This window comes from Thalia democratica, chromosome 9, assembly GCF_965202585.1.
Source record: "Thalia democratica chromosome 9, ktThaDemo2.hap1.1, whole genome shotgun sequence".
NCBI lineage: Eukaryota > Metazoa > Chordata > Thaliacea > Salpida > Salpidae > Thalia > Thalia democratica.
In genome coordinates this window covers 21,952,654-22,024,742 of record NC_139173.1, presented here as the reverse complement: position 1 = coordinate 22,024,742, position 72,089 = coordinate 21,952,654, and the positions used below count along the sequence as shown (strand labels likewise).

The 72,089-nt window shown below is 27.1% G+C and overlaps 3 protein-coding genes across 3 annotated transcripts in view; 2 read left to right on the top strand and 1 right to left on the bottom strand.

Annotated features, from left to right (window-relative positions):
• LOC145844650 (sodium/bile acid cotransporter 7-like) overlaps nt 1-3,884 on the top strand; it is a 7,054-nt gene extending 3,170 nt beyond the window's left edge. Inside the window, exons 5-8 of the mRNA XM_082952052.1 lie at nt 323-406; nt 1,657-1,822; nt 2,131-2,259; nt 2,934-3,884. Of these exons, the coding sequence (XP_082808178.1) occupies nt 323-406; nt 1,657-1,822; nt 2,131-2,259; nt 2,934-3,097 (543 nt within the window). The 3' untranslated portion in view covers nt 3,098-3,884. The remainder of the gene's footprint in view (nt 1-322; nt 407-1,656; nt 1,823-2,130; nt 2,260-2,933) is intronic.
• Nucleotides 3,885-47,050: 43,166 nt separating this feature from the next.
• On the top strand, nt 47,051-48,629 carry LOC145844916 (sodium/bile acid cotransporter 7-A-like). The gene is made up of 3 exons (XM_082952335.1): nt 47,051-47,240; nt 47,752-47,880; nt 48,421-48,629. The coding sequence occupies exons 1-3, from the start codon at nt 47,051-47,053 to the stop codon at nt 48,582-48,584; spliced, it is 483 nt and encodes a 160-aa protein (XP_082808461.1). The 3' UTR covers nt 48,585-48,629.
• A 5,773-nt stretch (nt 48,630-54,402) lies between these two features.
• LOC145844915 (ATP-binding cassette sub-family D member 1-like) lies at nt 54,403-71,604 on the bottom strand. The gene is made up of 16 exons (XM_082952334.1): nt 71,480-71,604; nt 71,105-71,171; nt 65,670-65,862; nt 64,916-65,093; nt 63,755-63,931; nt 63,150-63,327; nt 62,268-62,448; nt 60,850-60,992; nt 60,312-60,462; nt 59,887-59,981; nt 57,834-57,979; nt 57,116-57,261; nt 55,921-56,005; nt 55,553-55,678; nt 54,770-54,869; nt 54,403-54,513 (listed from the first exon to the last, which is right to left on the bottom strand). Exons 1-16 carry the CDS (start codon nt 71,602-71,604, stop codon nt 54,403-54,405), a joined length of 2,202 nt encoding a protein of 733 aa, XP_082808460.1.
• Nucleotides 71,605-72,089: the final 485 nt, after the last annotated feature.

Below are 72,089 nucleotides of genomic sequence, written 5' to 3'. Positions count from 1 at the left end.
GTAAGTTAGTCTTGGGTGCTGCGTTACATTAATCAAAAAGTTTTACACAAAAATATTTGAGGTATACTGAAAGAAATAATGTTTTAGTAATTTATTGACCTGGTAGTTGAGTTTTTAAAATAAAACTCCTCTTTTCTTTTAACATTGCTTTTAAATAATGATTAACGGTTATTGTATAACATGTAGTTTGATGTAATATTTATTTTTTGGGTTTAAGGGTTTTAATTTAAGGTAAAACACTTAAACTTTATTAGGTGAAGCCAATTAAACCTGTTTTATGTATTCTTAAGATTTTTAATTAGTTTTATCAACACTTCAACAGGTCGGATCGTCAGCATCAGTGCCTTTCACCAGCATATTTTCAAGTCTCTGCGTCACAGTTGTCATACCTGTCATTTTTGGACAGGTTTCATAATTAATTGCTGTTTTTAATTAATTTTAATATACTTAATGTGCGAATGTTTTTTTTCCTGTTTAAGACTAGTTTTAGTTTGGAAAACAAGGCTTTTAAAGCTAAATAAAAACGTGAAAAGCTAAATGTGATTTTTATATCAAAAGTTGTGGTAGGTATTACATATAAAGTTACTTATTGGTTTTTAGTATTTGGTTCTAGCTGCCATACACATTTGTACATGTTTATTGCAAAATGTGTAACTGCACGCTTTGAGTGTTTCCTTTTAGTTCAAATACCTGAAGATTGTTTTTCATAAAAATTTCATTATTGTTTTAGTTTCGCACTTTGCAATTATATACTCTAAGCTTTCAAATAAAAGCCAATGTTAATTTTATGCAAAAATAAAATTGGACCCCAATTCCCTTAACTTATTTAAAAGCCCTCTAACGTGGGCTTAGTGAACAAAGCAAAAACTCAGTTGGTTTATTAAATGATATTTGATAACATGCTTCTTTTTTGCTAAGTAAACGTGAAAGTAGAGAGGCTCTCCACAATAAATCGTAAGTCCTAGTATATATAACACTTTAGTTTTTTGAATCAATTATTTCCTATCCTATTGAACAGTCAATTATCTCATCAGTCAGTTTATTAGAATGACTACACAAGCCAATACGCACATGAATTAAGCTTAAAACTAACTTTTAGCATAATTTATGTGCGCTTAACTTGTTTTTTTATCTTTTTAATTTGAACACTATGGTTTTTATATGTATGTATTGTTTTTATTTTATAAAATAACATACTTTTTGTTGTTTGTTTTATAGAAAAGAGCTTACAGCAGCTAGTTGCATATTTCAAAAAATAAAGTCGAATCACTTTATTTATATATCACAGCAATCATGCTTTGATTACTTTACAAAGTTGTTTAATTGCATTTATATATAAAACATTTTCATTGAAAAATTTTGTTGTTATAATGTTTTTTGTGTACATAAATTTGTAGCAACCCATTTTTCTAATGCTTATGATATTTATTCACTTAGTGCTAAGACTTTTAATAACTCATCACATCTCAAATAAAGCAGAATAGAGTTATTTAAATTAGATATTTAAAAAAATCTCATAATTTCATTGTTTTATACATGTGCTTTTTTACTGCATTAAAAGTTAAAGTGATTCAACGGAGGAGATTTTATTGTCATGATATAATTGCACAAGTACATGGCAGCTCACATTTTTTTAAATGTTTAACATTTCACCAGATTGCGAGGACCTTTGTGAAGGATTGGCTGGATAGAACGAAGCCGCCGTTCGGAACGATCGGAAGCTTCATCTTGCTCGCCATCATCTACACCACCTTTTGCGACACTTTCTCAAATTCCTCCCTTCAAGTCAATCGCTACGATCTGGTCGCCATCGCTTTCATCGGTCGGTTCAATTTTCTGTTGCACTTCTAATGCTTTCTTCATATACGAGAGTTTTTTTTACTAATTTTTTCAAGCCATAAGTTAAATCTGATATTTTTTTATTACGTAAAATCGCTCATTAGATATTTTTTGTATTTTGAATAAAGTTTTTAAAATACATTATTTTACCAGTTGTACTTTTTTTAAAATGCAATCTTCAAATAAGACATGCAACCTTGACAAAGCCATTTTTATCACAAAACAGCTCAAAACACACATGTTCATGTTTGTATACTGTAAATTATTTTGCTTATTCAAGTACAAACACAGTGGTCTGCCTGCAAGTGGTGCTGGTGGCGACGGTGTTCTTCACTTTGAACAGGAGCAAGTGGATGGACCTGCGCCCTGGTGACGTCGCATGCGCCCTGTTTTGCGCCACCCACAAGTCCCTCACACTAGGTATTTGTAGTTTGATTTTTTACAAAGTCGTCAGTACGAAAACAAAATGGTGGTTTTTAAGTGTTGTTGTTTTATTTAAATTAGTTCTTTGTGGCTACTAATAGAAGAAAATCTGTTTACTTACGTTTTTGGTTTTGTAAATGAGGTGATTTAAAAATATGTGTACTATGATTCAAGACTATTGAATAGTGTTGTAAATCATAAGTAGCAACTTTTTCTCCTTGATTTATTTTTAAAGTTTAATAGCCGTAAAAAAAAATCTAACGCAATATCTATTTTAACTTATATTTTCAAGCATTCTGATGATAAAAGTGCTATACATGGTGTCCATTAATATTTATTACACCTGGATTAATTTTTCAATAATTCTTTTCTTTTATAACAAAATATTTTCTAAGTATAAAATTAATTCATAGATGCTTGACATTCGTTCAGTTTAAATACCTTGCGATTCTAAGAAAAAACCCAAAAGTTTCGTAACAGTTATTTTCGTCTGCTTAACATTTATCTAAAATTTAGAAATTTTAGATAATTTAGAAAAAAATTAGAAAAGTTTTATGAAATTCAATCTTGCGATTCTAAGAATAAAACCCATAAGTTTTGTAAAAATCAATTAATTGTTTTCGTCTGCTTAACACTTTTCGCAACACAAACTTATCTTATTACACGCGCAGGCATACCGATGATAAAGATAATCTACCTGGGATCGGAGTACCTGTCCTACCTGAGCATCCCCTTGCTGGTCTACCACCCCACGCAGATGCTGCTGGGCGGCCTCATGGTGCCCTCCATCAAAAACTGGATGAACAAGCAGCAGGAATCGTCGTTAAATGTTTGAAATGTAATAATGAGAAAAAAAATTATTCGTGACTAATACTTGTTGTCGTTTCCTGTCGTTTTTAAACTCAAAGTTTTGCATAGTTTTAAATAAGAAGAAAACAATGTTTTTGTTTGTGAGCTTTTAGTCCTTATACGTTTATGCAGTTTTTTTTGTCTAGGGAGTATTTATATGATAAGTTTGGATAAGCTTTTAAGTTTTGATCACATATCACTAATAACAATCCTCTGTGAGCAATGTAAATTAGTTTGTACACGTTATATGAGTTAAATTTTTAAAACGTAAGAAATATTTATGTTATTTTCAATATTAATTTGTTAGCTCGTTCTTGAATATTTCTACCCTTTTCTAAGTAGTTAGGAATCTTATTATTTTTTAATTAAAGAAAACTAGTAAGCTTTAAAATTGCATTAAATTAAATTATTTGCACTGACTTATAATCTTAACAATTTATCAATTTATTCCAATGATTTATACACAATTTGTATATAATTAGTATATTTATAAACACCATCGTTGTTGTTGTACTTACTTGTTGTTATTACTTAAATCCTCATATAGAAAATGTATTTTTTTAATCTGCTATTTTTGACTGCTTATATCATAATGTTCCACATTTCGCAGTTACATAGTTATATAGTACAAGCTTGTTTAATATCCACTTGCTTTGTGTTTAAGTTTTCGATGCAATTTTTTTTAATTTAGAAGCTATTCGTGTTTTATGTTGTTTTACCGAATTTTTATAGTTAACACCTTTTAATTTTTATTACTCAGCTTCTTTATACACACTTATTCGTCCAAAGTGCTATTAAAACTGCTTTATTTTTTATTAAGTTCTAATAGTTTTTACATACACACTTCTTAAAAAAAATTTAACTAATAACTTTTATTTATTAGAACCGAATTATTCTGATTCTACTTAAAACGCAAGAGTTTTAAGAAAATATTTACTCGAAAGTTTTATAAGTGAATTCAATTTAATTACAGTTAAATTGACAATTGTTTTACTAAAATAAATTATCTAATAAGTTTATCATTGAAAAAAATCAACTTAGGTTAATTAATAGTACCTAGTGAATGACATGGGTATTTGGCTTGTGTTACTATATGCTATTTAAATTATATGATTTTACACGCACTATTATTCTTTAAATACATGCACATAAACTTGTGCATGTATTAAACTGATTATTTATTACTAAAACTAAAAAGAATTTTATCCAAAATAAAAGTCTGCCGATTTCTTTTGTAATTTTTGAAGTATAACTTCAAAAATAATTTATTTCGAATAAGAAATAGAAACTAAATACAAAAAATACTGTGCTGGAAGGAATAGATTTGAGGCAATTTTCAATTAATTTGTGTTCTGTTACTAAAAACTTAAAATAATTTCATTACGACTCATTACGACAAAAAAGCTCTTGCCATAAATCAATTTATTACATGTATAGAAATGGAGATTTGAAAAAAGTAGTAAAATGAAAAAATTAAAGTTATTAACGAAGTTTAGAAAATAGAAACTGAAGATAATTTATTTATAGTTAAAATTAATTTATTAAAACTAATTTAAATTAAATACTGCTATGTTTTTATTTCAACTATTTGACTTAACATAAAAATTATTACTTGGTTTAATTGACTTGAAATCTTTCTTTTATAGAAAGATTTTTATAAAAAATAATACTTGGGACTTGAGTTTTAGAGTAAAAAACTTATGTGTCGGCACTTTTTTGAGCTTACTTCATATTCTCTGATAAAAAGACAAAGTAATCTTTAAACCATTGTTTAACATTTTTCCAAGAATAAAATAAGTTCAACTAAAGAGTTTAACAACTTTAAAATGCATTAATTATAATAGCAGCTTTTAATACTAACTGATTATGCTTTAACATCAGACAGACATATCCTACATCTTTCAAATTACTCGGTCGCATTGTAGACATACTGTCCATTATGCTCGAGTTGATTATTAAACATTACTTATGCTTATCCATCATTTTTTAAATAGATTTTTAGGCTTTACAATAAAAAAAGGCTATTTTCTTTACTTAAAGGTATAAAGTAATGGAATGAATTCGTCAAAACATTCAAACAAAAAAAAAGTAACACATAACTAACAAAACATTAAAGTATTGAAATGCTTCTTAATAAAATTATTATATAAAACACAGTTAATAGCAAATTATGATTATCACATAGCAATGATTTTAAAAAACACAAGATTAATAAAACAAAATTATATTGAAGAAAAAGCGGAAAAAAAATCCGAATTGCCGGTGCTCGAATTGCCAGTGATCGTTTTGCCCCTACTTGAGTTGTCCCTGCTCGAGTTGCTTCTGTTCGAGTTACTTATGCTCGAGTTGCTTTTGCTCGAATCGCCTATGCTTGTGTTGCTTCTGCATGAATTGCCTGTGCTCAAGTTGCCGGTGATTGAGTTGCCTCTGCTCGAGTCGCGCCTGCTCTGCTTAGCTTTGTTTTCATTTTTTGTTTACAATAGCTCGTGGAATGGTACTTAAGCCTGTACTGTTTTAGGGAATTTTCAACTTAGCTTACTTAACGCAAGAAATTGATTTTGCGTTAATTCTTGAAGAAATTTTGCTTTTTGACTTCATTTGTGGCAGTCAGCTAAGAGTTTGCGGCAGTGTTGTGAGCAAAATTATTGTTTTCTAAATTGGAATCTTATAAAAGATTTTGTTCTAAAAAATAACGAAAACAGTATAGATACTTAATTTTTTCTTATAAAATTTTTAGGTGTTGCTATTGCAGCAGTGCAACACCCCACGCGACGCCCCTGGTTGCTACTAATTATAATAATTTTAATAGAACTTAGTTAGATAAAAGTAAAATGCAGAAGTTTTTTATCTGCGGGCGTTAGTTTTACAACCTTTGAATAATAATAGGAGAACTTTTTACAGAAAAACATTTTACAAAAAAAAAAAAAATTAAAATTATACAAAAAACTTAAACGAAGTTATCTCTGTCCAGTAAAAATTGTTATGACGTAGAGGATCACTTTTAAAAATTTAAAACAAAACATAAGATTTTCATTTAATCAAAAACAAATATTTTTGAGAGTAAATCGATTTCAGTAATTTGTGATGGATTCAAATCGGATTCTAGCTTCGTACCGGAAAAAGTGGAACAAAATCGCTCTTTGTAGAATGGAAAACGATTTAGTTAGTGAACAACTTTTAAGAAACAAGTATCACTTTTCTGGAAATGTATTTAACAGAAAAGTTACAAATAGAAAAGAACACAGTGCTAACTATTTGCCAGATGAAAATTTAGTCAATAAAAAAGTTATCTACGAGTCAGAAAACAGTATTGAACTAAATGTCATAAATAAAACTAGTCATAGAAGTAATAAAGATTTAAAAGCAAAATCTTTTAAATCTGAAATATTCAACTACAATGATAATCTAACTGGTACACTACGTGAAAGACAAGTATCAACACTTACAAACCAAACTGAAAATGTGAGTCATTCTCCAAAAACTCCAGAAAATATGAACAAGATTTCAGATGTTTTGATATCCAAGCCTGTTCACAAAGAATGTTTTGATGGTAATACAAATATTAATATGTTATCGAGTTCAAACAAGTTTGTCACAACGGCTTTGAACAATCGGAATGAAACTTGTCAGTCACCTTTGCGTAAGTACAAACTACCTAAAGGTGCTGTTATTAGAAAGAAGAAAGATTCTAATACAAAAACTGACAAGTCTTTTGAATTCTATGCAAGCTCTGATAAAAACATGGATACTGGAAAACCAAAGCTAAAAGTTAAAAATCAAAAATGGTACGACGACTTGCCAAAAATTTGCACTCCAAGATCGCCATATACTCCAGACGAGTACTCAGCTATGATAACGCCACAACCAAGCTACGATTACTTCTCACCTCAGCAGAACGACCTGACAGATGTTGATTACATGTCCGCATCTGAAAGACAACATCGAGATATTCTAGCGTTAAAGAGGCTTGCAGCTAAAATAACAGCGAGAGTTCAGAGAGAGAATGCAGAAAGAGAACGAAAAATTTTGAAAGCAAACCGAGCAAAGTCGTTTGAACGGCTGAATAAGAAACGAAACGATTTGTATGAGGGTTATACAATTTCACCTTCGTCCAAAAATAAACTTGAAGAAAAGTACAATAAAAATAAAAATAACACTGGCTCATCTTCGCATCAATGCAGAAAAAGTTGTAGCTCGTATGGAAGAAGAGAAATATCGCTGTCATGTACAAATAGAAATTATGACAAGTCTACTAATGACGAACGATACTTTAAAAGTCAAAAGCTTGAAACCGAAGATTATGCAAATTGCAGAATGCCTTTAAAACGTAAAACATCTAGCAAGTGTAGAGAAACGAGTAGCTTTAAAAAGCGTCGCTTTGAAGTAAACATGGAGCGAAAAATCGAACCTTGTAGAAATATTGAAGATCGGAAAATTAAAAACAAAGATGCCAAGTTTGCTGCAGCAAAGCAGAGAAGAAATATCTATCTTAAAAAATTGCATACAAATTGTCAAAAGATAGAGAAAAAAAGAAATGATAAACAATTTGAACACAGTCTGTATTACTAAAATATAAACACTTATAAATATTAATACAAATTTAGAGTATATATTTCCAGACTATGGTTGAAAACTGAACTTTTAAATTTAAATGAATGTAAAAAAGATACACAATAAAATTTTATTTAACTAACCGTTTTTTTTGATAAAATTAAGCATTGTTGTGAAACTTGGTTATAGTGAGTTTCTGTTTAATAAAAGTTATATATAGACAAATTTTAAGTAAACGTTATGTTTTTAAATTTCAAAATAAGGTAATATTCCATTAATAATTTAGTTTTTTAGATTTTACATTGTATCATTAAAATATAATAAATTTATATTTAAGTTCCAGTAAATTGAAAAGAATTTTATGGATTCTAATTTTAAAAATTAAATTTGCCGCCTTGCAGTTTTTTGTTTAATCTTAAACTTTCATTCGCGAACAGCTTCTAAACGCCGACTAAAATCAAAAATATAATGTAAACTAATTAATAAATTACATTTTAATTATAGGTGTACGTAAAAAGTATTCCTTTAACAAAAAAGGTCTCGACGAAAACTATTTCGGAGGCAGTACTAATATTAATTTTATTTGCACAAAAGTAACGTCGTTTCACCCAACAAGGATCTTCAGGCCTTGTTCAATATTATTGAATAAGGAACAAAATAGGAAAATACCTCTTAACCAAGAATACTAAACTATAAGATTTTAAATTTATTAAAATAAACAAAGATTAATTTTCCTTGAAACTATTTGTTATTAAAAACTATGCTCTTTTCTGTTATAATAGTTAGCTTTAATAAACCTTCAAAACAAACTTGTTAAATTTCAAAACTTAAGACTTATATCTTATTTACTGATACAAAGTACTTTTATGTTTATCAATTTATACCAATCTCACACGTTTTTTGAAATTTATCAATCCTACTAAAATTGTTTTAGATAAGTTAAAAATACAGTAAATAGTAAAGTGTTTTAAATAAAGCAAGTGCTAAAAACATTTAAATATATAAATTTTACTTGCTAATAGTTTGCTTATAATACCTAACGAAAGAAGTTCGTTGGATTATAAATTTTATGAAAAAAAAAATCAGTATCATTCGTATTTCAAACTGACTCACGTTTCTGAAAGAAAAAATAATAATTTTGTTAATTTTTAAGCATTCAATGTTAAACGATTTTCTTTTGAGTTTTTCATAAATTTACAAAAAAATCAAGAATGCTTTTTTGATTTGAATAGTTAAAACTCTAATAAAAATGATATCAGAACTATTCTAAAATCGTTAAGTATTATAATAATGTTTTTATTAATACTGATTTAAACTAATTATAAATATAAATCAAGAATACTCAAGAAATATAATTGGTTTTTAGCAAAAGAAATCAGTAAAATAAGTTTTGTCAATAAACTAGGTGAAACGGCTTATAATGTAATACTGATTTAGCTTAAAACAAGTTTTAAACAACAATTGTACAGTTTTTAAATAAGTTTTTCAAATTAGTTTAAATGGTAAAGTTTTTCTATACAAAGTTATGCTCAGAAAAGCCTAACGAACACTATTATTGGTTTTAAATACTTTACGTCGTTATTAAAATTGATATTACAATAAATTTATGTTATTTTAATAATTTAGTTCCCACATATAATATGTAATAACACGCTAGAGCCATTTGAAAGTAAAAAGTTGTAAAAGGTTCATTGCTATCATAAGTTTAAACTTCAATTTTAACAGTCAAATTTTAGTGTAGGTATGTTTTAAAAACTACAAAATAAATTTTTGTTGTGCAATTTTTTTGAGATTTATAAGTTGAGTGCACATATTTTTTTTAAATATTGTATATATATATTTCAAATTAAAATAAACTTTCATTGACTAAATTTTGTTTTCATTTAATTTTAAACTCAGACAAGTAGAAAAAAAGTTCAGATTTTTCATATCCTTATAAAATATATATATTTTTTTAATGTTAAGCCAGCAGTTGCTTAAGGATATTTTAAAAGATAAATATCCGTTCTCCAAGCATGTCTATCTGAAGCAACAAAGTAAAGTTTACATTCGACTTTTACTGCAGTTTAAGCTGTTTTGTAACCAACTGCAAAACTTTTTCAACAGAATAAAAAAAAATGTCAGTAACTCATTAACTAATAATTTAGTTTCGACTTAATTAACGTTTACAAAACGTAACCCTAATATTATGCTTAAGTATGTAGCAAATTTTTCAAATTTTATATAGTTGTAAGACAGGCTGTAATTGAAAGACCATTTATTATTTTGTTTTGTATATCTATTTCTTTTTTTTTTTTTCTTTTATAAGAACATACTACTAAAATTTTTTATTATTATTTTTTAATCACATTTTCAATTAAAAAAAAAATATTTTGAATGATAGGGCTTATGCTTGAGTAAGTAAACACTTTTACCATAGATTTAACCTTTAAGTTTACTTCAATATTATTTTAAAATTAAACAAGCTTATAAGATATGTAAACATTATGTTAAATGTCTATCTGTTCGAAACTTTTTACGTTCTTACGAGAGGTTTTTCATGTTTTTATTTAAACATATTTATATTGATTTTTAGTTTTATGTATGTTCTATGCAACAAGATGGAGCCCATAAAGAATAAAGTAGAAAAGTTTTTAGAAAGTCAACCTAGCTGTCGAAGTTTTCTACAAGAAATAGTCGATAAGAGGAAAGGTGAAATAAAAAAAGAAGAAGATGATTTCAAAGAAGGAAAAGTTTTTGATAAAGCTAAAAAGTTCTTTGAATACGATGTGACACATTTCAAAACATCTGTACTTCCAAAGTTTAAATACAAACTTCAGATTTAAAAAAAAAATGACCAAGACTATAAACTTCTCGAGAGTTCATTAAAGATAGATACTTTAAAAGATAACTCCCAGTTTAACCGGCACATAAATAATATTAAAGTTTTAAAAATATACAGAGTAGTATCAAACGATAACACTTCAACAGAGCCAAACCCTTCCAATTCTTTACAAATTCTTTTGCTTCATGGAACAGAAGCACAAAACGTAGAAGGGATCCTAAAGACAGGATTTGAACCCTCAAAAAAAAGAAGTTGTGGACCTGGAGTGTATCTGACCGATAGTATAGAGTATGCATATGAATACGGTGAAAGTATTGCGACAGAAAATAACATTGTTAAAGTGTTTAGATACATTTTTGTGAACAAAGTCAAAAATCCTGGTGAACTACTGCCATACGACCAGTCTATAAGAAAAACAATTTTCAAATATTATTCAAAAAATGATCAGTTAGTAAAAACTTATACAAAAAATTTGAATAAACTTGTTTAAATTGAAGCGTCTACACTGGACTCGTTTGATAGTCAAAAAAGAAAAATTTTTAGAGGTTCATTTCAACAAGAAGATAAACAAGAAAGTATAGCGTTGGCCCACCCAATCTGGTAGTGCCTGCTTATTTAATTGAAGTAGAAGAAAAAGCCAATTTAAAGGATATTGTTGAAGAAATACTTTATTATCGTTTAGAGATAGTAGTATATCGAAAACCGTATGCTAGTTCTACTACAAATCAGAAAATAAATTAAAGTGAAGGTTTAGAAAACTCCTCAACATTGGTAAGAGATGAGTTAATAAAAGAAATTAGAAAGTAATCATTATGAAATAGTTAGTGATCTCATTTCTCAGTTAGAAACTGAGATAAGTTCAACCATGAAACAACTATCTGTTCAATTAAGCAGCGTATTTGAATCTTCAAAAAATGACGAAAAAAGAAAATTTAGTACAGAGCTTTTGCAGAAAGACAATAATGATTACAATTTTATTTTGCGTTCATTCGGAAAGCTAGAAAATCTTCCAATAATCAGACAGTTATTCAAAGTTAGCCCTACTGAAAAACACGAAGTGACTAATTTTTAAGATAAATTCCTTTATCTACATGGAACTGAAGCGGATAAAGTTAAAACATCTTGATGAATGGTTATCCTGAAGATCAGAACTCACTTACTACTTGGCTCTGGGATTAAATTTATTCAAATGCTAATTACTATCAAGTTGATATCACAATAAAAAAGCTGTCCTTTGTATTTGTTGTGTGTTCAGTAGACAACTATCATGATCAATATTTAAAAAGCAAGGAAGTTATTAGAGACAGCAGGGGAAGTTTAATAAGAGACTAATTATTTAATACTGAATATGCGAATTGAAGTGTCCATCGTCACGTGATCCCGGCTTACTTGGTTGTTTTTGAAATGAAACAGAAATAAAGGTGATAACTATTGATCGGATTGTCACTAGTTGAGCTATTTCTAGTGTAGCCTTTTAAGTGTTTATATTATGCATATTAAACTTTATGACTTAATACAAAAAGCTAAAAAAAGTTAAACAATATTTTTTTACCCATCCAATTTATAATTGTGCACTTTAACTTATTTGAACTATTTATAAATTCTAAAATAACTATTTTATATATAAAAAGTTTCCTAACATTAAAAAAAACTAGCACATTGCTATATTTTAACTATTTAAGTAAAAATGTACAAACTTTGTTCTGCTTTAAAGACCTTAGTTGTTTAATATCTTATAAACTATAAGCCTACTTGTTATTCAATATATTTGTATTGTTTATTCATGTTTGTATTATTTTGCTTATTCAAGTACTATTTTCACACAGTGGTCTGCCTGCAAGTGGTGCTGGTGGCGACGGTGTTCTTCACTTTGAACAGGAGCAAGTGGATGGACCTGCGCCCTGGCGACGTCGCATGCGCCCTGTTTTGCGCCACCCACAAGTCCCTCACACTCGGTATTTGTAGTTTGATTTTTTACAAAGTCGTCAGTACGAAAACAAAATAGTGGTTTTTAAGTGTTGTTGTTTTATTGAAATTAGTTCTTTGTGGCTACTAATAGAAGAAAATCTGTTTACTTACGTTTTTGGTTTTGTAAATGAGGTGATTTAAAAATATGCGTACTATGATTCGATACTATTGAATAGTGTTGTAAATAATAAGTAGCTACTTTTTCTCCTTGATTTATTTTTAAAGTTTAATAGCCGTAAAAAAAAGTCTAACGCAATATCTATTTAAACTTATATTTTCAAGCATTCTGATGATAAAAGTACTATACATGGTGTCTATTAATATTTATTACACCTGGGGTTAATTTTCAATATTTCTTTTCTTTTATAACAAAATATTTAAAAACTACTAAATTAATTCACAGCTGCTTGACATTCGTTCAGTTTAAATACCTTGCGATTTAAAAAAAAAACCCAAAAGTTTCGTAACAATTATTTTCGTCTACTTAACATTTATCTAAAATTTAGAAATTTTAGATAATTTAGAAAAAATTAGAAAAGTTTTATTAAATTCATTCTTGCGATTCTAAGAATAAAACCCATAAGTTTTTTAAAAATCAATTAATTGTTTTCGTCTGCTTAACATTTTTTCGCAACACAAACTTATCTTATTACACGCGCACAGGCATACCGATGATAAAGATAATCTACCTGGGATCGGAGTATCTGTCCTACCTGAGCATCCCCTTGCTGGTCTACCACCCCACGCAGATGCTGCTGGGCGGCCTCATGGTGCCCTCCATCAAAAACTGGATGAACAAGCAGCAGGAATCGTCGTTAAATGTTTGAAATGTAATAATGAGAAAAAAAATTATTCGTGACTAATACTTGTTGTCGTTTCCTGTCGTTTTTAAACTCAAAGTTTTGCATAGTTTTAAATAAGAAGAAAACAATGTTTTTGATTGTGAGATTTTAATCCTTATACGTTTATGCAGTTTTTTTTTGGTCTAGGGAGTATTTATATGATAAGTTTGGATAAGCTTTTAAGTTTTGATCACATATCACTAATAACAATCCTCTGTGAGCAATGTAAACTAGTTTGTACACGTTATATGAGTTAAATTTTTAAAACGTAAGAAATATTTATGTTATTTTCAATATTAATTTGTTAGCTCGTTCTTGAATATTTCTACCCTTTTCTAAGTAGTTAGGAATCTTATTATTTTTTAATTAAAGAAAACTAGTAAGCTTTAAAATTGCACTAAATTAAATTATTTGCACTGACTTATAATCTTAACAATTTGTCAATTTATTCATTGATTTCTACACAAATTGTATATAATTAGTATATTTATAAACACCATCCTTGTTGTTGTACTTACTTGTTGTTATTACTTAAATCCTCATATAGAAAATGTATTTTTTTAATCTGCTATTTTTGACTGCTTATATCATAATATTCCACATTTCGCAGTTACATATTTATATAGTACAAGCTTTTTTAATATCCACTTGCTTTGTGTTTAAGTTTTCGATGCAATTTTTAATTATTTAGAAGCTATTCGTGTTTTATGTTGTTTTACCGAATTTTTGTAATTAACACCTTTTAATTTTTATTACTCAGCTTCTTTATACACACTTATTCGTCCAAAGTGCTATTAAAACTTTTTTATTTCTTATTTTGTTTTATTAGTTTTCATACACACTTCTTAAATAAAATTTAACTAATAACTTTTATTTATTAGAATAATATTCTGATTCTATTTAAAACGCTAGAGTTTTAAGAAAATATTACTCGAAAGTTTTATAGTGAATTCAATTTAATTACAGTTAAATTGACAATTGTGTTACTAAAATAAACTATCTAATAAGTTTATCATTGAAAAAAATCAACTTAGGTTGATTAATAGTACCTAGTGAATGACATGGGTATTTGGCTTGTGTTACTATATGCTATTTAAATTATATGATTTTACACACACTATTATTGTTTAAATTCATGCACATAAACTTGTGCATGTATTAAACTGGTTATTTTTCCTAAAAACTAGCAAAATTCTAATAGAAAATTCTCGTAGAATTCTAAGCAAAATAAAAGTACTGCAGATTTCTTTTGTAATTTTTCAAGTATAACTTTAAAAATAATTTATTTTGAATAAGAAAAAGAAATTCAATACAAAAAATTCTGTGCTGGAAGGAATAGATTTGAGGTAGTTTTCAATTAATTTGTATTCCGTTACTAAAAACTGAAAATAATTTCATTACGACTCACTACGGCAAAAAAGCTCTTGCCATAAATCAATTTATTACCTGTATACAAATGGCGATTTGAAAAAAGTAGTAAAATAAAAAAAATATAGTTATCAACGAAGTTTAGAAAATAGAAACTGAAGATAATTTATTTATAGTTAAAATTAATTATTAAAACTAATTTAAATTAAATACTGCTATGTTTTGACTTCAACTATTTGATTTAATATAACATTTATTACTTGGTTTAATTGACTTGAAATCTTTAATCTAAAATTTTATAAAAAATAATACTTGGCACTTGAGTTTTAGAGTAAAAAACTTATGTGTCGGCACTTTTTCGAGCTTACTTCATATTCTCTGATAATAAGACAAAGTAATCTTTAAACCATTGTTTAACATTTTAACTGATTATGCTTTAACATCAGACAGACATGTCCTACATCTTTCAAATTACTCGGTCGCATTGTAAACATACTGTCCAGTTAAGTTGAAAACCAAATCGTAAAACAATGAAAATGTTACTACCAGTGACAACGTGTGGTAATTTTCTTAGGAGGACCAGAAAAAAAATCCGAGTTGCCGGTGCTCGAATTGCCAGTGATCGTTTTGCCCCTACTTGAGTTGTCCCTGCTCGAGTTGCTTCTGTTCGAGTTACCTATGCTCGAGTTGCTTCTGCTCTAGTTGCTTTTGTTCGAATCGCCTCTGCTTGTGATAAAAATTGTCTGTGCTCAAGTTGCCAATGATTGAGTTGCCTCTGCTCGAGTCGCGCCTGCTCTGCTTAGCTTTGTTTTCATTTTTGTTTACAATAGCTTGTGGAATGGTACTTAAGCCTGTGGAATTTTCAACTTAGCTTACTTAACGCAAGATTTTGCGGTAATTCTTGAAGAAATTTTGCTTTTTGACTTCATTTGTGCCAGTTAGCTAAGAGTTTGCGGCAGTGTTGTGAGCAAAATTATTGTTTTCTGAATTGGAGTCTTATAAGAGATTTTGCTCTGAAACATAACGAAAACAGTATAGATACTTAATTTTTTCTTACGAAATTTTTAGGTGTTGCTATTGCGGCAGTGCAACACCCCACGCGACGCCCCTGGTTGCTACTAATTAAAATAATTTTAATAGAACTTAGTTAGATAAAAGTAATTTGCAGAAGTTTTTTATCTGCGGGCGTTAGTTTTACAACCTTTGAAGAATAATAGTAGAACTTTTTACAGAAAAACATTTTACAAAAAAAAAAAACTGAAAATTATACAAAAAACTTAAACGAGGTTATCTCTGTCTAGTAAAATTTATTATGACGTAGAGGATCACTTTTAAAAATTTAAAACAAAACATAAGATTTTCATTTAATCAAAAACAAATATTTTTGAGAGTAAATCGATTTCAGTAATTTATGATGGATTCAAATCGGATTTTAGCTTCGTACCGGAAAAAGTGGAACAAAATCGCTCTTTGTAGAATGGAAAACGATTTAGTTAGTGAACAACTTTTAAGAAAAAAATTTCACTTTTCTGGAAATGTGTTTAACAGAAAAGTTACAAATAGAAAAGAACACAGTGCTAACTATTTGCCAGATAAAAATTTAGTCAATAAAAAAGTTAGCTACGAGTCAGAAAACAGTATTGAAATAAATTTTATAAATAAAACTAGTCATAGAAGTAATAAAGATTAAAAAGCAAAATCTTTCAAGTCTGAAATATTCAACCACAATGATAATCTAACTGGTACACTACGTGAAAGACAAGTATCAACACTTTCAAATCATACTGAAAATGTGAGTCATTCTCCAAAAAGTACAGAAAATCTGAACAAGATTTCAGATGTTTTGACATCCAAGCCTGTTCACAACGAATGTTTTGATGGTAATACAAATATTAATATGTTATCGAGTTCAAACAAGTTTGTCACAACGGCTTTGAACAATCAGAATGCAACTTGTCAGCCACCTTTACGTAAGTACAAACTACCTAAAGGTGCTGTTATTAGAAAGAAGAAAGATTCTGAAACAAAAACTGACAAGTCTTTTGAAGTCTATGCAAGCTCTGATAAAAATAAAGATACTGGCAAACCAAAGCTAAAAGATGAAAAGCAAAAATGGTACGACAACTTGCCAAAAATTTGCACTCCAAGAACGCCATATACTCCAGACGAGTACTCAGCTATTTTACATATAAAAAATTTTACATTGAATCACCAAAATATAGTTAATTTAAGTTTTAGTTCCATTAAAATACAAATAATGTCATTTTCATTTTTAGAATTAAACTTGCCGACTTTCAGGTTTTTGTTTAAACACGTATAAAATTATTATATTATTTTGTGGCACACATGTTTGTTTATTCGAAAATTCTAAATATTTATTTTTGAACTAAAATCTTAACATTTCATTCGCGAACAGCTTCTAAACTCCGATTAAAATCAAAAATATAATGTAAACTAATTAATAAATTACATTTTAATTATAGGTGTACGTAAAGAGTATTCCTTTAACACAAAAGGTCTTGACAAAAATTATTTCGGAGACAATACTAATATTAATTTTATTTACACAAAGGCAACGTCGTTTCTCCCAATACGGATCTTCAGGCCTTTTTCAATATTATTGAATAAGAAACAAAATAGAAAAACCTCTTAAACAAGAATATAAAACTATAAGATTTTAAATTTATCAAAACAAACAAAGTATAACTTATCTTGAAACTATTTGTTATTAGAAACTATGCTCTTTTCTGTTATAATAGTTAATTTAAAAAAACCTTCAAAACAAACTTGTTAAATTTCAAAACTTAAGACTTATATCTTATTTATTGATACAAAATACTTTTATGTTTATCAATTTATACTAATATCACACGTTTTTTGAAATTTATCAATTCTACTAAAATTGTTTTAGATAAGTTAAAAATACAGTAAATAGTAAAGTGTTTGTAATAAAGCAAGTGCTAAAAACATTTAAATATATAAATTTAACATGCTAATAGTTTGCTTATAATATTTAACGAAAGAAGTTTGTTGGATTATAAATTATAAAAAAAAATACTCAGTAACATTCGTATTTTAAATTGACTCACGTTTCTGAAAGAGAAAAATAATAGTTTTTTAATTTTTAAGCACTCAAAGGATCTTTGTTAAACGATTTTCTTTTGAGTAATTCATAAATTTACAAAATATCAAGAATGCCTTTTTCATTAAAATAGTTAAAACTCTAATAAAAATGTTATGAGAACTACTCTGAAATTAATAAGTAGTATAATAATGTATTTGATTAATGTTGATTGAAACTAATTATGAATAGTAATCAAGAATGCTCAAAAAATATAATTGCTTTTTAGCAAAGGAAATTTTGTCAATAAACTAGGAGAAACACCTAATTATGTAATACTGATCTAGCTTAAAACAAGTTTTAAACAACACTTGTACAGTTTTAATCAAATTGTTCAAATTAGTTTAAATAGTAATGTTTTTATGTATAAAGTTGTGTTCAGAATAGCCTAACGAACACTATTATTGGTTTTAAATACTTTACCTCGTTATTAAAATTGATATTACAATAAATTTTTGTTATTTTGATAGTTTAGTTCCCACATATAGTATGTAATAACACGCTAGAACCATTTGATAGTAAAAAATTGTAAAAGGTTCATTGCTATCATATGTTTAAATTCATTTTTAACAGTCGAATTTTTGTGTAGGTATGTTTTAAAAATTACGAAATAAATTTTTGTTGTGCAATTTTTTTAAGATTTATAAGTTGAGAGCGCCCTTTTTTTTAATATTATATATATATATTTTAAATTATAATAAACTTTTATTGACTGAATTTTGTTTTCATTTAATTCCAAAACTCAAACAAGTTGAAAAAAAAATCAGACTTTTGACATCCTTTTAAAATATGTATTTATTTTTAATATTAAGCCAGCAGTTGCTTTAGGATATTTTAAAAGATAAATATCAGGTCTCCAAGCATGTCTATCTGAAGTAACAAAGTAAAGTTTACATTTGACTTTTACTGCAGTTTAAGCTGTTTTGTAACCAACTGCAAAACTTTTTCAACAGAACAAAAAAAAAATCTGTATTTCATTAACTAATAATTTAATTTCGACTTAATTAATGTTTATAAAACGTAACCCTAATATTATGCTTAAATATGTAGCAAATTTTTCAAATTTTATAAAGTTATAAGACAGGCTGTAAGTAAAATACCATATATTATTTTGTTTCGTATTATTTTTTCTAAAACATTTTTCAATTAGAAAAAAAAAACTACTAAGCTTTTTCTTTTTTATTTTTTAATCAAAATTTTTAAAAAAATTATATTTTGAATGGTATGGCTTATGCTTGATTAAGTAAACACTTTTACCATAGATTTAACCTTTAAGTTTACTTCAATATTAGTTTAAAATTAAACAAGCTTATAAGATATGTAAAAATTGTGTTAAATGTCTACCAGTTCGAAACTTTTTATGTTCCTACGAGAGGTTTTTCGTGTTTTTATTTAAATATATTTTTAATAATTTTTAAGTTTTATGTATGTTCTATGCAAAAAAATGGAGTCCATAAAGAATAAAGTAGAAGAGTTTTGTGAAAGTCACCCTAGCTGTCGAAGTTTTCTACAAGATATAGTTGATAAGAGGAAAGATGAAATAGAAAAAGAAGAAGATGATTTCAAAGAAGGAAAAGTGTTTGACAAAGCTAAAAAATTGTTTGAATACGATATTGCAGATTTCAAAACATCTGTACCATCAAACTTTAAATACAAACTTGAGATTCTGATAAACACTAACAATGATTACAAACTCCTCAAATGTTTATTAAAAAATGACACTTCAAAAGAGAACTCCCAATTTAACATAAACAATACTAAAGGTCTAAAAATATACAGAGTAGTATCAAACGATAACACTTCATCAGAGCCAAGCCCTTCCAATTCTTCACAAATTCTTTTGCTTCATGGAACAAAAGCACAAAACGTAGAAGGGATCCTAAAGACAGGATTTGAATCCTCAAAAAAAGGAAGTTATGGACCTGGGGTGTATCTGACCGATAGTATTGAGTATGCATATAGATACGGTAGAAGTATTGCGATAGAAAATAACTTTGTTAAAATGTTTAGATACATTTTTGTGAATAGCGTCAAAAATCCTGTTGAACTACTGCCATACGACCAGTCTATAAGAAAAACAACTTTCGAAGATTATTCAAAAAATGATCAATCAGTAAAAATGTATAAGAAAAATTTAAATAAACCTGTTCAAATTAAAGAGTCTACACTGGACTCGTTTGATAGTCAAAAAAGAAAAATTTTTAGAGATTCATTTCAAAAAGAAGTTGATCAAGAAAATATAGCGTTGGCTCACCACAATCTGGTAGTGCCTGCTTATTTAATTGAAGTAGAAGATAAAGCTAATTTAGAGGATATTGTTGAAGAAATACTTTATTATCGTTTAGAGATAGTAGTATATCGAAAACTCTCTGCTAGTTCTACTACAAATCAGAAAGTAAACGGAAGTGAAGGTTCAGAAAACTCCTTAACATTGGTAAGGGAAGAGTTAATGAAAGAAATTAAAAGTAATCATCTTGCAATAGTTCGTAATCTCACTTTTAAATTAGAAACTGAGATTAATTTAACCATGAAACAACTATCTGTTCAATTAAGCAGCGTATTTGAATCATCAAAAAATGACGAAATAAGAAAATTTAGTACAGAGCTTTTGCAAAAAGACAATGATGATTACAATTTCATTTTGCGTTCATTCGGAAAAGAAGAAGATTTGCAAATAATTAAACAGTTGTTCATAGTTAGCCCTACTTAAAAACACGAAATGAACAATTTTAAAAATAATTTTTTTACCTACATGGAACTGAAGCGGATAAAGTGAAAAACATCTTGATAAATGGTTATCCTGAAGATCAGAACTCATTTAGTACCTGGCTCTGGGATGAAATTTATACAAATGCTAATTACTATCAAATTGATAACACAATAAAAAAGCTGTCATTTGTATTTGTTGTGTTTTCAGTAGACAACTATCATGATCAATATTTAAAAAGCAAGGAAGTTATTAGAGACAGCAGGGGAAGTTTAACAAGAGACGGATTGTTTAATACTAAATATCCGAATTCAAGTGTCCATCATGATGTGAGCCCGGCCTACTTTATGACTTTTACAAAAAGCTAAGAAAAGTTAGACAATATTTCTTTACCCATCCAATTTATAATTTTGCACTTTAACTTATTTGAACTGTTTATAAATTCTAAAATAATTATTTTATATATAAAAAGTTTCCTAACATCAGAAAATAACTAGCACATTGCTAGTTTTTAACTGTTTAATTAAAAATGTACAAACCTTGTTCTGCTTTAAAGACCTTAGTTGTTTAATATCTTACAAACTATAAGCCTGTTATTCAATATAGTCCAATAAACATAAAATAGATACTGTCTTTTTATAATATATGATTAGAGTCCTTACAAATATTTTAAAATTTTTATTTTTTAGTTAGTAATAGTATGTATTTTGACCAATAGTATTAATTATATTGACTAATTAATTTTTGGTTACGACACGACATAAGTTTTTTAAATTTAAGAAAAGACAAAGTTATTTTATGTTTTATAAAGATTAAGAAAGCAACCCTCATAGTTATAATCAAAAGACCTCATGTAAAAAAGATCGTTCTATACACCAACTGTTGAATTTAAATGCTTTTAGCTCATCTATGTCATCACAGCATACCAGATTAATTTCGTTTAAATAATTTGATACAATCTGTTACTAGAATTCAATCGATATAAGTTAATTTTTCAAACGCAAGAATTTGTAAACAACTGTTGTTTGTACATGAAAAGTTTTTAAGGCTCTAGAACTATTGCTTCGCGTGATAATGTATAAAGCAGGAGCATAGTTTAACCAGGGAAAAAAACTGAAAACAAGATCAAATTCGTAGAAAATGGAGACTTATAAATGCTTATCTGTTTTAATGCTTAGTTTAAATATCAGTTTAAAAAAATATAAAGAATATTGTCGTAGTATTTGGAAATTAGCACGATATTTAGAATTTTTATTTTTTTAAATTTCTTTTGAACTATATTTATAGTTTACTGAACAGATGCACTTAACTTAAACAGTGCTCTAAGATAGTAATTTGTAGCATATCATATAAAATTAAAATATTATTTTTTTTCTTGTATAGTTTTTTTGCAACAGCAAAGGTAAAATATTTTATTTTTTACACAGTAACTATAACACAGAAAAATCTTTCAATTAAACGTAATACTTTTATTTTTATTATTCCAAAAGACAACAAGCTAGTTTTTGTAAATCTGAAGTTTAAGTAAGAAAAAACTCAGGCTGGGTAGTTTGACAACCTCTAAAGTAAAGTATTAAATTAGTTTGAAATTAGGATGAGAATAGTAGTATAAAAATAGTATAAAAACAAGTACTATAACACTTATACTTATAAACTTAGGAGATAATAACAAACAAATTTAACAGTATCCTTTCTTTATTTCACTAACACAAGTTTATGTGTGTTAACGGATTAACATGAAAATGAACACGGAGCTATGAAAATGAAGAGACTACCTGAGGGTTGATAAAGGGAAACAAATTGTATGTAATCAAACTTTTAAGAATCTGAATCAGGAATAGGACTTTTTGTAGGAATTAAATTTTGAGCATTTAAATCAACAAAAGAAAATTCAAACAGAAGTAAACTAAACTTGGTGAATACTCATTTTTCTCTATCTAACAATCAAGTCAATGCGAACAGGTATTACTTGAGTGCTCAATCCTAACATTCCAGCAAGCTTTAGAAGTTCACCACTTGTTGTTATCACGTTGAGAAGCGGTCTTAGCTGTGGATAACGCTTGCCATGCACATCGATCATGTAGGGAGAATCACTTTGGTAATATGTTGCACAGCGGTTTACTTTTTGATAACTATTAACTGCACACGTCATAAGATTGTTGACGTTGTCGGTAGCTCTTGCGGAAAAAGGAAAACTTTGTTCGTTTCCTTTTTGTGGTTGCATACGGAAATCAATTATAAACATATCGTTCATTTTTGACGATTGACAAACTAATTTACAAATCGTAACCTATTTATAATGTTTGAAAGAAAATTGTACTGGACCATTTTAACTTTAAGATAGATTAAAAGAATAAAATTATATTAAAGTAGATAACTAATACTTATGCAAAATAAGGTTTACTTCATAAGATACTAATAGTGGTTTTATAATCTTAACGTTAATCTTAAGTTGACAGTGTTGTTTGTTTCTTATAGAAGCAAAATTGGTATAGTACACGTAAAGGACAATATTTATTTAATATAGGACAACAAGCTAGTTTTTGTAAATCTGAAGTTTAAGTAAGAAAAAATTCAGGCTGGGTAGTTTGACAACCTCTTAAGTAAAGTATTAAAATAGTTTAAAATTAGTATTAGTTTTTGAAATAATTAATATTAGGATTATTTTAAAGGAAAATAGTTTTCACGAAAATTCTTGAAAACTATACAAAATACTTAAATGAGGTTATCTCTGTCTAGTAAAAAATATTATCACGTATTGGATCACTTATTAAAACTATATCAAACCAAAACAAATATATACAACTATTAAAAACGTATCTTTTTGAAACTTAATCGTTTCTTAAGTTTTAGTAATCTATGATGGATTCAAATTGGAGTACTAATATTAATTTTATTTACACAAAAGTAACGTCGTTTCACCCAACAGGGATCTTCAGGCCTTTTTCAATATTGATAAATAAAAAACAACATTGAAAAACACCTCTTAAACAAGAATATAAACTATAAGATTTTAAATTTATTAAAACAAACAAAGATTAGTTTCTCATGAAACTATTTGTTATTAAAAACTATGCTCTTTTCTGTTATAATACTTAATAATAAAAAAAATTCAAAACAAACTTGTTAAATTTAAAAACGTAAGACTTATATCTCATTTATTGATACGAAATACTTTTATGTTTTTCAATTTATATTAATCTCACACGTTTTTCGAAATTTATCAATCCTACTAAAATTGTTTTAAATAAGTTTGAAATACAGTAAATAGTAAAGTGTTTGTAATAAAACAGTTGCTAAAAACATTTAAATATATAAATTTTACTTTCTAATAGTTTGCTTATAAAACCTAAAGAAAGAACTTCCTTGAAATATAAGATTTATGACAACGATTTGCTCAAAATTATTCTTATTTTAAACTGACGCTCGTTTCTGAAAGGAAAAAATAATATTTTTGTTAATTTTTAGCCATTCAAAGGATCATTTTTAATCGATTTTCTTTTGATTGTAACTTATAAATTTTCAAAATAGCCAGAAAGCAATTTTGATTTTAGTAATTAAAACTCTAAAAAAAATGTTATGAGAACTATTCTAAAATTAATAAATAGTACAATAATGTATTTAATTAATATTGATTGAAACTTATTATGAATAGTAAATAAGAATACCCAAGAAATGTAATTGCTGTTTAGCAGTAGAAGTTAGTAAGATAAATTCTATCAATAAATAAGGAGAAACAGCTTATAATGTAATACAGATTAAGCTTAAAATAAGTTTTAAACAACACTTGTACAGTTTTTAAATCAAATTTTCAAATTAGTTTAAATGGTAAATGATATATGTATGAAATTATATTCAGAAAAGCCAAAGAAGCATAAATATTGGTTTCAAATACTTTACTTCATTAATGAAATTATTTATTACAATAAATTGTTATTTTAACATATAAGTTCCCACATATATTATGAAATTTCACAACGTTAGAGTAATTTAAAAGTAAAACATTGTAAAAGATTCATTGGTATCATAAGTTTAAATTTCAATCTTACTTGTCGAATTTTTGTATAGGTAGATTTAAATAGTATAAAAAATGTGCAATTTTTAAAAAAATAGTTTTAAGCTTAATCAGTATTAAATTATAAGGTGTTTTTCCTAGTTTATTTATAAAATTTCTTTTACTGATTTCTATTTCTAAAAAGCAATTACATTTCTTGAGTATTCCTGTTTACTATTCATAATAAGTAATTTTGAAAGATAAATATCCGGTCTCCAAGCATGTCTATCTGAAGCAATAAAGTAAAGTTTACATTCGACTTTTACTACATATATGCAGTTAAGTGACCAACTGCAAAAATTTTTTCAACAGAACAAAAATAATGTCAGTAACTCATTAACTAATAGTTTAATTTCGACTACACTAATGATTACAACAAGTAACACTAATATTATGCTTTAGTTTGTAGCACACTTTGAATTTTTTTTGTAGTTGTAGTAAGACAGGCTGTGATTAATATACCATTTATAATATCGTTTTGTATAATTTTTTCTAAAATATTTTTCTTTTAAGAAAACAAACTACTAAACTTTTACTTTTCTTTTTAATCATACTTTTTCAATAAAAAAAAAAATACTTAATTTAAAATGTATGGCTTAAGCTTAAGTAATTAAAAAATTTTACCCTAAATTTAACCGTTGCTCTAGTTGCTTTTGCTCGAATCGCCTATGCTTGTGTTGCTTCTGCTTAAATTGCCTGTGCTCAAGTTGCCGGTGATTGAGTTGCCTCTGCTCGAGTCGCGCCTGCTCTGCTTAGCTTTGTTTTCATTTTTTGTTTACAATAGCTCGTGGAATGGTATTTAAGCCTGTACTGTTTAAGGAATTTTCAACTTAGCTTACTTAACGCAAGATTTTGCGGTAATTCTTGAAAAAAAATTGCTTTTTGACTTCATTTGTGGCAGTCAGCTAAGAGTTTGCGGCAGTGTTGTGAGCAAAATTATTGTTTTCTGAATTGGAGTCTTATAAGAGATTTTGTTCTAAAAAATAACGAAAACGTTATAGATACTTAATTTTTTCTTACAAAATTTTTAGGTGTTGCTATTGCGGCAGTGCAACACCCCACGCGACGCCCCTGGTTGCTAGTAATTAAAATAATTTTAATAGAACTTAGTTAGATAAAAGTAATTTGCAGAAGTTTTTTATCTGCGGGCGTTAGTTTTACAACCTTTGAAGAATAATAGTAGAACTTTTTACAGAAAAACATTTTACAAAAAAAAGAAAACTGAAAATTATACAAAAAACTTAAACGAGGTTATCTCTGTCTAGTAAATTTATTATGACGTAGAGGATCACTTTTAAAAATTTAAAACAAAACATAAGATTTTCATTTAACCAAAAACAAATATTTTTGAGAGTAAATCGATTTCAGTAATTTGTGATGGATTTAAATCGGATTCTAGCTTCGTACCGGAAAAAAAGGAACAAGATCGCTCTTTGTAGAATGGAAAACGATTTAGTTAGTGAACAACTTTTAAGAAACAAGTTTCACTTTTCTGGAAATGTATTTAACAGAAAAGTAACAAATAGAAAAGAACACAGTGCTAACTATTTGCCAGATAAAAATTTAGTCAATAAAAAAGATAGCTACGAGTCAGAAAACAGTATTGAACTAAATGTTATAAATAAAACTAGTCAAAGAAGTAATAAAGATTTAAAAGCAAAATATTTCAAGTCTGAAATATTCAACTACAATGATAATCTAACTGGTACACTACGTGAAAGACAAGTATCAACACTTACAAATCAAACTGAAAATGTGAGTCATTCTCCAAAAACTACAGAAAATCTGAACAAGATTTCAGATGTTTTGATATCCAAGCCTGTTCACAACGAATGTTTTGATGGTAAAATAAATATTAATATGTTATCGAGTTTAAACAAGTTTGTCACAACGGCTTTGAACAATCGGAATGAAACTTGTCAGCCACATTTACGTAAGTACAAACTACCTAAAGGTGCTGTTATTAAAAAGAAGAAAGATTCTAAAACAAAAACTGACAAGTCTTTTGAAGTTTATGCAAGCTCTGATAAAAGCATGGATACTAGCAAACCAAAGCTAAAAGATGAAAATCAAAAATGGTACGACGATTTGCCAAAAATTTGCACTCCAAGATCGCCTTATGCTCCAGACGAGTACTCAGCTATGATAACGCCACAACCAAGCTACGATTACTTCTCACCTCAGCAGAACGACCTGACAGATGTTGATAGCATGTCCGCATCTGAAAGACAACGTCGAGATATTCTAGTGTTAGAGAGGCTTGCAGCTAAAATAACAGCGAGAGTTCAGAGAGAAAATGCAGAAACAGAGCGAGACATTTTGAGTGCAAACCAAGCAAAGTCGTTTGAACGGCTGAATAAGAAACGAAACGGTTCGTGTAATAATTATACAATTTCACCTTCGTCCAAAAATAAACTTGAAGAATAATACAATAACAACGAACAAAATACTGGCTCATCTTTGCATCAATGCAGAAAACGTTCTAGCTCGTATGGAAGCAGAGAAAAATCGCTGTCATGTACAAGTAGAAATTATGAGAAGCCCGTCGATCACAAACGATACTTTAAAAGTCAAAAGCTTGAAAGTGAAGATTATGCAAACTGCAGAATGATTTTAAAACGTAAAACATCTAGCAAGTGTAGAGAAAAGAGTAGCTTTAAAAATCGTCGCTTTGAAGTAAACATGGAGCAAAAAATCGAACCTTGTAGAAATGTTGAAGATCGGAAAGTTAAGAACAAAGATGCCAAGTTTGCTTCGGCAAAGCAGAGAAGAAGTATTTATCTGCAAAAATTGCATGCAAATCGTCAAAAGATGGAGAAAAAAAGAAATGATAAACAATTTGAACACAGTCTGTATTACTAAAATATAAATATTTATGAATATTAATACAAATTTAGAGAACATATTTCTAGACTATGGTTAAAAACTGAACTTTTATATTTAAATCAATGTAAAATTAAATAAACAATAAAATTTTATTTAACTAACCGTTTTTTTTTAATAAAATTAAGCATTATTGTGAGACTTGGTAAAGTGAGTTTTTGTTTAGTAATAGTTATATATAGACAAATTTTAAGTAAATATTATGGTTTTAAATTTCAAAGTTTCAAAATAAGGTGATATTCCATTAATAATTTAGTTTTTTTAGATTTTAAACAGTATCATTAAAATATAGTTAACTTATATTTAAGTTCCAGTGAATTGAAAAGAATGTCATGGATTTTTATTTTTAGAATTAAATTTGCCGCCTTTCAGTTTTTTGTTTAAACACGTATAAAATTAATATATTTTTTTGTGGCACACATGTTTGTTTATTCAAAAAATCTAAATCTTAATCTCTGAACTAAAACCTAAAGCTTTCATTTACGAACAGCTTCTAAACGCCGATTAAAACCAAAAATATAATGTAAACGAATTAATAAATTAAATTTTAATTATAGGTGTACGTAAAGAGAATTCCTTTAACACAAAAGGTCTCGACAAAAACTATTTCGGAGGCAGTATAATATTAACTTTATTTGCACAAAAATAACTTCGTTTCACCCAACAGCGATCTTCAGGCCTTTTTTCAATAACATTGAATATAAAACAAAATTGAAAAATACCTCTAAAACAAGAATATAAAACTATAAGATATTAAACTTTTTAAAAAAACAAAAAATAACTTATCTTGAAACTATTTCTTATTAAAAACTATGCTCTTTTCTGTTCTTATAGTTAATTTAAAAAAAAAACCTTTAGAACAAACTTGTTAAATTTCAAAACTTAAGACTTATATCTTATTTTTTGATACGAAATACTTTTATGTTTATCAATTTATACCAATATCACACGTTTTTTGAAAGTTATCAATCCTACTAAAATTGTTTTAAATAAGTTAAAAATACAGTAAAAAGTGAAGTGTTTGTAATAAAACAATTGCTAAAAATCACTTCAAAATTGTGGCAGCAACAGTTCACAAATCTAGCTTAGGAATCAACTGAGTATCCAATAATTTCAAAATCTATAGCCCAAAGCACATTAACAACAGCCCTTCCAAAAATCAAAGTTGAAAAGTACCTAAAATCTATAAGGGGAAGGTGTAGCTTACAGATTAAACTACTAATAAACTACATACCACACACCAAATCAATGGCTAAAGAGATGAACAAAACTAATCACTTATAAATTTTACTGGTAAATATTTTATTTAAATCAAGTCTTTTTAAGTTTAATCGAAAATGTTTAAGATTTTTGCACTATACTAGTTCATTTGGAAGTTTGTTCCACATTTTTACCGAGCGATAGAAAAAAGATTTGTGCCAACCAACATAGTTGAAATGATATTTGCATGTATATTTTCTATTATTACCTCTGAGTGAGTAATCATTTTCATAAGGTTTAAAGAAAGTTTGAGAATCAATAGTAGTTTCAATTAATCAGTTTAAAAAAAGTAATTAGATCAAATTCAAATCTTCTGTACTCTAAAGTTTTTATATTAAGCTTTGTAAGTCTGTCTATATAAGACGTATATGAAATGTTGCACCGATTAAAGATTAATCTCGTAAATTTTCTTTGAATAGATTCTAGTTGGTTGATGTCTTTTTTAGAATATGGAGACCATAAAGGTGTGTTGTATTCCATCTTAGGACGGATGTAAACTAGGTACAGTTTTTTAAGAATTACCAAATCCGTTGATATAAAGCTTTTTAGAACTTGAAAAGATAAAATTGATGCAGTACGGTAAATATAGTTAATATGATGGTTCCATTTTAAATTATCTGAAATAAAAATTCCAAGGTCTTTAAATACCTCAGTTTTAGGTAAGATTGCATTGTTTATTTTAAAATCAAACGTTGGAATAGGTGTACTTTTGCGAATATTCAAAACATGACATTTGCTGGGATTTAGGTTTAATCTCCTTTCTTTTAACCAATGGTAGATTTTATCTAAAGATTTTTGTAAAACTAAGTTAGATTGGCTAAATATTTTTGTGTCGTCTGCAAAAAGCTTAATGTTGCTATTAGAATCAACCTCTAAGGCTATATCATTTATATAAATTATAAATAACAGTGGACCTATAACCCCTCCTTCCGGAACTCCACTAAAAATTGGTAAGGATTCTGAGAACGTGTTACCGATAACTACTCTTTGTGTTCTTTCCTGAAGAAATTCTTTGAACCATTCAACTAGATTTCTATTAGTTTTGTATTGAGATAAAGTTTTAATTAACTTAAAATGAGAGATAGAGTCAAACGCTTTCTGCATGTCTGTATAAATTACATTGATCGATTTATTGGTAAAAAAGATACTAACCATGAATGAAGGCAATCCAATAATTGAATACATGAAGTTCGTTTAGAAAGAAAACCAAATTGTTTCGGAGAAATAGGATTATTAACTTTGTCAAAAAGTTGATATACATTTTTGTGAACAGTGTCAAAAATCCTGGTGAACTACCACCATACGACCTGTCTATAAGAAAAACAACTTTCGAAGATTATTCAAAAAATGATCAATTAGTAAAAATGTATAAGAAAAATTTAAATAAACCTGTTCAAATTGAAGCGTCTACACTGGACTCGTTTGATGATCTAAATAGAAAAATTTTAGAGGTTCATTTCAACAAGAAGATGAACAAGAAAGTATAGCGTTGGCCCACCACAATCTAGTAGTGCCTGCTTATTTAATTGAAGTAGAAGAAAAAGCTAATTTAAAGGATATCGTTGAAGAAATACTTTATTATCGTTTAGAGATAGTAGTATATCGAAAACCGTATGCTAGTTCTACTAAAAATCATAAAATAAACAATTTAAACGAAAATGACGTTTCAGAATTATCCTTAAATTTGGTAGTAGAAGATCTAACGAATGAAATTAAAAGGGATCATCTTGCAATAGTTCGTAATCTCACTTCTGAATTAGAAACTGAGATTAATTCAACCATGAAACAACTATCTGTTCAATTAAGCAGCGTATTTGAATCTTCAAAAAATGACGAAAAAAGAAAATTTAGTACAGAGCTTTTGCAAAAAGAAAATGATGATTACAATTTTATTTTGCGTTCATTCGGAAAGCTAGAAAATCTTCTAATAATCAGACAGTTATTCAAAGTTAGCCCTACTGAAAAACACGAAGTGACTAATTTTAAAGATAAATTCCTTTATCTACATGGAACTGAAGCGGATAAAGTAAAAAACATCTTGACAAACGGTTATCCTGAAGATCAAACCTCACTAAATACTTGGATCTCAGAAATTATTTTATATGCAAATTACTATCAAGTTGATAACACAATAAAAAAGCTGTCATTTGTATTTGTTGTGTGTTCAGTAGACAACTATCATTATTCAGATTTAAAAAGCAACAAAGTTATTAGAGGCAGCAGGGGAAGTTTAACAAGAGACGGATTGTTTAATACTGAATATGCGAAATCAAGTGTTCATCGTCACGTGATCCCGGCTTACTTGGTTGTTTTTGAAATGAAACAGAAATTAAGGTGATAAGTATTGATCGGATTGTCACTAGTTAAGCTATTTCTAGTGTAGCCTTTTAAGTGTTTATATTATGCATATTAAACTTTATGACTTTTACAAAAAGCTAAGAAAAGTTAGACAATATTTTTTTACCCATCCAATTTATAATTTTGCACTTTAACTTATTTGGACTATTTATAATTTCTTAAATATTTATTTTATATATAAAATGTTTCTTAACATTAGAAAATAACTAGCGCATTGCTAGTTTTTAACTGTTTAAGTAAAAATGTACAAACCTTGTTCTGCTTTAAAGACCTTAGTTGTTTAATATCTTACAAACTATAAGCCTACTTGTTATTCAATATAGTCCAATAAACATAAAATAGATACTGTTGTCTTTTTATAATATATGATCAGAGTTCTTACAAGTAATCTTAATTTTTTAATTTGTAGTTAGTATGTATTTCGACCAATAGTATTAATTATATTGACTAATTAATATTTGGTTACGACACGACATATTTTTTTTAAATTTAAGAAAAGACAAAGTTATTTTATGTTTCATAAAGATTAAGAAAGCAACCTTCATAGTTATAATCAAAAGACCTCATGTAAAAAAGATCGTTCTATACACCAACTGTTGAATTTAAGTGCTTCGAGCTCATCTATGTCATCGTAGCATACCAGATTAATTTCGTTCGGATAAATTGATACAATCTGTTACTAAAATTCAATCGATATAAGTTAAGTTAATTAATTTGGAAAAAAATTAAAATTTTAACTTTTTAAACTAAAGAATATTTAAACAACTGTTGTTTGTACATGAAAAGTTCTTAAGAGGCTCTAGAACTGTTGCTTCGCGTCATATTGTATAATGTTTAGTTTAACCAGGGAAAAAAACTGAAAGCAAGATAAAATTCGTAGAAAGTGGAGATTTCTAAAAGCATATCTGTTTTAATGCTTGTTTTGAACCGCGGTTTTCAAAATATAGAGAATATTCTAATAGTATTTAAATAGAATTCTATTTGAATAAGATTTATTAAGCACTGACGAGGTCTTTGTCCGAAACTTAGTTTGTAAAATAAGTTATTTAAGAATAAATTCATTATTTTTCATATAGTAGTTGAGACCTCTTTTTTATCTTAAAATCAAAACATATAACAATGTATTAACTAGTTCAACTTTAAAAAATATGTAGTAACATTATCTAATCTAAAGCAGTTTTTAAGAAACAGATAACTTTAAATTTATACTAGTATGTGTAATTATTTAATACTCAAAAACAAAAAATAAAGTTTCTGCAGCATTCTATACCTATGAGTGCTGGTAATAATAAACCATATAATTAAAAATATTTTACTTTGTAACACTCGGAATTTTTTTATATATTCCGCTAGAAGGCGCTGTTTAGCGCTACTAACTGCTGCGTAAGTTTGTAAAATAAAATTTGTTTAGTCAGCTTGTTTCTTGTTGCTCAAGCAAGAGTTTCTTAAAGTTGGTAGATCTGTTAACTTTTTACGTCCTAAAAAGGTTAAAAGTTGTGTTTGAAGTTGACAGAAGGTTTTGGTTGGCTTACCGCCCAGTACTTTTTATAATGCAAGATTAATGTAAACTGTATAGGAAAAAAATTACACGATTAAATTTTTAAATTTTCTTTTACAGGGGATTAAACCCAATGATAAAGTTTTAGACCGTTTAAATGAAATTTCACAGAGTCTTCTTTTATTTTCTGTGGTTTTTATCATTTTTGATTAAAGTTCTTTTATTTTTTAATTAAGAAGTTCTTCTGTAAATTTTATTCAAACAGTTTCAAATTTTACACAGGGTAGTTTGTGATATTTGACAAATGTATAAAGTGTTAAGAGAAATTCAAAAATTACTTTTTTTGCTCTCATGCAGTTTACATCGGACTTTATCCAAAAGGGTCTGGGCGGCAATCTTTAGAGGCAAACTAACAAAACTAAAATAATCTGTGACTTTTAAACACAATTTGGATACTTCTTATGGGGTACCAGAAAGTTGTGAAAAACATTTAAAATAACATACCCCCTTATTTAAAGTGTGCACAGAAATTAGTTTGCTGTCAACAACCATTTTAACGATTTATAGGACTTTTTTCTAGGCATAATTTTAGTCCAAATCTTTAATCAAAGTAACTATATTTAAAGCTATCAAACATTTAGTTTACTTAGTGTAGTCACAAACAAACCATAATTAAAATCGTTTTTTTATTTGATAATGGAGCACAAATGACTTTTTTAGTTATCTTTTGTGCAGGAACTATCTAAAATTATAGAACCTATTTTTTATCTTTAAACTGCTTTGATTAACTATACTTTGTATTGATATTTTTTCATTATGACAATATATGTAAAAAATACTTTAACTTTTTATAGTAGAAATAGATTTATATAATGTTTTGATTAATATAAAGCCTGTAGAAAACTTTAAAAATCATTTTATCGATAATTCAAAGACTTTGAAAATAATAAATAAGAAAGTTACTGTTTTTTCATAATATATATTTGACTAAAAGATTTGAAAACATAAAACTTTGTTTTAAATTCAATAATGTTTAGTTTTTTTTAGATAACATGTATATTTTGCTTAATTGAAAAACTAAAACTATTCTAACAACTAAAAAATACAGTGCGCATAAGAACAAAGTGATATGTTATATGCTTGTTTTTCATAAAAGAAAATAATATTTGTTAATTGAATTACATTATAAAACGAAAATGCTAATTACAGATAAAAATTCACTTTTTCATAATATATCAAGTATTATTTTTAGAGCGCAGTCTTAAACAAGTTAGTAACTTAATTGATTAATTTTTGTTTTGTTTAAAGTTTGGTAAAAATTTACAATTTTGTACTTTTTACAAAATCAAAACAAAGTTATTACTGTCAAAAAAAAGTTTATTCAAAGTAATTTCACTAATAAGAAAAACTAAGGCTCAACTATTGCATAGGCATAAAAAGTAAATATTTACATTAATTTATTACTAGTAAAAATTCATTTTTAAACAAACGATGTTTTAAAGTAATTAACATTATTACAAAATATTTTAGAAGATGTATATGTTTAAATAGTCAAAAGTAATATAAGATTTTTGCTTTATACATCGTTTTTTAAATAGATCTTTAGGCTTTACAACAAAAAAAAGGCTATTTTATTTACTTAAAGGTATGGAATGAATTCGTCAAAAGGTTCAAACAAAAAAAAGTAACACATAACTAACAAAACATTAAAGTATTGAAATGCTTCTTAATAAAATTATTATATAAAACACAATTAATAGCAAATTATGATTATCACATAGCAATGATTTTAAAAAACGCATGATTAATAAAATAAAATTATATTGAAGAAAAAGCGGAAAACTAGTTCATAACTGAAATTGTTTTCATTCTTCTAGTCTTCGTCTTCTACGATTGTGCTTTCTCCTAATAAGTTGCACAGTTCTTTCAATCTCGCCTGCATCTTTGGTATACCGGAAAGCTGTTGCTCCAAGTTCTATATTATATAGTTAAATACAAACTTATAACTTATATTATATAGTTTTCAAATAAATATGATAAACCCTACCTTTAATTTTTTAATATAAAAAGCTACACATTGGTTGATTTATAAATGCCCTCCAATTTATAAAAACAAATCAGTAACGTATACAAATACAATTACAAATCTTAAAAACGTATTTAAGATTCTGAAAGTATCAACTTAATTATTTTAACTTACTTGTTTTTTTCAACAAAACATTACTTATTAAAAAACACACTAACTCTTTTTTCATCGTTGAGGGAAAGTCTCTTGTCAGTGTCAAGTTTGTCTAGCTTCCAGCCTCCTTCACCGTCAAACTGCAGTATGTGAGTGTGATATTTCCTGTTTGATATTTCACATGATCGGTATATAATATACAACTTGTGTTATTTGTTTGCGGGTTAAGGTTTAGATTTATACAACAGTTTTTCGGTTAAGTCTATTGTTGAATTTGATATTTGTTCTATTATATCTTACACAATAAATTGAAAATAAGTCTTAAAAAACTTATTTGTAATAGTATTTTATAAAATATTTAAACATTAATTTTGTTGTATGATAGCTTGTGTAATTATTAAATTGGTTTAAACTTTTGACATACAAATCACTAATACAAAGGATGTGAATTATGGCTTTTTTTATTTAAAATTATGTTTTTCAATTGCTTGTGTTTTAGTATTAAAAAATTTAAAAGGTTCATTTAGAAAAAAAAGATATTTCTTTAATTATCCACTTAGTTATCGACTGTTTCCAATAAAATAAAAGAATAATTCAAAGTAGTTATGATATTTAGAAAATAATAGTCTATTCTCATAAGATAGTATGTTAATTAGACAATCAACTTACTTATACACCTTTATAGTTTATTGAACGACAAAAAAAAAGACGTTCAAAATATTTGGCTCTAGGACCTGGTCCACAAAGAACCTTTCAGTTATCGAGTTGCACACCACGGGTACCTTTTAACGTCTTGTCCAGGACCATTCGATTGTTTTATTCCAAAACACTAAAAACTATCAATTTATCTATTCAACACATTAGAAAGTTTCTGAACTAACTTAAAGCAATTAGTGCGTTTAAAGTATAGTTTAAGTTTTAATTCAACGAAAGTTAATTTAAAAGAGTTATCGTCTTTAAGTTTATTGTTTAAAATCATTTATGTTTACTTTAATATTTTTAAGTAAGCTGCTAACATAAGCTAAAAAGAAACTTTATTCTTTTTCAAACGAATACTAGATTGCTTTGATTTATCAAACTTCAAAAAACACAAGTGAAATTTTTTTATAGAACATTGACTTTCTTTCTTTTATTTATTAGTTATTACAGTTGTGTAATATATTATTTATTTCTTAAACGTATAACACTTTTATTTATTAATAATTAACGTTATTACAGTAATTTTAAAGTAAAGTTCCAAAGATATTAAATTTTATAATCAACTCAAAAAAAAGTTATTCTAATTTTATGCAAATTTTTTATACATATTTCTAAACGATTTTATGTCGACTAAAACAGGACATCTGGAAGAGTTAGTGACGTAACATGAAGTTTCTGAAATTTGAAAAGTAGTTTAAAATATATTAGATATAATTTTTGGGGTTGGTGCGAAGGAAAACACATCAAAAACAGCAGTGCGAATCAAGCGAAGCCTTCGATTCATCGAGGCTGAAGAAAAGATCGCGTGCGAAGCGTGCCTTTGTGCTTATTTTGCGAAGCAAAACCGAAAGAAAGCGGAGCTTTCTGAGGTTGGGACGTACAAGAAAGCGAAGCTTTGGAGGCATAGAAGTTAAATTCAAGATCGCGCGCGAAGCGTGCTTTTTTTGCGAAGCAAAACTGAAAGAAAGCGAGCTTTCTGAGGCAGGAATCTAGCTTAACGAATTTATATTTGTTTAAAGTTAAAATACTATATTTTCTTTCTAGTAGAGTAATTATCTGTTATTGCTTAGTTAAAACGGCAGTTTTTAAGCAGGAATTTAGGTTAACAAAAATAGATTTGTTTAAAGTTAGAATTAGTGGAGTAACTATGTTTTACTACTTAGTTTAAACGGCAGTTTTTTAAATATTGAAGTATTTTTTAAGAGTATTTGAAAAATAGTACAAAATTTAAAAAATTCTAATATTTGTAACATTTTAAATATAATTCTATTTACTTTATTAATTATTAGTATTTGCTTTATTTGGCTAGCACAAAAGCGCGCTCTGCGCGCGGTGTGCGATATTCTTAGCTACTTATTACAAACTATTTTCTTACTTATGTAGTTCTTTTTGTTTTAAAGTTAAGTGAATAGATATATTATTTGTTTTTCTTCTTTTTACATTATCTGTTTCAGACTAATTTTTTCTAATCCTTAGTTTAAACATAAGCTTCTAAAATGTCAAGAGTTTATAATAGAACTTTAAAGCTATCATTAATTTTAAAAATTTCTAATTAATAGATCTTTTTTTACTTATTATATTATTTATCTGCCTTATTCGGCTAGCACAAAAGCGCGCTTTGCGCGCGGTGTGCGATGCTCTTGGCTATTTATTAGAATCTGTTTTCAATTTTAGTTAGTTAAAAAAAACTAACGATCATAGAAAAAAAAAGTTAAGACATGCTATTCAAAAGTGAATTAAACTCACTTGTAAAAAGAATTAATCATACAAATAAAGATACTTCATTCTTAGAATTAAAAGTTAATTAATACTTTAAAAGTCAAAAGCTTGAAACTGCACAATATGCAAGTTGCAGAAAGCTTTTTAACGTAAAAGATCTAGCTGGTGCAAAGAAACAAGTAGCTTTAAAAAACGTCGTTTCGAAGACAACAGTTTAAAGTTTTTTTTCAGTTTAAAGTTTTATTTTTAACAAAATAATAAATAGTATTAGCAAAGCTGAGATGCTGGCATAAAATTAACCCAAAACAATCAATGGCAGTCTTTGTAACGTTCTGTAACCCTATTTCGTCATCCTTTTTAGTCGACGTTATTGTATGTTCTGATATTTAGCATGAAATCAGGTCGCATAAAAAACTGTTGTTAGTGGGCGGGCGTTGCAGTATAAAGTTTTTTTTTGTGTTAGTAAGTTGTATAAAACTTATTGGTTTTATTATTAAAAATTGCAAGATAAAAAGACATATACGTTGTTAAGTTTTAAGTAAACTTATAGCGTCTTTTATAATTAAACAGTTATTATACAGACCGAGGTTCGCCAGCTTTTTTTGAGAAACGGTCCATATTATAGAAAAGAGCTCGTTAAAGATCACATTAAAAGAAAAAGTACGATGCGAGTTACAGTATTATAGAATAAATACTTTTTTAATAAAAAAATGTACATAAAACATTATAATGATAAAAGAAGCATAAAATAGGCAGCGTAAAAGTTTAGTAGCAACCGAAAAAAAAAATATTTTTTTTTTATTAAAGCATCTACAGCATTTTTATTGTAATGTAAAGTTATAAATAATGATATTTACTTTGCAGACTACATTCGACCCGCAGGCCGCAGTTTGCAAGCTTGAAATAAAATAAACCAAAAAATAATCAGACTACCGAGGGATGTTTTTTCAATTTGTGATTCTTAAAAATTTATAGATAATTCTAAATGAAAATAAAGCTTATTTTAGCAATGTGTTTTTTTAGCACTAATCAGTAAACTCAATTACTATACATTATTTGTTAGAAATTCGTTTTTGGTTGACCATGATTCTTATTGATTTTTCTTAACCAAAAACCAAGCTATAAACAAAAAAATTTTTGTTTTATTAAGTTGTTTTGTTTAAACTATTTTTTTGTCATTACAAACATTTCTACTTAAAATTTAGAGATTTTTGTATATTATTCCTAAACGCCCGTTCACATTAACAAAAGACTTTTGTAAGTCAAGATTAAAACTAATACAACAGTAGAACATAAATGTTTAAGTCATTGAAGGCTAGCAATCTAATAAAAAACATAAGAGTTTAAGTACAGTTTATTTTTGTTGGAATTAAGTTTTAGTTATCATTCCACTCAAATATACGACCGTAGGTTCCAATTTATTTATACAATAATTGCTATCTGTAATTTTTAGTGTTTCTAATACTACACTTATTCAGTTTATTACACACCTAAGTATTGATTTTTAAGATAGATATTTTATTTCGTATATAATTTTAAATGATTAAATGTTCTTTGAAATTTTTTTTTAGTAATTCTTTTAAATTGGACAAAGTAAGACTGCTAACTTTTATCTGCAGGCTTGTGAATAATAATCAAGTTTTAACTTATTTCAAAACAAAAGTGAACTATTTTAATTATTTATAATGTGAACCTCGTGAACATTCTAAGTGCAATTAATCAACTACAATAAGTGTTTACTATAATTGACTTTTAAATTAAGTTTAAAAACCAAACAACTCAAAAAAGTAAATGAAAAAACCCAAAAGTTTCGTATTAATTATTTTCGTCTGCTTAACACTTTTCGCAACACAAACTTATCTTATTACGCGCGCAGGCATACCGATGATAAAGATAATCTACCTGGGATCGGAGTACCTGTCCTACCTGAGCATCCCCTTGCTGGTCTACCACCCCACGCAGATGCTGCTGGGCGGCCTCATGGTGCCCTCCATCAAAAACTGAATGAACAAGCAGCAGGAATCGTCGTTAAATGTTTGAAGTGTAATAATAAGAAAAAGAATTGTTCATGACTAATACTTGTTGTCGTTTCCTGTCGTTTTTAAACTCAAAGTTTTGCATAGTTTTAAATAAGAAGAAAGCAATGTTTTTGTTTGTGAGCTTTTAATTCTTATACGTTTATGCAGTTTTTTTTTGGTCTAGGGAGTATTTATATGATAAGTTTAGATAATCTTTCAAGTTTTGATCACATATCACTAATAACAATCCTCTGTGAGCAATGTAAATTAGTTTGTACACGTTATATGAGTTAAATTTTTAAAACGTAAGAAATATTTATGTTGTTTTCAATATTAATTTGTTAGCTCGTTCTTGAATATTTCTACCCTTTTCTAAGTAGTTAGGAATCTTATTTTTTTTTATTAAAGAAAACTAGTAAGCTTTAAAATTGCACTAAATTAAATTATTAGCACTGACTTGTAATCTTAACAATTTATCAATTTATTCCAATGATTTATACACAAGTTGTATATAATTAGTATATTTATAAACACCATCATTGTTGTTGTACTTACTTGTTGTTATTACTTAAATCCTCAAATAGAAAATGTTTTTTTTAATCTGCTATTTTTGACTGCTTATATCATAATATTCCACATTTCGCAGTTACATAGTTATATAGTACAAGCTTGTTTAATATCCACTTGCTTTGTGTTTAAGTTTTCGATGCAATTTTTTTTAATTTAGAAGCTATTCGTGTTTTATGTTGTTTTACCGAATTTTTATAGTTAACACCTTTTAATTTTTATTACTCAGCTTCTTTATACACACTTATTCGTCCAAAGTGCTATTAAAACTGCTTTATTTCTTATTTAGTTCTAATAGTTTTTACATACACACTTCTTAAATAAAATTTAACTAATAATTTTTATTTATTAGAACCGAAATATTCTGATTCTACTTAAAACGCAAGAGTTTTAAGAAAATATTTACTCGAAAGTTTTATAAGTTAATTCAATTTAATTACAGTTAAATTGACAATTGTTTTACTAAAATATCTAATAAGTTTATCATTGAAAAAAATCAACTTAGGTTAATTAATAGTACCTAGTGAATGACATGAGTATTTGGCTTGTGTTACTATATGCTATTTAAATTATATGATTTTACACGCACTATTATTCTTTAAATACATGCACATAAACTTGTGCATGTATTAAACTGATTATTTATTACTAAAACTAAAAAGAATTTTATCCAAAATAAAAGTCTGCCGATTTCTTTTGTAATTTTTGAAGTATAACTTCAAAAATAATTTATTTCGAATAAGAAATAGAAACTAAATACAAAAAATACTGTGCTGGAAGGAATAGATTTGAGGCAATTTTCAATTAATTTGTGTTCTGTTACTAAAAACTTAAAATAATTTCATTACGACTCATTACGACAAAAAAGCTCTTGCCATAAATCAATTTATTACATGTATAGAAATGGAGATTTGAAAAAAGTAGTAAAATGAAAAAATTAAAGTTATTAACGAAGTTTAGAAAATAGAAACTGAAGATAATTTATTTATAGTTAAAATTAATTTATTAAAACTAATTTAAATTAAATACTGCTATGTTTTTATTTCAACTATTTGACTTAACATAAAAATTATTACTTGGTTTAATTGACTTGAAATCTTTCTTTTATAGAAAGATTTTTATAAAAAATAATACTTGGGACTTGAGTTTTAGAGTAAAAAACTTATGTGTCGGCACTTTTTTGAGCTTACTTCATATTCTCTGATAAAAAGACAAAGTAATCTTTAAACCATTGTTTAACATTTTTCCAAGAATAAAATAAGTTCAACTAAAGAGTTTAACAACTTTAAAATGCATTAATTATAATAGCAGCTTTTAATACTAACTGATTATGCTTTATCATCAGACAGACATATCCTACATCTTTCAAATTACTCGGTCGCATTGTAGATATACTGTCCATTATGCTCGAGTTGATTATTAAACATTACTTATGCTTATCCATCATTTTTTAAATAGATTTTTAGGCTTTACAATAAAAAAAGGCTATTTTCTTTACTTAAAGGTATAAAGTAATGGAATGAATTCGTCAAAACGTTCAAACAAAAAAAAAGTAACACATAACTAACAAAACATTAAAGTATTGAAATGCTTCTTAATAAAATTATTATATAAAACACAGTTAATAGCAAATTATGATTATCACATAGCAATGATTTTAAAAAACACAAGATTAATAAAACAAAATTATATTGAAGAAAAAGCGGAAAAAAAATCCGAATTGCCGGTGCTCGAATTGCCAGTGATCGTTTTGCCCCTACTTGAGTTGTCCCTGCTCGAGTTGCTTCTGTTCGAGTTACTTATGCTCGAGTTGCTTTTGCTCGAATCGCCTATGCTTGTGTTGCTTCTGCATGAATTGCCTGTGCTCAAGTTGCCGGTGATTGAGTTGCCTCTGCTCGAGTCGCGCCTGCTCTGCTTAGCTTTGTTTTCATTTTTTGTTTACAATAGCTCGTGGAGTGGTACTTAAGCCTGTACTGTTTTAGGGAATTTTCAACTTAGCTTACTTAACGCAAGAAATTGATTTTGCGTTAATTCTTGAAGAAATTTTGCTTTTTGACTTCATTTGTGGCAGTCAGTTAAGAGTTTGCGGCAGTGTTGTGAGCAAAATTATTGTTTTCTAAATTGGAATCTTATGAAAGATTTTGTTCTAAAAAATAACGAAAACAGTATAGATACTTAATTTTTTCTTATAAAATTTTTAGGTGTTGCTATTGCGGCAGTGCAACACCCCACGCGACGCCCCTGGTTGCTACTAATTATAATAATTTTAATAGAACTTAGTTAGATAAAAGTAAAATGCAGAAGTTTTTTATCTGCGGGCGTTAGTTTTACAACCTTTGAATAATAGTAGGAGAACTTTTTACAGAAAAACATTTTACAAAAAAAAAAAACTGAAAATTATACAAAAAACTTAAACGAAGTTATCTCTGTCCAGTAAAAATTGTTATGACGTAGAGGATCACTTTTAAAAATTTAAAACAAAACATAAGATTTTCATTTAATCAAAAACAAATATTTTTGAGAGTAAATCGATTTCAGTAATTTGTGATGGATTCAAATCGGATTCTAGCTTCGTACCGGAAAAAGTGGAACAAAATCGCTCTTTGTAGAATGGAAAACGATTTAGTTAGTGAACAACTTTTAAGAAACAAGTATCACTTTTCTGGAAATGTATTTAACAGAAAAGTTACAAATAGAAAAGAACACAGTGCTAACTATTTGCCAGATGAAAATTTAGTCAATAAAAAAGTTATCTACGAGTCAGAAAACAGTATTGAACTAAATGTTATAAATAAAACTAGTCATAGAAGTAATAAAGATTTAAAAGCAAAATCTTTTAAATCTGAAATATTCAACTACAATGATAATCTAACTGGTACACTACGTGAAAGACAAGTATCAACACTTACAAACCAAACTGAAAATGTGAGTCATTCTCCAAAAACTCCAGAAAATCTGAACAAGATTTCAGATGTTTTGATATCCAAGCCTGTTCACAACGAATGTTTTGATGGTAATACAAATATTAATATGTTATCGAGTTCAAACAAATTTGTCACAACGGCTTTGAACAATCGGAATGAAACTTGTCAGTCACCTTTGCGTAAGTACAAACTACCTAAAGGTGCTGTTATTAGAAAGAAGAAAGATTCTAATACAAAAACTGACAAGTCTTTTGAATTCTATGCAAGCTCTGATAAAAACATGGATACTGGAAAACCAAAGCTAAAAGTTAAAAATCAAAAATGGTACGACGACTTGCCAAAAATTTGCACTCCAAGATCGCCATATACTCCAGACGAGTACTCAGCTATGATAACGCCACAACCAAGCTACGATTACTTCTCACCTCAGCAGAACGACCTGACAGATGTTGATTACATGTCCGCATCTGAAAGACAACATCGAGATATTCTAGCGTTAAAGAGGCTTGCAGCTAAAATAACAGCGAGAGTTCAGAGAGAGAATGCAGAAAGAGAACGAAAAATTTTGAAAGCAAACCGAGCAAAGTCGTTTGAACGGCTGAATAAGAAACGAAACGATTTGTATGAGGGTTATACAATTTCACCTTCGTCCAAAAATAAACTTGAAGAAAAGTACAATAAAAATAAAAATAACACTGGCTCATCTTCGCATCAATGCAGAAAAAGTTGTAGCTCGTATGGAAGAAGAGAAATATAGATTTTACATTGTATCATTAAAATATAATAAATTTATATTTAAGTTCCAGTAAATTGAAAAGAATTTTATGGATTCTAATTTTAAAAATTAAATTTGCCGCCTTGCAGTTTTTTGTTTAATCATTCGCGAACAGCTTCTAAACGCCGACTAAAATCAAAATATAATGTAAACTAATTAATAAATTACATTTTAATTATAGGTGTACGTAAAAAGTATTCCTTTAACAAAAAAGGTCTCGACGAAAACTATTTCGGAGGCAGTACTAATATTAATTTTATTTGCACAAAAGTAACGTCGTTTCACCCAACAAGGATCTTCAGGCCTTGTTCAATATTATTGAATAAGGAACAAAATAGGAAAATACCTCTTAACCAAGAATACTAAACTATAAGATTTTAAATTTATTAAAATAAACAAAGATTAATTTTCCTTGAAACTATTTGTTATTAAAAACTATGCTCTTTTCTGTTATAATAGTTAGTTTTAAAAAACCTTCAAAACAAACTTGTTAAATTTCAAAACTTAAGACTTATATATTATTTACTGATACAAAGTACTTTTATGTTTATCAGTTTATACCAATCTCACACGTTTTTTGAAATTTATCAATCCTACTAAAATTGTTTTAGATAAGTTAAAAATACAGTAAATAGTAAAGTGTTTTAAATAAAGCAAGTGCTAAAAACATTTAAATATATAAATTTAACTTGCTAATAGTTTGCTTATAATACCTAACGAAAGAAGTTCGTTGGATTATAAATTTTATGAAAAAAAAAATCAGTATCATTCGTATTTCAAACTGACTCACGTTTCTGAAAGAAAAAATAATAATTTTGTTAATTTTTAAGCATTCAATGTTAAACGATTTTCTTTTGAGTTTTTCATAAATTTACAAAAAAATCAAGAATGCTTTTTTGATTTGAATAGTTAAAACTCTAATAAAAATGATATCAGAACTATTCTAAAATCGTTAAGTATTATAATAATGTTTTTATCAATACTGATTTAAACTAATTATAAATATAAATCAAGAATACTCAAGAAATATAATTGGTTTTTAGCAAAAGAAATCAGTAAAATAAGTTTTGTCAATAAACTAGGTGAAACAGCTTATAATGTAATACTGATTTAGCTTAAAACAAGTTTTAAACAACAATTGTACAGTTTTTAAATAAGTGGTTCAAATTAGTTTAAATGGTAAAGTTTTTCTATACAAAGTTATGCTCAGAAAAGCTAAAGAACACTATTATTGGTTTTAAATACTTTACGTCGTTATTAAAATTGATATTACAATAAATTTATGTTATTTTAATAATTTAGTTCCCACATATAATATGTAATAACACGCTAGAGCCATTTGAAAGTAAAAAGTTGTAAAAGGTTCATTGCTATCATAAGTTTAAGCTTCAATTTTAACAGTCAAATTTTAGTGTAGGTATGTTTTAAAAACTACAAAATAAATTTTTGTTGTGCAATTTTTTTGAGATTTATAAGTTGAGTGCACATATTTTTTTTAAATATTGTATATATATATTTCAAATTAAAATAAACTTTCATTGACTAAATTTTGTTTTCATTTAATTTTAAACTCAGACAAGTAGAAAAAAAGTTCAGATTTTTCATATCCTTATAAAATATATATATTTTTTTAATGTTAAGCCAGCAGTTGCTTAAGGATATTTTAAAAGATAAATATCCGTTCTCCAAGCATGTCTATCTGAAGCAACAAAGTAAAGTTTACATTCGACTTTTAGTGCAGTTTAAGCTGTTTTGTAACCAACTGCAAAACTTTTTCAACAGAATAAAAAAAAATGTCAGTAACTCATTAACTAATAATTTAGTTTCGACTTAATTAACGTTTACAAAACGTAACCCTAATATTATGCTTAAGTATGTAGCAAATTTTTCAAATTTTATATAGTTGTAAGACAGGATGTAATTAAAAGACCATTTACTATTTTGTTTTGTATATCTATTTCTATTTTTTTTTTCTTTTATAAGAACATACTACTAAAATTTTTTATTATTATTTTTTAATCACATTTTCAATTAAAAAAAAAATATTTTGAATGGTAGGGCTTATGCTTGAGTAAGTAAACACTTTTACCATAGATTTAACCTTTAAGTTTACTTCAATATTATTTTAAAATTAAACAAGCTTATAAGATATGTAAACATTATGTTAAATGTCTATCTGTTCGAAACTTTTTACGTTCTTACGAGAGGTTTTTCATGTTTTTATTTAAACATATTTTTATTGATTTTTAGTTTTATGTATGTTCTATGCAACAAGATGGAGCCCATAAAGAATAAAGTAGAAAAGTTTTTAGAAAGTTAACCTAGCTGTCGAAGTTTTCTACAAGAAATAGTCGATAAGAGGAAAGGTGAAATAAAAAAAGAAGAAGATGATTTCAAAGAAGGAAAAGTTTTTGATAAAGCTAAAAAGTTCTTTGAATACGATGTGACACATTTCAAAACATCTGTACTTCCAAAGTTTAAATACAAACTTCAGATTTAAAAAAAAAATGACCAAGACTATAAACTTCTCGAGAGTTCGTTAAACATAGATACTTTAAAAGATAACTCCCAGTTTAACCGGCACATAAATAATATTAAAGTTTTAAAAATATACAGAGTAGTATCAAACGATAACACTTCAACAGAGCCAAACCCTTCCAATTCTTTACAAATTCTTTTGCTTCATGGAACAGAAGCACAAAACGTAGAAGGGATCCTAAAGACAGGATTTGAACCCTCAAAAAAAAGAAGTTGTGGACCTGGAGTGTATCTGACCGATAGTATAGAGTATGCATATGAATACGGTGAAAGTATTGCGACAGAAAATAACATTGTTAAAGTGTTTAGATACATTTTTGTGAACAAAGTCAAAAATCCTGGTGAACTACTGCCATACGACCAGTCTATAAGAAAAACAATTTTCAAATATTATTCAAAAAATGATCAGTTAGTAAAAACTTATACAAAAAATTTGAATAAACTTGTTTAAATTGAAGCGTCTACACTGGACTCGTTTGATAGTCAAAAAAGAAAAATTTTTAGAGATTCATTTCAACAAGAAGATAAACAAGAAAGTATAGCGTTGGCCCACCCAATCTGGTAGTGCCTGCTTATTTAATTGAAGTAGAAGAAAAAGCCAATTTAAAGGATATTGTTGAAGAAATACTTTATTATCGTTTAGAGATAGTAGTATATCGAAAACCGTATGCTAGTTCTACTACAAATCAGAAAATAAATGAAAGTGAAGGTTTAGAAAACTCCTCAACATTGGTAAGAGATGAGTTAATGAAAGAAATTAGAAAGTAATCATTATGAAATAGTTAGTGATCTCATTTCTAAGTTAGAAACTGAGATAAGTTCAACCATGAAACAACTATCTGTTCAATTAAGCAGCGTATTTGAATCTTCAAAAAATGACGAAAAAAGAAAATTTAGTACAGAGCTTTTGCAGAAAGACAATAATGATTACAATTTTATTTTGCGTTCATTCGGAAAGCTAGAAAATCTTCCAATAATCAGACAGTTATTCAAAGTTAGCCCTACTGAAAAACACGAAGTGACTAATTTTTAAGATAAATTCCTTTATCTACATGGAACTGAAGCGGATAAAGTTAAAACATCTTGATGAATGGTTATCCTGAAGATCATAATTCACTTACTACTTGGCTCTGGGATGAAATTTATTCAAATGCTAATTACTATCAAGTTGATATCACAATAAAAAAGCTGTCCTTTGTATTTGTTGTGTGTTCAGTAGACAACTATCATGATCAATATTTAAAAAGCAAGGAAGTTATTAGAGACAGCAGGGGAAGTTTAATAAGAGACTAATTATTTAATACTGAATATGCGAATTGAAGTGTCCATCGTCACGTGATCCCGGCTTACTTGGTTGTTTTTGAAATGAAACAGAAATAAAGGTGATAACTATTGATCGGATTGTCACTAGTTGAGCTATTTCTAGTGTAGCCTTTTAAGTGTTTATATTATGCATATTAAACTTTATGACTTAATACAAAAAGCTAAAAAAAGTTAAACAATATTTTTTTACCCATCCAATTTATAATTGTGCACTTTAACTTATTTGAACTATTTATAAATTCTAAAATAACTATTTTATATATAAAAAGTTTCCTAACATTAAAAAAAACTAGCACATTGCTATATTTTAACTATTTAAGTAAAAATGTACAAACTTTGTTCTGCTTTAAAGACCTTAGTTGTTTAATATCTTATAAACTATAAGCCTACTTGTTATTCAATATATTTGTATTGTTTATTCATGTTTGTATTATTTTGCTTATTCAAGTACTATTTTCACACAGTGGTCTGCCTGCAAGTGGTGCTGGTGGCGACGGTGTTCTTCGCTTTGAACAGGAGCAAGTGGATGGACCTGCGCCCTGGTGACGTCGCATGCGCCCTGTTTTGCGCCACCCACAAGTCCCTCACACTCGGTATTTGTAGTTTGATTTTTTACAAAGTCGTCAGTACGAAAACAAAATAGTGGTTTTTAAGTGTTGTTGTTTTATTGAAATTAGTTCTTTGTGGCTACTAATAGAAGAAAATCTGTTTACTTACGTTTTTGGTTTTGTAAATGAGGTGATTTAAAAATATGCGTACTATGATTCGATACTATTGAATAGTGTTGTAAATAATAAGTAGCTACTTTTTCTCCTTGATTTATTTTTAAAGTTTAATAGCCGTAAAAAAAAGTCTAACGCAATATCTATTTAAACTTATATTTTCAAGCATTCTGATGATAAAAGTACTATACATTGTGTCCATTAATATTTATTACACCTGGTGTTAATTTTCAATATTTCTTTTCTTTTATAACAAAATATTTAAAAACTACTAAATTAATTCATAGATGCTTGACATTCGTTCAGTTAAAATACCTTGCGATTCTAAGAAAAAAACCAAAAGTTTTGTATTAATTATTTTCAACAGCTTAACACTTTTCGCAACACAAACTTCTCTTATTACACGCGCAGGCATACCGATGATAAAGATAATCTACCTGGGATCGGAGTACCTGTCCTACCTGAGCATCCCCTTGCTGGTCTACCACCCCACGCAGATGCTGCTGGGCGGCCTCATGGTGCCCTCCATCAAAAACTGGATGAACAAGCAGCAGGAATCGTCGTTAAGTGTTTGAAATGTAATAATGAGAAAAAAAATTATTCGTGACTAATACTTGTTGTCGTTTCCTGTCGTTTTTAAACTCAAAGTTTTTCATAGTTTTAAATAAGAAGAAAGCAATGTTTTTGATTGTGAGATTTTAATCCTTATACGTTTATGCAGTTTTTTTTTGGTCTAGGGAGTATTTATATGATAAGTTTGGATAAGCTTTTAAGTTTTGATCACATATCACTAATAACAATCCTCTGTGAGCAATGTAAATTAGTTTGTACACGTTATATGAGTTAAATTTTTAAAACGTAAGAAATATTTATGTTATTTTCAATATTAATTTGTTAGCTTGTTCTTGAATATTTCTACCCTTTTCTAAGTAGTTAGGAATCTTATTATTTTTTAATTAAAGAAAACTAGTAAGCTTTAAAATTGCACTAAATTAAATTATTTGCACTGACTTATAATCTTAACAATTTATCAATTTATTCCAATGATTTATACACAATTTGTATATAATTAGTATATTTATAAACACCATCGTTGTTGTTGTACTTACTTGTTGTTATTACTTAAATCCTCATATAGAAAATGTATTTTTTAATCTGCTATTTTTGACTGCTTATATCATAATGTTCCACATTTCGCAGTTACATAGTTATATAGTACAAGCTTGTTTAATATCCACTTGCTTTGTGTTTAAGTTTTCGATGCAATTTTTTTTAATTTAGAAGCTATTCGTGTTTTATGTTGTTTTACCGAATTTTTATAGTTAACACCTTTTAATTTTTATTACTCAGCTTCTTTATACACACTTATTCGTCCAAAGTGCTATTAAAACTGCTTTGTTTCTTATTTAGTTCTAATAGTTTTTACATACACACTTCTTAAATAAAATTTAACTAATAACTTTTATTTATTAGAACCGAAATATTCTGATTCTACTTAAAACGCAAGAGTTTTAAGAAAATATTTACTCGAAAGTTTTATAAGTGAATTCAATTTAATTACAGTTAAATTGACAATTGTTTTACTAAAATAAATTATCTAATAAGTTTATCATTGAAAAAAATCAACTTAGGTTAATTAATAGTACCTAGTGAATGACATGGGTATTTGGCTTGTGTTACTATATGCTATTTAAATTATATGATTTTACACGCACTATTATTCTTTAAATACATGCACATAAACTTGTGTATGTATTAAACTGATTATTCATTACTAAAACTAAAAAGAATTGTATCCAAAATAAAAGTCTGCCGATTTCTTTTGTAATTTTTGAAGTATAACTTCAAAAATAATTTATTTCGAATAAGAAATAGAAACTAAATACAAAAAATACTGTGCTGGAAGGAATAGATTTGAGGCAATTTTCAATTAATTTGTATACTAAAAACTGAAAATAATTTCATTACGACTCACTACGGCAAAAAAGCTCTTGCCATAAATCAATTTATTACCTGTATACAAATGGCGATTTGGAAAAAGTAGTAAAATGAAAAAAATAAAGTTATCAACGAAGTTTAGAAAATAGAAACTGAAGATAATTTATTTATAGTTAAAATTAATTATTAAAACTAATTTAAATTAAATACTGCTATGTTTTGACTTCAACTATTTGATTTAATTTAAAATTTATTACTTGGTTTAATTGACTTGAAATCTTTAATCTAAAATTTTATAAAAAATAATACTTGGCACTTGAGTTTTAGAGTAAAAAACTTATGTGTCGGCACTTTTTCGAGCTTACTTCATATTCTCTGATAAAAAGACAAAGTAATCTTTAAACCATTGTTTAACATTTTTTAAAGAATAAAATAAGTTCAACTAAAGAGTTTAAAAACTTTAAAATGCATTAATTATAATTGCAGCTTTTACTCACCAATTATGCTTTAACATCGATATCCTACATCTTTCAAATTACTTAAATTGCCTGTGCTCAAGTTGCCGGTGATTGAGTTGCCTCTGCTCGAGTCGCGCCTGCTCTGCTTAGCTTTGTTTTCATTTTTTGTTTACAATAGTTCGTGGAATGGTACTTAAGCCTGTACTGTTTTAGGGAATTTTCAACTTAGCTTACTTAACGCAAGAAATTGATTTTGCGGTAATTCTTGAAGAAATTTTGCTTTTTGACTTCATTTGTGGCAGTCAGCTAAGAGTTTGTGGCAGTGTTGTAAGCAAAATTATTGTTTTCTGAATTGGAGTCTTATAAGAGATTTTGTTCTAAAAAATAACGAAAACGTTATAGATACTTAATTTTTTCTTACAAAATTTTTAGGTGTTGCTATTGCGGCAGTACAACACCCCACGCGACGCCCCTGGTTGCTACTAATTAAAATAATTTTAATAGAACTTAGTTATATAAAAGTAAAATGCAGAAGTTTTTTATCTGCGGGCGTAAGTTTTACAACCTTTGAAGAATAATAGTAGAACTTTTTACAGAAAAACATTTTACAAAAAAAAAAAAAATGAAAATTATACAAAAAACTTAAACGAGGTTATCTCTGTCTAGTAAAATTTATTATGACGTAGAGGATCACTTTTTAAAATTAAAAACAAAACAAAAGATTAACATTTAATCAAAAACAAATACTTTTGAGAGTAAATCGATTTCAGTAATTTGTGATGGATTCAAATCGGATTTTAGCTTCTTACCGGAAAAAGTGGAACAAGATCGCTCTTTGTAGAATTGAAAACGATTTAGTTAGTGAACAACTTTTAAGAAACAAGTTTCACCTTTCTGGAAATGTATTTAAGAGAAAAGTTACAAATAGAAAAGAACACAGTGCTAACTATTTGCTAGATAAAAATTTAGTCAATAAAAAAGTTATCTACGAGTCAGAAAACAGTATTGAACTAAATGTTATAAATAAAACTAGTCATAGAAGTAATAAAAATTTAAAAGCAAAATCTTTCAAATCTGAAATATTCAACTACAATGATAATCTAACTGGTACACTACGTGAAAGACAAGTATCAACACTTTCAAATCAAACTGAAAATGTGAGTCATTCTCCAAAAACTACAGAAAATCTGAACAAGATTTCAGATGTTTTGACACCCAAGCCTTTTCACAACGAATGTTTTGATGATAATATAAATTTTAATACGTCAACCAATTCAAACAAATTTGATACAACGGCTTTGAAAAATGTAAATCTTCAGCCACCTTTACGTAAGTATAAACTACCTAAAGGTGCTATCATTAAAAAGAAGAAAGATTCTAAAACAAAAATTGACAAGTCTTTTGAAGTTTATGCAAGCTCTGATAAAAACAAGGATACTAGCAAACCAAAGCAAAAAGTTAAAAATAAAAAATGGTACGACGACTTGCCAAAAATTTGCACTCCAAGAACGCCATATACTCCAGACGAGTACTCAGCTATGATAACGCCACAACCAAGCTACAATTACTTCTCTCCTCGGCCGAACGACCTGACAGATGTTGATAGCATGTCTGCATCTGAAAGACAACGTCGAGATGTTCTAGTGTTAGAGAGGCTTGCAGCTAAAATAACAGCGAGAGTTCAGAGAGAGAAAGCAGAAACAGAGCGAGAAATTTTGAGTGCAAACCAACCAAAGTCGTTTGAATGGCTGAATAAGAAACAAATCGGTTCGTGTGACAATTATACAATTTCACCTTCTTCCAAAAATAAACTTGAAGAAAAGTGCAATAAAAATGAAAATAACACTGGCTCATCTTCGCATCAATGCAGAAAACGTTCTAGCTCGTATGGAAGCAGAGAAAAATCGCTGTCATGTACAAGTAGAAATTATGACAAGTCTACTAATGACGAACGATACTTTAAAAGTCAAAAGCTTGAAAGTGAAGATTATGCAAACTGCAGAATGCCTTTAAAACGTAAAACATCTAGCAAGTGTTTTAATTTAGTTTTTTTAGATTTTACATTGTATCATTAAAATATAGTTAATTTATATTTAAGTTCCAGTTACAGTGACCTCTTGCTTATTTACGCACATTGTGTCTACAGAAAAAAATGCGTAAATATATGAGAGATCGTAAAGATACGAGAGGTACCAAATATACTTACTATAATAGCTGTTTTTTGGTATTGCTTCTAGTTAAAAGCAGACTGGGGACCTTACTACTTTTAACAGTTGTTTACTTTATTTATAAATATGAAAACCAAAGATAAAACTATACCTAAAAAAAAGATTTAAATTTATATAAAATAATAATACTTGTAGAAAAATTTTACTTATTTTAACAATTAGTAGATTTTATATTTATTTAATTTATATGTGACTTATTTGAAACTTTACTTTAATATTCTATTCTTTTTAGCAAATTCAATATATAATTAAGCACTTGTTTACAATTAAGAAATGGTGAGTTGTCTATATTCAAATTTGTTTCTATAGCCTTTTACAAAAATATGCTTTTGGTGCTGTAATGAATTTCTTCTTTTGAACGAAAATATATAAGATATATGAAAAAATTTTACAAAAAAATATTTATATTACTACAATTTTTTAAAATTTAATCTTTTATTGTTAACAAAATTTCTGATAAACACCCCCTTATTTAAAGTGTGCACAGAAATTAGTTTGCTGTATGCAACCATTTTGACGAGTTGTACAATTATTTCTAGGCATAATTTTAGTCCGAATTTTTAATCAAAATTACTATACTTAAAACATTTAGTTTACTTAGTGCAGTCACAAACAAACCATAATTAAAATCGTTTAATTATTGTATAATTGTGTGCACAAGACTTTTTTTCAGTTATCTTTTGTGCAGGAACTATCAAAAGTTATAGAACCTATGTTCTATATTTAAATTACTTTTATTGGTTATACTTAATATATTATGAAATAAGTTGATATAGTGTTTTGATTAATATAAAGTCTGTAGAAAACTTTAAAAATCATCTTATCGATAATTCAAAGACTTGGAAAATAATAAATAAGAAAGCTACTGTATTTCTATAATATATATTTGACTTAAAAATTTTTAAACATGAAACTTTGTTTTAAATTAGAAAGTCTTCGAGTTTTTTTTAGGTAAGATGTATATTTTGCTCAATTGAAAAACTAAAACTGTTCTAGGAACTAAAAAATACAGTGCGCATAAGAATAAATTAATAAGTTGTATGCTTACTTTTTATAAAAGAAAATAATATTTGTTAATTGAATTGCATTCTAAAACGAAAATGCTAATTACAGAAAAAAATTCACTTTTTCATAATATATCAAGTATAATTTTTAGAGCGCAGTCTTAAACAAGTTAGTAACTTAATTGATTAATTTTTGTTTTGTTTAAAGTTTGGTAAAAATTTACAATTTTGTTCATTTTACAAAATCAAAACAAAGTTATTACTGTCAAAAAAAGTTTATTCAAAGTAATTTCACTAATAAGAAAACTAAGGCTCAACTATTGCATAGGCATAAAATGTAAATATTTACATTAGTTTATTACTAGTAAAAATTCATTTTTAAACAAACGATGTTTTAAAGTAATTAACATTATTACAAAATATTTTAGAAGATGTATACGTTTAAATAGTTAAAAGTAATATAAGATTTTTGCCTTATACATCGTTTTTTAAATAGATCTTTAGGCTTTACAACAACAAAAAAGGCTATTTTATTTACTTAAAGGTATGGAATGAATTCGTCAAAAGGTTCAAACAAAAAAAAAGTAACACATAACTAACAAAACATTAATGTATTGAAATGCTTCTTAATAAAATTATTATATAAAACACAATTAATAGCAAATTATGATTATCACATAGCAATGATTTTAAAAAACACATGATTAATAAAATAAAATTATATTGAAGAAAAAGCGGAAAACTAGTTCATAACTGAAATTGTTTTCATTCTTCTAGTTCTTCGTCTTCTACGATTGTGCTTTCTCCTAATAAGTTGCACAGTTCTTTCAACCTTGCCTGCATCTTTGGTATGCCGGAAAGCTGTTGCTCCAAGTTCTACAGTTTAAATAAAAACTTAAAACTCCGTTTTGGAATAAACTTGTAAGCGCTACCTTTATTTCTTTTATAAAAGAAGTTACACATTGACATATTCATAAATGTATCATTTATGTATTTATGCAATTATAAAAACAAATCAGTAAAGTATTTAAATACAAATACAAACTAAAAAAATGTACTGAAGTGTTTTAATTCATCAACTTGATTACTTTGCCTTTTTTGTTAAATGTTCTAACAAAACAATACAACTAACTCTTTTTTCATCGTTGAGGGAAAGTCTCTTGTCAGTGTCAAGTTTGTCTAGCTTCCAGCCTCCTTCACCGTCAAACTGCAGTATGTGAGTGTGATATTTCCTGTTTGATATTTCACATGATCGGTATATATTATACAAATTGTGTTATTTGCTTTTAAATCAAGGTTTAAGTTTGTATAAAAGTTTTTCAGTTAAGTATATTGTTGAATTTAATATAAATTTTATTAGACCATATACGAAATATAGAAAATAAAAAGTTAAAAACTAGTTTGTATTAGTTTATTGAAAAATATTTAAACATAAATTTTCTTATGTGATGATAGCTTGCTGAAATTAATGAATTAATAAAAAATTTTTTTTTTTTTTGGTTGAAGTATTCATAGCGTTCTTCAAGTATAAACAAACAAATTCAATATAAAAAACTTTTTTTTATAAAAAGAAAAAAATAAATAAAACACTAAGATTTAAAATTAAGGGCTAAAAGTTTTTGTATATGTCATTCATTATTAGTAAAAACCGATACATTAAAAAAATCAAAATTTTTTTTAGCTATTTGTTTAAAAATTTAAAGTTTGTTCAACTACCCTGTAAATATTTTTGTTGATATCAAAAAAAAATTTTTTCTCTCTAAAACCTTTTATTTCAACTTCATTCAAACAAGCTTCGTATCTTATAATTGATATAACTTTGTTAAGTATAATTTAACGATGTTTAAAAAAAAATCTTTATAATTAAAAAAAATATTTTACTTTTAAAACATAATTCAATTATAAAAAAACAAACCATAGTGAGGGTCTGTGTGTGATGGTCAGCAGCGTGATACCTGCATCCTTCGCACATTGGAATATCTTCCCCTCTACATCAATCGACACCGCTGATGTGCACTCGTCCAGTAGCGCGTACATCGGCCTTTGTATTTTATTCAAATATAAAGTTCTAGTAACTTTAATTTTTTATATAAAAACTTGTTTCTAACACACAAAAACATACTTTTAAAGAAACTATCTTTGACTTCTACTTCGAAATAAAATGTTTTTATATTACAGAAACTTAACAATATGACAACTTAACAACAATTCTAGAAAAGCATTTCCTAAGACGCTTGTTTTTATGTATGTCCACTTTTTAATTTCCATAAAAGTTCAACTCACCTCTGATAGAACAGTCTGGCCATTCCCATCCTCTGTTTCTCGCCTCCCGATAAAACATCCTTCCAATCTGCCTCTGCGTCCCATCCTAAAACATATAACTTTGTTTATCAAAAAAAAATATTATTGTACAAAACATATTGCTGTGGAAACAATCCGAATAAATCAGTTTCTTGTGTGGTTTAAGGAAATAAACAAATAGTTGCAAAAAACAGCTAAATTTACTGGTGAAACTCTTTGATTAATTCAGTTTATTTCTTACTAAAACTATTGTTGAGGCATAAAAAATATGTAACAATAGTTTTCTTTTAATAAAATTATAAGTTTACAGTAAATTTTTCCAGCTATATTGAGCACATGATTAGAAGCTTAAGTTAACGCGTTTAGAATAAAAAAGTCGTGATAAGGTTTACTTTATACAATATAAACAAAACTTATAACTTCATATTAAAAATATAACAGTAAAAAGTACTTTATTTTTAAGCTTTAGTAGTTATTGTTTGATATATTAAAAATAGTTTTCTAAGGTTATTTGTAAGACTAACTTAAAAGTAATATATTTAGAGGTTGTAGCACTAATTTTTACAACTGCTTAAGCATAAATTTTGTGAAAAATTCTGGATAAGTAACTTTTTTAACACAATTATATTTTGACTGTTTATAATTATGTTAATACTTTATACTTTATGTTTACTTAAATATTTTTGTAGTATATTAATTTGTGTTTGTGCTGCTGTTTAATTACTACAGTAGTCTTAAACTAGAGTAAACAGTTACAAAAAAAGTAGTCAAAAAAAAATAGATTGGCATATTTTGAATCTTTTGATTTTTGTAAGCTTATTAATTACAGTTTAACCACTAAAACAAAAAATATTACGATAAATTATAAAAGTTTTCATATAATTATGTTTAGAAGGTCAAACATTTGTAGGTAGTTAGACTAAACTGTAACATGGTGACTTTTGATATTTTTAAAATGTTTTAATTACATTGCTTACCTTTGGAATATTTTACAGAAGCAAAACAAATATATTTTTAACACTATAAACCATCTTGACTCCTTTTCTTAGTTTTGAGATTAAAGGTCGCTGGGCTTAAATAAACCATGATGACTTGAAAAAAATTTAAGTTTTTATCTCATTAGAAGAACTGGTATGGCTACAAAACTAATATGTTTTTAAATTTCAAACCAACACACCTCCTTCCCTCTTAACAACGTGGAATAGGTGCACGGTGTGCATTATGGACTGCAGGTGCTCGTCAGTCACTCCCTTGGACCTCATCTCTTCAACGGTGTCCGGGTATATCACCTGCTCCCTCAAGCTACCTATCGTCATGTAGGGCCTGCAAAATAAGGTGTGAAGTTTCATAAATGTATGCTTACTTGTTTTTTCAAGTTTGTAAAACCTAAAACGCTCAGTTTTTTGAAAACTTCTAATGTAGTATAAATCAAAACAAATAAAAGTTGGTGTTAAAAAAAACTTAAAAAATTAATGATTAATTGTTAGCCTTTTAACTTAAGGTGTAATGTAAAAGTTTTATACTTGTAGCATTTTTTTGAAACCTACTCATTTTTTTACTTTATAAAACCTAAACTGCTAAAGTTTAAAGTAATAAAAGTAGCTATAACTGAAATTAATCTAGGAAGGTGTAAAAAGCTAGTTTACATTTCAGGCTTTCCTAGATACCGGAAAGTCTATTTTAGCTGTCAGGGAGAAATAACTAGTAGAAAGGGTATTAATTTTGAAATTCATGTCAAGGGAGGGATTAAGAAAAAAATCTATTTAGGAAACCCTGCTGTAAGTGCTATTTAATTAACAATTTCAACATGAATGTGCGTTAAACTAATTTTATAAAATTACAATAGTTTACATTTTTAAATTTCTTTATTTATTTGCTTATTAGAAACAACTGACCTCTGAGGGATGTAGAACATGGAGTTGGTGGGAGGCCTGCTCATCACTCCCCCGTACACCGGCCACAACCCTCCCAGCAGCCTGAACATGGAAGACTTGCCGCATCCGTTCGGACCGGTTATCAGCAGGTGCATGTCCTCGTTGACCTGATGGTTGAATTTTAATTAAAAAATTGATACCAACGAAAAATTCAAACTTCAAGTAGTTAATTTAAACAAAAGCTTAGCATAGCAGTTAGTTTGGTTAATTTGCAAAACTATTTGTTTATGCTAAAGTTTTTTTTTCAGATAAACTGTTTATTTTTACGTGTTTATGTGAGAACGATTTTTATCTTTTCTAACAAGTGTTTGTGGGTACTAATTCCTTTGTTCACTAGTTTTTGAACAACTTTTGTTATTTTTTAATAATTCTTGTTTCTACAACAATGCGTATTTAAAAAAAAAAAAGTTACATATTGTCAGATTACCCGTTTAGTAAGTATAGAATTTAATTTTTATATTTGTACTATAAGCTCTGTGTTTATTTTTGGTTTGGTTTTTTTTTCAAATGTAAACATAAGTACTTATTTAGTTGAATTAACTTTATAATTTGTCTAAAAATATCAATTACCTTAAAAACAGCATTTTACATACTTTAAAAAATATTTTTTTTTTTAACTTTGATAAAAACTTAATACTATTACTAAAGCAATCAGGTAAAAAATGTTGTATACAAAAAAAAATTAAAGTTGTATGTTCTAAAAATACTTAAACTTAAAATAAACGTTTACAACACAGTCCAGTATTTACTTAAAAGTAACATACTAATTAGTAACTGATTAGGTGTTTACCAAATATACAAACAAACAATTTATGTCAGTCAGATACGTTACACAATTTCAAAACGCATTCGAAAACAAAGGTCAAAAATTTATTATTTTCAAATAAAAACTTATTTTGCTGATTTTGAATATATAACAGTTAGATATGACAAAAACAAAATTCAGAGACTTAATTTTCTTATGCTCTTTGTTAAATAAATCTTAAAATATTTTTTATAAAATTAAAAGAGTTTAAAAAGTTTTTTTAAATATTTTAGGTACGAATAAAATCATATTTTGTAAAAATGAAGTAACAAACGCTTTGTGAAAAAAAAAAACGCTTTCAGCTACTTTAATATAAAACTTGTTTTAGTAGCAAAAATACTTACAAAAAAAATCATAATAAATTAACAAATAATTACGTTTTTCTAATATAAAATTAGCTTTTATAAACGTCGTTTATCAACAAAAGCATATAAAAATGATAAAAAGTGTCAACAAAAATTAAAGTTTTGAAAAAAACAAAACTAATATATTTTATTTTATTTTAAGTAAAGCCAACTGCAGGTTGTATGTAGTGAATAAAATAAAGACTGAAGTTGTACAGAACTCATAAAGATTTCACTATTTTTTTTTTGTTGGACAACTTTGAATTCTTTTAGTAAAATTAAAGTAGCAAATTTAAATAAAACTATAAGTATAAGTATTGATATCATTAAATGTTGCAGGAAACTGTAGATAAGCCTACGTCTTTTTGTACTTTGAGTGGAAAAAAGAGATGTATTTTAATCTTCAAGTCACAAGTACTTTACATATTTAAAAAGTTTCAAAACTATCTTGCTACTTGAACAGTTTTTACAATACATTACTTTTAGACAGTTAATAAAAATATGTATAAACTCTAGACTCCAGAGTATCAACCAACAAATTATAAAATACTTACACCTATAATTAAACTTAATACTTAATAAAAACGAGAAATAGTAGTTCTCATGTTGATTGTGTAGAAAGCTAAAACTTTACTAGTCGTGAACAATTCAAAATCTTAATGAAACGTTTATTAAATCTCATTTTAGTCAAAATAAAAAAAGCTTAAAAAAGGTCTTAGGCATATTTTAGGGTAGTTTTTTGACATATCTTGTCGGAGGGGGCCATAGCTTTTTTATATTTTAAGGAGGTCTTATGAAAAATAAAAAAAAGATTTTGTACAAAAATAAAACCACTTTGAAACATTTAAATGAAAAATCAAAAAACCTTCAAATTGAGGCTGTTAACAACTCGGTCGCCATTAGGTGTCACTATTGGTACCTTCTTCAGTTCTATTTCGCGCACACTGCTTTCCACTACACCTGTTTGTTTTGATTAGTTTATGTTATTTCTTTTAGTTAAAATGAAAATATTCACCTACAATAATGTGTGTTTATACTAACAAAAACAAACTAGTTCTTATCCAAAAAACTTATTGTTAACTTCATAAATCAAAATAGTTTAATAAAAGCTTTTTTTTGAATTCAATTTAAAGTTTATTTCGACCATTAGTTATTCAATTTTGACCTCAGTTATTTTGGGATCAACAACTTTTAGAGTTTATTTCGATAATTAGTTATTAAGGTTTTACTTAACAAAAAAAAACTACAAACAACTTATTCTTCATTATTTAAAAAATAATATTCAAGTACCCTTGATATCGAGATCGACAAATTTTTCGGAGCTGATTTGGTCTGATGAATTTATGCTTTCAACGTTCTTTTCGTACTTTCCCTGACTCACATCATCAAAAACTTCAAACATGTTTGAAACTCTCGCGGCATACCCAGCTAACTCGGTGATCTATGAAGCATAACAAATAAAATCTAAAAATAAGTTGCTATTTTCGAACAAAATCATAAATAAAAGTTCATAATTCATAATTTGTAGCAACATAGTACAAACTGTATAATCTAGCATGGTAGAAAAGCAAAAACTTGATTGAACTCTTAATTTCATATTATCTTTATTGAAAACCTAATTAAGAAAAAAAAGTTTAAACTAAGTTAATCGAAGCATCTTGAAAATCCCCTTAAGCATACAAAAAACTTAATTAAACATTTTTTTAAATAGATAACTAGTTATTAAACATACATTAGAAAATATTTAACATCAATTTAAAAAATAAAAATATTCTTGTCAATCACTTTATATTTAGCAAGTTTTTCAACATTCAACATCTTTTCAAACCTCCTTATAAGAGCTGATGATCCTCTCGAGGGCGTCTGCAGATGTGACCAGCAAGTTTCTCGCCGAGGTGAAGTTCTCCGTTCTGTAGCTCACCATTTCACTCTCGCTCATGTTCTGCCACTCCGAACGTACTTCCTCGCTTGCTGTTAGAATAATTTGTATTTTATTATGGTTTAAAGGAATTATTGAAGTTTTTATCCAACTAGTTTGAAGAAACACCATCAAATAGATAAAGTTTTAAGTTACAATCGGCTTAAATTTTTACTCAAATAGTGCTTCTATTTTAATAACAATGAATAATACTTTAGGCCATTTAAATTGTTTCTTATAAGAAAGGATTTTTAATTTAACCAACAAAAAAGTATAAATTAACAGAAACGAATATTTTTGTGCTCTAAATTCTTTCAAAGAACTTAAACATGAGTAATAAAAAAATGTCTAAAAAGTTACTATCGTCTTTTTAGATAAAAAATTCAAAGTTCACAGTTTTAAATCCTTATCAGTAAAAAAAAGTTATTATACTTTTTAGAACTAAATACATGCATGTTTTTCAAACTACGTATTTAATAGTTTTACATGAAAAAATTTAGAAAGTTAAATATTTAATTTTATTTTACTTTTATTTAGTCTTTTAAAACTTTAAACCAAGCTTTATATTTTATTTTACTTTTAGCTAAATTTGTTAATAAATGATAAAAATAAATAAATTACATTATTAAAAGTATGATTCCCGTGACTTGAGCTTCTTTTAGCTAACGTTTTAAAGCTGCTTTGATATTTTGGAATATAAATTGTCTTCCTTAACAAACTTCAAAACATTGCTTCACTACAAAGATTAATTTTAAATAAATAAATTTTTCTTTAGATCAGATCAAGTTTGAGCTAAAACCTTTTTGATATTATGTGGTAATTGTTTTAAAACTTTCTTCTTTAAGTTTAACTGCTTTTTTTTTGTAATTAAAATTTTGTATTCAGTAGTGATGTCTTTGGCCATATAATGTCACATGGGTTGTTGTTGATGGTTGGCAACTCAGTTTATTGCTCAATTATTAAAAAAACAAAAATTTAAATAAGTTAAATCAGATATAAAGGCTAGGTATCTGATAAAATTAATATGAAAAATAAAACTAATATTAACAAGATGCTCAAAACTATATATATATAGTTAAAAAAGTTAAAGAAGTCTTTGCACATGCTTGTTGAAAAAGTATTTAAGATCAACACCAAAATAACCAATCGAAGACATTAACTTAATACTATGACTCCTTTATTTACACAAAAAATATTTGCTTAAATATAATTTCTTTTAGTTTATACATTTCTTAAACTGCTTGGTCTGCGAGGGTTTTTAAACAAGTCTGGCCGGCGATTTCTTTTATAGCATATCAGGCCTGCTGATTATAAGTTTCAAAACCCACCGTTCTTGCTGTACCCTGTAGCGTTCATCAGCGGCACGGCGATGATGAGCATTCCCGCCGAGCTCCACACGTACTTCATGAAAAACTGCTCGAGCATGACGTACCACAGCCGCTTCACGTATATCTTGTTCTCCTGGCTACTCAGCGTGTTGTAGCATTTCGTCAGCAGGTTGTGCTCAACCTGAGTGTTTTTTAGAGTTTATACATAAAGTAGAAGATGTTGTAAACTATCAAGTGTATCAAAGCTTTTTTTATTGAATTTAGGGTGTTGATACTGACATTATAAAGGAGTTAGTGCTCAACTTGAGTCTTTTTAACTTTACCTTGGTGTGTTTTTGATGGATTATATATAAGTAAAAAATTGTTGCATCAAGCTAACACCAAGGATGTTAAAGTTTGTTAATTTAATTTCTGGCATTGATAATGACATTGTAAAGTAACTAAATTGTGCTCCACCTAATATTACATTTTTATTGGATTATTCACAAAATAGTAAGGTATAGTAGCTGAAAAAGATTTTTTTAAATTTGTTTTAATTTAGCTCAGACATTGTTACTGACATTACAATACAACTAGTGCTCAACCGGTGTAAAGTTTTAAAAGTATTGAATTATTACTGTGTTTTATTAAGTTGTGGATGTGTTTTTTTCAAATTACTAAAAAAATTTGAATTAATAACTTCAGAAAGTTTATGGCGAAGTTTGTTAAACTTATTCAAATGTTTTATATGTTTATTAACTCAGAAGAAACCTTTGAAGTAAGAAAAAAACAAAGAACTAAATAAGCTTTTAAACTGTTTAAAAATAAAAATCTAGGTATCTTTTAAACTTGAAAACAAACTTTTAACATAGATTCTCTTAACATAAAATAATGTTATACCACCTTTTCTCCTCCATAAAACGCGATTTCTTCAGCATTCTGGATGACTCTGGAGTGGATGTAACGCAGGTATCCCTTCCTCTGCTGCCTGACAGCGATGAGCTGGCCGAACTTGGGCGACAGGGCTCTGAGGACGTTGACTGTCACCAGCGTTGTTACAAACGACACAGCCGTGGAAAACCTTGAATTTTTATTAAATTTCGTGTAAATAGTAGAGACCTAAGTACAATTGTTTTTTAATTTAATATTTTTTAATATTATAATACTCTATAAGTACAGTTAAAAAAACAAAAACTTAACAAAATAGTTGTTTAAATTGATATTTGTTATAAAAATTAACTGCTATTTCAAACTTTATGCATTTTTCTATTAGTACTATTTGTTTACTGGTACAGATAATATAATGAAAATAACTGATTGTATAAAAGTAAAACAGAAAGCTTATTTTAAGTAAAAAGCTTTAATACTCTTAACACAACATCTATCTGTTGTTATATAATTAATAATAAAGTATTAGATAGACAAGATGGTCAAAATGTAAAAGATGGTATAAGGTAATAAAAATTTACAAAATTGGAGCATAAAAAAAAATCTAAACAAAAGATTACTTCCAGTCGCTGCCGGACTCGTTGGACTTGAGCACGAGGGCCCTGGATATGAGGACGACGTCGAGGACGGGTTTGGTGAGGTGGGAGTACAAGTGGGCGAGCATGGAGGCGAAGTCCTGGATGTCGTCCGTCATGCACTGGTCCGCGTTGGCAATCCTGCTGTCCATGTTGTTCATCCTGCATAAGAATGTTTGTGGTTAAAATTTATGTGAATAGATGTGTGGTTAAAATAAAGAGAGTTTTATTGGAATTTAGCATGGAAGCAGAAGCCTGGACTTTTGTTAGCCGTGAGACAAGCTCAAGTTTAACAAAGGGTTGACCATGCCAATTCGATCATCAGGTCACAAGCTTCATCGGTCTCAGTCTACCAAAAGCTTGTGATCTGATGATCGAATTGGCATAGTCAACCCTTTGTTAAACTTATGGAATTTGTGGTGAACTAGTCTGGTTAAATGCTAAATTGTTTAACTTATTGTTAAAGTAGTTAAAGAGCAATTTTATGAGTCTAATAGCAGGACAGTAACAAATCTAAGCGCAAATATTGTTCTCTGTACAAAATACAAATGTTGAAGTTGACTGTTTATGTAATGTTATAATAAACAAGGTTGGTTTAAACTTAAGGTTTTTTTTCTTATACAAAGCAGGAGTTGTTGTATTTTATGTAAAATTTACTGTCTTAAATATTAAAGGTTCTTAAATTCATTAGTGAAAGATTAGGTTTTCTACAATGTAACTTTTTAAAAGTATTACATTTTAACACTATAAGTATATATTTTTTGCTGTTTTTGTTTAAATACATTCAAAATCAAAAGTTATGAAATAAATTGAACATAACATATTTAAAGAAAGTTGAAAAATTAAATTCTTTTAAACAAAAAACTTGATTTTTAAAAACTAAGTAGTATTTAAATTTTGTCTAACAATTATTCAAAAAAAAAATTGGTTCAAAACCTATTAATGTGCTTTTTAATAACACTTCAAAAAAAACCGGTTAGATATACTTGGGACAACAAAAAAACTTATTTAGTAAAACAGTTGTACGAATAATGTTTAAATAAACAATGTATGTGCATTTTAATTATATCCTCATCTTTAATATCTAAATCTTTGTGGAATTACTTTTTCTAATTTAAAATACTCTTCTATTTAAAGTTTTCAAACCTGTAGTATGTCTGATTTTTGAAGTACTGGCTGTAGGCTTTGTTTACCAATTTTGTTCTGAATGCGAGCGCCTGTTTGCTTTCACAATACCGAATCAAACTGTTGGTGAAGGTAGCAGGTATGGCAACTCCAAGCCACTTTAGTAAGTCATACACAAATCCATGGAGGTCTTTCTTCACTGTAGCATTTTGAAGCAGATTTAAAAGTAAGAAACTTATGACTTTAAACTTTTTGTAAATGAAATAAGTTGAACTTTAAATTCGACAAAAAAAAATTAAGAATTATAAAATAATAACTTATTAAAACTACCTTAAAAACAAACTTGTCAAAATTATCAAAGAGAATATTATTTTGTTTAAGTGATTTTTTTTTTACTACAGTAAAATAAACTAAAGTTTATAAGTTCTACTTTAAATTTAAATTCTAATAAAAAGTAAATTTGAAAACAAAAAAAAGTTCCTTTACACAGCTGAAAAAAATAATTTAGTTTATCAAAGACTTAATAGTCTTTTTTAATTATTTACTTGAAATTTTAAAAAAATATTATAAACTTTAAACTAAGTCATTAAAAATATTTCATTTAAATACTTTCAGAACAAAAAATTAAACATTTCAAATTGGAAAATTATTTCATTTTATGTAACAAAGCTATTAAGTGTTTAACTGTATTTGTTTTAAAAAGAATATAAAAATATTATTTATATCTAAATTTATAACTATTTTATTCGTATTCAAAGTAATGTACTTTACTCACCTATGAATCTGACCATGCGGCCGTCAAGCTCGGCAACATAAATTGAAAGAAAAGTTCGAACTACTAGTGTTAAGGAATGAATAACCAGCCACAGGAACTCTTTGCTCATCACGCTTGGAATGAGTATTTTGAGAAGGTATTTCATTCGCTTGAAGAAGAGGCGGTCAACGCCAATTTTTTTCTTCTTATTTAGCTATATAAAAAAAAATTATAATTGTACAAGCTTAATAGTCTTTAGTTACATTACAAAAAAAAGGTAATGAAGTTAAATTCTAAGCTTTAAAAAATATTAAAATAACAAGACTTTATTAAATAAAATTAACAATTAAGTGAAAAAATAAAAACTCTAAATTCAAATAGAATTTTTAAAAACTTATAAGTTTAAGCCTGTATAATACACAAATTCTTATCATGTAACAAAATATAAGTTGAAACAACGTAGGTATTTCAAGTAACTTAAATTTAAAAGTGTATATGTAGTTTAAAACTTTTATTGTTTTATTGTAGCAAAATTCTTAAAACTAAACTACTGTGTTGTATTATAACAGATTCAAAAACAAGCTTAACTAATTCTACTATACACGTATACTATAGAGCTGAAATATTTTTATAAAACTTCATTTAATATTACTTAACGTTACAACTGAAAACTGGTAAAAAATCTACTAATATAAAATGACCTATCTACAGTATTAGATAAATGATCATACAATTTTCTCACTTAATCAAACTTATAACTACATATAGGTATAATTTGATGAAAAGTGGTCCTGTTATACCTGACAAAGACTTATTTTATTAATACAAAGCAAGTGAAAAGTAAAGAAAGCTACAAATACTCATGTAGAATTTAACAAGTTATTTTATTAAGTAATAGACATGAATTATTTTACAATACAATTGGAACTGTTAATCAGAAAGTAAATAAAAAGTTATTTGAATAGTTACCATATGTACATTTACTACTGTATACCAAACAGTTACTTATATACGTTATTTACTAAACAGTAATTTGAATATAAGAAAATAATGTTGCCGTTTCTATAACTTTTTTTGTTTCATTTTTCATTTATTCTTCTTAAGATGCAAGCTAAAAATTCTATATAAGTTAATTATACACTTTTTCTAATATAATAGTAATTAATAATGAGAACTTTTGAAAAACTTATAAAGAAGATATAGTTTTTAACTCATATTTAAAAAATAGTCTTAATTTGTAGGTTTTTAACTGAAAATGCTAAAAAAGACAAATAATAATGGTATATGATTTCAAAAACAGTATTTAACCCAGTTTCTGAAAATAGAAATCATATCAAAAAATAACTTTTACAAACATTAAAAATAAATATAGTGAAAATTTTACAGTAAAATTTAAATATTTAGCAAGATTTCAAACAAACATTTCATCATGAATTTTTTATAATGTCAATTTATGAAAACAGAACAGCTTAATTTTAATAATCTCAGTCTTTAATTAACTTTAATTGTATCCATCTTGCATAAAGCTTTAAAGTGTTTTTATTTTATAAAAAAAATATATATTTTTATTAAATACTAAGTACTAGTCTAACTCTTTATATATGTATATATAGAATTAAGTAATTTAACTTGATAAATCAAATCTTTCACACTGAGCCCACCTTAAGAGCTTTTTTAATAAAAAAGTTTATTTCAAGATGTAAAACTTTAAGGACTCGAGTTTCATGCTTATGCACTCATCAACTTCATAACAAGTTCAAAATAAAGCACAAAACAAAACACACAAAATTTATTTTCAACTTGTTTTGAAGTTGATGAGTGCATAAGCACGAAACTCGAGTCCTTCAAGTTTTACATCTTGAAATAAACCTTTATATATATATATATATATATAGAAATAACATACACAAAATAAACTTTTGCTTGGTACAGCTGTTTCTGCGTTTAATACGCGTCCTCAGCCAAGTTTTATTCAATGAAAAGCAAACTTGTAAGTACAGCAATAAAATTATACAAAATTAGGTATTACGTAATAATAGATAGTTGATTTTAGACAAAATTATTAACAGAGTTTTTAGATAAATTGCTTTCTATAATGTATGCATCCAGTTTGTAATTCGTTTCTTTTGTTTAAAGATTCAGATTTCTTAACTTTTAAAATTTCAATTTTTTCCGCATTGCACAATTTACATCCGTTTTTTAAACTGTATTTATTTTTCGTTCTTGTTAATATTTCCCACTGAATTTTAAAATTAACTTCGTCATTTTTTAGTTTCCAAATGTACTGCGATAAAGTTGTCGTATTTTTATGTTTTTCGTGTTTGAAGCTGTACTTGTGCTTTGTGTAGCTTTTCTTGAACGATAGTCCAGTCGAGCCTACATAAAACTTGGTCTGGTTATCAGTTATGACTGTCGCTTTATATATAACATTTTCCATCAGGCAACTTCCATTTACCGGGCATTCTTGTTTTTTGCAGTCACACATTCGCCTCTCTTTGTACTGCGTGTCTAACATCTTTCGATTGTGTGCCATTATAAGTTGTTTCATGTTTGGCATGCAGGAGTAGGACACTTTTAGTGTCTTCCTGTTAAAAACTTTACAATATGGATGGTTTTCAGTAAAGTTCTTGTCCACAATCTCTAGGAAGCGCTTCCCAACCCGTGTTGCCACACTTTTGCAGAATGGAGCGTTGAAATATAAAATATTTCTTCTCCTTCTTTTCTTGTTGTTACCCTTCTCGTTTTTGTGGCTATAGGCTAACTCGTGATCGTATCCACTTTCTCTTATAGCTTCCTGGTATTGTTGGGTTGTTTCCTTAAAAATGCTTATATATATATATATATATAATTTATTGGAAAAGTACGATTTTGAAAATACTGATACATATGTTTCATAAAGCTTATATTTTTCATAAAGCTCTATTTATTCATCGGCAAGTGTAGAAAGTATTCAAATTTGAATAATAATCTTGTTATATATATATATATATACTTTTTACTAAAAATAACATTTGATCTTATATAAAAGCTTGAAGTACAAACTACAAGCCACTTTTAATAGAATTAAAAAATGTTGTTTAACTTTTGAGATATTGTAATTTTTATAAAAAGTTTGCAATACAAACGTATGGAACGCTAAATTTTTAGGGTCAATTTTCTAGGAAATTTAAAAAATTACTAAAAACCTATCTTCTCCTTCATTTTTTGAGCTAAAGACCTCAAAATTTCAGGAAATGTTCCTTTTATAATTTAAAAGACTTTAAATGTTGGAATTTCAAAATTTTTTAAAAATAAAAACTCTAGATAAAAATTACAAAAAAGTAGGTGGTTTTTTTTTAATAAAAATTTTATTTTTCCAAATTAAAATAATTCCTGCATTCTAATATTTTAAAATTTAATAATACACTTTCTGTAAAAATTTGAAGAAGATTGCTTAAAAAATGAAGGAGGAGATAGATTTTTAGTGAAATGGTCTTTTTTTGCGTTTTTAGTTTACACCTCCAATTAGAAACCTATTTAGGTCACCGACTTTGACCGCTCATATATCAAAAAAATACTTTAAATTTTTTCAAGCCGTTAAAAATGTCTGATAGCTCAGATAAAACTCTATAAAATAAGATCAACTTGTAAAAACCAAGGTGGACCTCCCTATGCCCTTAAATACATTGTTATAAATTAAGATATTTGCATTTTTTAAAAGAATTTTGACTGTTATAAAATGGCCATTCTATTAGAAAAGGTGAGTTTTATTATAAACATATGATAATGGCTACTTGTCAAAATCAAATATTAAAGGAAGAATTTCAATCAATGAAGAAAGGTTTGACAATAGAAATGAAAATCATGCAAAGGAACGAAAATTTGGATGAAATAAAAGAAAAGTTTTAGGTGAAAAAAATAGTTTGCTTAAAATTGTTGAAGATAAAAAGAAATTTAAATCAGATGAACTAAAGCAATAGACTTCATGAACAAAAAATTTGAACTTGTTATGAATGAAAGCAAGTAAGTAATGTCAGCATGTAGGCAAAGTCAGCATGTAGGTGGATAAAATCAAATATTAAATGTTCAGTTAAAGGAAATGAAGAATGAGACTACTAGTTTAATTTCACAAGAAGTTTACTTGAAAAAATCTGAAAGGTAAAAAAGTAGAGATTTGTGAAGTTCCCTTTGCAAAAATGAGAAGGTAATTGACTTGGCTGTAAAAGTAATGACTAATGTTGATTCTCAGCTGATGGAAAAGAATATAAAATATCCTAGAAGACTGATAAAAAAAGACAAAAATATTGCTACATTATATGGTCCTATCTTAGTTAGATTAAAAAACTTTGGTCAAAAAAACTACATATTTAAAAATAAAAAAAACATTGCAGAAGCTAAAGTTGAAAAGGTATCAATAATGCTAAAAAAGTTTTTATTAATGAAAATCAAAAATACAAAATCAAATCCCAAATACAAAAAACTGTTCTATCATGCCAATTTTTTCAGGTAACAATACAACTGGAGATATGTTTGGACAACAAATGGAATGGTTTTTCTCACGAAAACTGAAAGTTCTGATGCAGTCCCTTATCAAAATCTTGTAGATTTAGAAAAAATAGTTTGTTAGATGAAAACTATCTGATTTTATTTATAAAGAACAGTAAGTATGATGTCTATTAATAATACAATGTGTATGTATATATGTTTAGTTTGTAAAAAGAATGTTAACAGTAATTGTATTTGTTGTAATAAACCCTATTTTTGTTATAGTTGTTTAGTGTAGGCAATACCTTTTAGTTTAGTGAATAAATAAAAATTAAATGACCTTTATTTTTGTAATGATACTACTTAAAGTTAAATTTTCAAGTAGAGCAGACAAATAGACAGAAAGCAACACAGAAGTCACCTTTATTCACCAAAGCTTTGAGCAAAGCAGTTTTATAGGTAAATGGTACTCAAGCTATTTAAATTTAAGAAGAAATATTTCTTTTTTGGTTTTGTCACTTTTGATGAATAAAATGTTTTAGGTAAAGCTTTACCACTGAATGAGCTGTGCCTTTGTCATACTAGGATCTAAAGTAAAAGTGTATGACGCCACAAGCTATACTAACTAACTTTTTTAAACTGCAGGTAACTTTGTTGTTTTTACTTAAAAAACTTTTTTGTATATTAACACAGACATACTGAGCTAAATATAGTGTTAAAAAGAATTAATCTACAGTGTGTGATTTTTAAAGTGAACATAACCCTATCTTTAAAAGTAAAAAAACATGTATCAAATTAAAACAAAATGCTATTTTACAAGTGTAATATTTTTCTTAATATAAATAGTTAAATATTTTTAGTTGTTAACTGAAAAAAGCAAAGCAAATTAATCACATTTTAGACTGCTAGAATAAAAATTTGAATGAGTAGAAAAACAATCTTATACAAACTTTATAAACTAATATAAACTTAGTATAAATAGAAAAACAAACTTTAAAACTTTTAGCTAAAAGTTTTAGTTCATCTTCTTCAGTGTTCTTCTTTTTTGAGCTTGCATATCTGAAAATAATAACTATTTTTTTAAAAATATAATTAACCATTTTTTATTTTAATATCATTTTTTATTTAGCTAAGAAAATTTAAAGAAAATTTCATATTATTTTGAAAATTCATTAACTATAAAATAAAACCCAACTGTTTGTAAATTAAAATTAACAATTTATAAGTTAGTTGGTAACAAAAAATATGTAAAATGATTTAAAATATAATGTAATTAAATACTATTTGTATTCAAAAGTATACATGTATATTTAGATAAAACAAACTTAGCATGTGAAATAGTTTTATCTATAATATATAAAACATACTTATAGAAGTGCTTGGTTCCATACAAAACTAGTGATGCTATTGCTGTTCGCTTTATTATCTTTTTATGTCTTGCTGTAAATGAAACAAACTCAGCGGTTTTTATCATTAATAAATCCTGAATCATTCTAACGATTTGGTGATTTATTGTACCATAAAATACTATAGAACATTCTTTGATTGATTCATCTGTGCTTTAGAGTAGTTTTTGATAATTTTATTTGCAGAATGATTGTTTAGCATATGGTTGCTTCTATGGTAATTTACCTAAAAAAAAATTCTGTGGATTCAAACTTACATAAGGGACAAATAAACAATTGAAACTAATAAATATTTGCTTAAAAACAGTTAATAAGAAAAAAAAAAGCTAAAAAACCTGTTTTAAATTTAAAATAAAACGTTTAAACATTTATTAAGGCAATTCTTTTCACTTTAAACAAATAGAAATTTATATAAAATCGAACTGATTACTTTCTAAGACTTTGTAATCTAACCACTAGTTACACTTTATGTATGTACAAAGAATATAAACTTGGTATAGACGTTTTAAGATAGGAAAAACTTAAAATATAATTAAAATATCATCATTTTTTTTTATTAAAGTTTATTTTA

Excerpts from the sequence above, each read along its gene's own strand:
- LOC145844915 (XM_082952334.1), bottom strand. The coding sequence starts at position 71,604 with ATGATTCAGGATTTATTAATGATAAAAACCGCTGAGTTTGTTTCATTT. Across the intron at positions 62,449-63,149 it reads CGTTTTATGGAGGAGAAAAG|GTTGAGCACAACCTGCTGAC; the intron begins GTGGTATAACAT and ends AAAAACACTCAG. Across the intron at positions 54,870-55,552 it reads ACACACAGACCCTCACTATG|GAAATATCACACTCACATAC; the intron begins GTTTGTTTTTTT and ends AATATCAAACAG.
- LOC145844916 (XM_082952335.1), top strand. The coding sequence starts at position 47,051 with ATGAATGGTTATCCTGAAGATCATAATTCACTTACTACTTGGCTCTGG. Across the intron at positions 47,241-47,751 it reads TATTAGAGACAGCAGGGGAA|TGGTCTGCCTGCAAGTGGTG; the intron begins GTTTAATAAGAG and ends ATTTTCACACAG. Across the intron at positions 47,881-48,420 it reads CCACAAGTCCCTCACACTCG|GCATACCGATGATAAAGATA; the intron begins GTATTTGTAGTT and ends TTACACGCGCAG.